The 68,499-nt window shown below is 55.6% G+C and overlaps 2 protein-coding genes and 1 long non-coding RNA gene across 8 annotated transcripts in view; 2 read left to right on the plus strand and 1 right to left on the minus strand.

Annotated features, from left to right (window-relative positions):
• The first annotated feature begins 5,699 nt into the window (after positions 1-5,699).
• Positions 5,700-32,206, plus strand: SYNGR1 (synaptogyrin 1). 6 transcript variants are annotated; one of them, XM_008509558.2, is made up of 5 exons: positions 6,595-6,657; positions 7,111-7,287; positions 22,475-22,712; positions 24,028-24,173; positions 25,547-26,270. In XM_008509558.2, exons 1-5 carry the CDS (start codon positions 6,610-6,612, stop codon positions 25,637-25,639), a joined length of 702 nt encoding a protein of 233 aa, XP_008507780.2. In that variant the 5' UTR covers positions 6,595-6,609; the 3' UTR covers positions 25,640-26,270. The 6 variants fall into 6 exon arrangements, with proteins under 6 accessions (XP_070456496.1, XP_070456492.1, XP_070456493.1 ...); XM_070600395.1 differs by lacking the exons at positions 6,595-6,657; positions 7,111-7,287 and adding an exon at positions 5,700-5,875 and having other exon boundaries at positions 25,547-32,206; XM_070600391.1 differs by lacking the exons at positions 6,595-6,657; positions 7,111-7,287; positions 25,547-26,270 and adding exons at positions 5,705-5,875; positions 28,432-32,206.
• A 16,258-nt stretch (positions 32,207-48,464) lies between these two features.
• TAB1 (TGF-beta activated kinase 1 (MAP3K7) binding protein 1) overlaps positions 48,465-68,499 on the plus strand; it is a 24,811-nt gene continuing 4,776 nt past the window's right edge. The window contains exons 1-9 of the mRNA XM_070600390.1: positions 48,465-48,619; positions 60,593-60,729; positions 61,080-61,233; positions 62,306-62,392; positions 62,872-63,010; positions 63,937-64,050; positions 64,676-64,787; positions 66,537-66,681; positions 68,240-68,462. Of these exons, the coding sequence (XP_070456491.1) occupies positions 48,587-48,619; positions 60,593-60,729; positions 61,080-61,233; positions 62,306-62,392; positions 62,872-63,010; positions 63,937-64,050; positions 64,676-64,787; positions 66,537-66,681; positions 68,240-68,462 (1,144 nt within the window). The 5' untranslated portion in view covers positions 48,465-48,586. The remainder of the gene's footprint in view (positions 48,620-60,592; positions 60,730-61,079; positions 61,234-62,305; positions 62,393-62,871; positions 63,011-63,936; positions 64,051-64,675; positions 64,788-66,536; positions 66,682-68,239; positions 68,463-68,499) is intronic.
• Positions 57,788-68,499, minus strand: part of LOC139080329 (uncharacterized) — a 13,697-nt gene continuing 2,985 nt past the window's right edge. The window contains exons 2-4 of the long non-coding RNA XR_011534769.1: positions 65,993-66,146; positions 58,237-58,365; positions 57,788-57,918 (exon numbers count right to left, since the gene is read on the minus strand). This is a non-coding gene — a long non-coding RNA (uncharacterized lncRNA). The remainder of the gene's footprint in view (positions 57,919-58,236; positions 58,366-65,992; positions 66,147-68,499) is intronic.

Consider the following 68,499-nt stretch of genomic DNA (forward strand, 5'->3'; position numbering starts at 1 on the left):
TATTCCTTTCAGTAAGGCCACTGTATTTTGTCTCCAGATAAAAGAAGCTTATTGTAGTATGTTTGCAGAAAAATCCTAAACAAAATTATACAGCTTATTAGAGTGTGGGAATAGGATCTATATTATAAATAAAATTATATATATATAAAAGAAAAATGTATTATAAATGGCTCCTTTCTAAAATTTACATTTTCTAACTATTGGCTGTGGGAATATAAAAATACAATTGCTTTTGGTATTTTGATATTCTGATAAGCAAACTTACTAAACTCTTATCAATTCCAATAATTTGTACATTCTTTAGAGTTTTCCATGGAGAGCAATTACATCTCCTGAAAGTAATAAATATTTATTTCTTCCTTTTTTGTTGTTTTTTAAAAAATATTTTGTTTTCCCTTTTTCTCCCCAAAGCCCCCCAGTACATAGTTGTATATCTTTAGTTGTGGGTCCCTCTAGTTGTGGCATGTGGGACGCCACTTCAACATGGCCTGATGAGTGGTGCCATGTCTGTGCCCAGGATCCAAATCGGTAAAACCCTCGGCCGCCGCAGCGGAGTGTGTAAACCCAACCACTATGCCACCAGGCTGGCCCCTAAACACTTATTTTAAGGAAAAAGCCTTTTCTCTTTCTATAAATTTGTCCCATCTGCAGCAGCTGCATTTTCCGCTCATGCGAGTGGTGAATTTGTTGCCTGTGGGATTTCATCGAGGCCTCCGGTTTTGGGGTTTGCAGTCCGATTTGCAGCTCAAGGGTTTTGTTTTTCTCTTCCCTTTCCTTTCTCTCTCCCTGCACGCTCCCCCTCTCTGTCCTGGAGAGTTACCGCTGCCTCTACCAGGCTTCCGGGCCCACCATCCAGACACAGATCTCACAGCGATGTTTCAGGGCTCCTCCCGATGGGCATGTTGGGGATACCGCAGCCTCAGTTGGGGCAGTAGCAGCGAACATGCCTCAGCATTCGGTGTGCTGGCTAAATCCCCGGCCGCCCTCCTTGCACCCACCGCTTTCGCTCACATCAGAGGCCCAGGCCGGCATCCCCTGCAGTTTGATTTTTGCTTCCTTTCCCAGTGGTGCAGTGCCACCCTGTCACCGGCTTCAGGGAGGAGCCTGACTCAGGTTCTGTCTCTTGTGGAGCACCTTCCTCTATTACCATGCACTGGCCGAAGCTTCGGTGGCTACGCGGGCCCGGAGCCCTTGCACCCGTGCCTTCAGCCCTCTCCCCATTTTGTATTTCTACCCCACAGGGTTGTTTATTTTTGAGCGTGTTGCGTTCTGTTTAGTTTTCCCATCTTACGTTTTATTTGCCACTGCTCTGGGTATGGTGCACAAGTTTCTATTGACTTGTTAGGTTGTTTTCTATTGCTGTGCAACAAACTGCTCCAAAACTTAGTGGCTCAAAACAACATCCACTTTATTATGTGTCACGAGGTTGTGCCTCAGGCATCTGGTCAAGGCTCTGCTGAGTGATTCTTCTTTTCCATGTGGCATCAACTGAGGTCACTTGGTGTATTCAGCTGGTGCATGGGGCAGTCTGGAGGGTTTGGGGCAGGGTGGTGATTTCAAGAAGGCTGGGGTCAGCTGGCACTCTTGACCTGAGTGTGTACCTGAGGTCTCAGTGGTCTCGACATAGTCAGACTTACGTGACAGCTCAGGCCTGAGTATGTTCCAAGAGATGGAAAGTGAAAGCTGATATATTCTTAAGGCCTGGGCCAGGAAAATGGCACAATGGCATTCTATCGATTAACTAGTCACGAGCCGGCCATAGTCAAGAGGAGACACAGACTCCACCTCTCTATGGGAGGAGGATCAAAGAATTTGTGACCATATATCATCTGCCACTCTTGTGTATTTTTTCCCCTGGACCATAAATCATTTAGGGCAGAGACCATGTGCTACGTCACATGGGACATTGGGTCCCAGGGGTCCTCAATGACCAGGCACACAGTGGTGTCCCATTTATGTTGGACAAATGTCTCGATGAGTGTGTGATAGATAGGCTTAGCGCTCAGGAAATCTGTGTGCCCTGCCGTCATCCCTTCCTCAAGAAGAGAACAGGATTGCTGGATCAAGTGGCACATTCTTGAGTCACTTGAAATGCATTGCCAAACAGCCCTCCAGAAGGGTACCCGTGGCAAAGTTTTAAGGTTATAATTATGGTGTGGCTCAGCCGCTCAAACACAACGAATGCGTTTCTCCTCCGCTCAGGCAACTCACACTCAACACGCGCCAGACCTAACGCCTTCCACACCACAGTGGCCTCCAGGGGGCAGCAGAGAAGGAGCAAAGGCAACACGAGGCTCGGCCAGGGCTGCGAGCTGGAATCACCAGGCAGAACATGGCAGGATCCAGGCAGCTCCGGGTTTGCGAAAGCTTGACCTGCAATGAGCAGCCTGACTTCCTCCTTGCGCCTGGTGCTAAGGCAGAACACGTAACTACAGACGGCCGACGAGGAGGATGTTTCCACAACCTGCGAGGATGGGTATGAAGTAGAGGTTCACGGGCCAGCCTGGAACCTACCCACCATTGTAGCTTTGTGTCTCTAAGAAAATGCCTGCACACCTTATTGTCATACCTACCTTGAACACCAACAAAGAGGGGAAGGCTAATAATGTTTCCTGAGCTCATTCTTTGTGTCAAGCGCTATGCTAAGCACATTTTGTGCATTCTCCCATTTAATCCTGACAGTAATCCTCAGAGGTAGGTACTATGCTTATTTCCATTTTTCAGATGAGGAAATAAGCCCAGAGAGGTGAAGCCATTTGCCTAAGGTCACACAGTGAGCGGGGGAGGGGGCAGCCAGGACTTCCTTGAAGAATATCTGAGTCTGAAGCTCAGGTTCTTAAACATCACCCTTTCAGAGATTTAATTCAATAGTAGGATCAAATCTCAGACCTGAAAGGGTTAGGGATCGTCTCTAAATCCTTCACCTTTTATGCTCCCATGCCTAGCACACAGCCTTATGCAAGATGGGCTTCAAATAAATATTTATTGAATGAATAAATGAATGAATATTACTCATTGATCTGACTATTACTCACTGATTTGGCCCATCACACTTGCACACTTTTTTCCTCCATTTTCTAAAAATTAGGTATAATTTACATATGGTGAAAGTCAACATTTTTATGGACAGTTCTGCAAGTGTTGACAAACATATATAGTCAAAGGGCTGGCCCCGTGGCCAAGTGGTTGGGTTCGCACGCTCCGCTTTGGCGGCCCAGGGTTTCACTTACTTGGATCCTGGGTGTGGACCTAGCACCACTCATCAAGCCATGCTGAGGCGGCATCCCACATAGCAGAGCCAGAAGGACCTACAACTAGAATATACAACTATGTACGGGGGGGCTTTGGGGAGAAGAAGAAACCAACAAAAAGAAGAAGATTGGCAACAGCTGTAAGCTCAGGTACCAGCCTTTAAGAAAGAAAACCCATATAGTCAACTGTGTAACCATGCCCACAAACAACATATAAAATGCTTCCATGATGCCAAATTTCCCCATGGCTCCTTAGTAGTAAGTCCTACACCCTCCCCCCATGTCAGCCCCACTCCCAGCCCCTGGCAACCACTGGTCTGTTTTCTGCTCTGTAGTTTTGCTTTTGCAAGAACATCACATCAAGGGAATCATACAATCTACAGTCCTTTGAGTCTGTCTTCTTTCACTTAATATAATGCATTGGAGGCTGACATTGTTGAGCCTATCAATGCTTTCTTCCTTTTCATTCCTGAGTAGTGTTCCATTATATGGATGTTCCACAGTTTGTTTATACATTCCTGAGTTGGGGGCCATTTGGGTTGTTTCCAGGTTTGGGCTCTTACAAATAAAACAACTGTCAATATTCCTGTGCAGGGTTTTGTGTGGACATAACTTTTCATTCGGCTGGGACCGCAGGGCCGTATGGAAAATGCAGAGTGAACTTTATAAGACACTGCTAAACTGTTTTCCTAGGTGGCTATACCATTTCGCATTTTCACCAGCAACGTTTCCAGTTGTTCTAAATCCTTATAAGCACTTGATATTGTCAAATTAAAAAATTTTTTAGCCATTTTAATAGGTGTGTGGAAGTATCTCACGCTGGTTTTAATTTGCATTTCCCTAATGACTAACAATGTTGAGCATCTTTTCATTGCTTAGTTACCATCTGTATATCTTCTCTGGTGAAGTGTTCAAATCAAATCTGTTCAAATCTTTTGCCCATTTTTTAAAAAGTGGGTTGTTTGTTTTCTTATTATTGACTTTTTAGAGTTCTTTATATATTTGGGATACAAATCCCTTATCAGATATATGCTTTGCAAATATTTTCTCCAGACTGTAGCTCGCCTTTTTGTTAATTCTTTTACTAATGTCTTTCAGTGAGTGTTCTCAATTTTGATGCAGTGCAATTTATCGATTTTCTTTTCCGGATCATGCTCTTGGTGTTGTATCTAAGAACTCTTTGCCTAACCCAAAGTCACAAACAATTTTCTCTGAACGTTTTCTTCTAGAAGTTTCATATAATCATAGTATATATATAATCACAGCATAAAGTCGCTGTCTTAAATGAGATAATGTATGTAAAGCCTTAGCATAGGGCCTGGAACAGAGTTAGCATTCAATAATCAGAGCCTAGCATGGACACTGCCTCTGTATTGTTTATGAGGCGCCCTCAGGCCCACCACACATTTCCTCTGCCCGGATCCGGTGTCCTGTCATCACAGAAAGCAGGATGTTCTGTCATCGCCGGCAAAGGCTTCTGCAGACATCCTTGTCCAGCGGCTGGAAACACTGGAGATGCCCAGAGGCACAGAGTGAGGCCCTAAGGACTACAGGTCATCGGAAGAGCCAGACCTGAAGGTGGTTCTTTCCACCGCAGCCAGCACGCCTCCATCCAGCCTCAGCTTCCGTGAAACCTGGAGCTCTAGCGCAGGCTGTGATGGGGACCAGGGCCTATTTATTGAGCGCCTACTGTGCGCGAGACCCTTGGCTACAGCAGCGAACACGACAGGCAAAACCTACAGACTAGCAGAGGAAAACTGAACGAATAAGTACACAATTAATTACTGGATTAAGGAAAAGGGTATGCTGATACGTGTGCGTGGGTGTGGGGGGGAGGCTTCCTAAGACTTTACTGCCCTTCCTCAGCCCCCGCCTCTGTGCCAGGTGTCTCTGGGCCCTTCCGGGCCGGGGGTGGGAGGCCCGCAGACACGGGGCCCCACGTGACGTCAGCGTGAAAGCAGGGTGGAAAGGCCGCCGGGGAGGTGGGGCTGTGCTTTGGAGGTCTCTGAGAGGGGCTGTTCATTCGTGGTTCATCCATCCCTTCGAGAAATCTTCATGCGGCTTCCGCTGTGTGCCCAGCGCGCTGCGGGGAGGACAAATGCGGCGTCCGCCCCCTAGCTATACTGGGGGCCGAGGGAGGGACGGGAAGCAAGCAGATAACCAAGAGGGTGTGCGCCTGCCCTTGGACGCGGAGGGGCTGCCCGGGGCCACCGCGCCCGCAGCCCCGCGCCGGGGACGGGGACACGGCCCGCATTCGCGCGCCCGCACCCCTGCCAGCCCCCCGCTTCGCAAAGAGGTCACCACGCTCGCGACGAGCGCGCCCCCCGCCCGGCCCGCAGCACGCGCGCCCGCAATCGAGGGCGCGCACCGCCCGGCCCGGCCCGCGCGGCGCCTCCGCTCACGACGCCCCCTCGCGGGAGCCCGGGCCGCGCCGGCCGCGAGCGCGGAGGGGGAGGGGGCGGGGCGCCGCGCACGCGCAGGGCCGGCGCGCGCCGAGCTGGGGGCACCGCGCGGGCGCAGCCACGATGGAAGGGGGTGCGTACGGAGCGGGCAAAGCCGGGGGCGCCTTCGACCCCCACACCCTGCTCCGGCAGCCACACACCATCCTGCGCGTCGTGTCTTGGGTAAGGACGGCGGGGCGGCCCGGCCGGGCGGGGGGCGCGGGCAGGGCCGGCGCGCCGGGGCGGACACCGACCCCCTCGGACCCCGGGCCGGGGCGCGGCCGCCAGGGTAGCCGTCCTGCCGGGGCACCGGCGCCCGCCCCTGCCTCCTTCCCGGGCCCCGGGGCGGGGGTCCTGGCGCTCGCGGGGGCGGCGCTGCTGCTCCCGGAGCCCTAGCTTCCCGGCGCCCCCCATTCGTGCGCTCCTTCGCCCCCCGTGGTCGTGACCTCCAGGCTGCGGCCGTGCAGCGCGCGGCTCGGGTTCTGCGCGGCCGCCCGGGCGGACCGGCGACCGTGGGGACGGAGCCTGGGTTTCAGGTGGCCTTTTTGGGGGTTTGGATCAGGGCGTGGGCCATCTCGCGGGGGTGCACGCCGCGCCTGCCCTGGACGTTCAAGCGGGAGAGGGCCGGGAACCAGGTTTTTATGGCTTAGCCCGCCTGGTGTGGAGCAGTGCGTCGGGCGCCGGATACCTGGCTTCCACCCGGGAACGGCCTCTCCTTGGCAGCGTGACCTTGGGCTGGAAACTACCCAAGAAATGTTCACGGGAAACGAGGAGTTAAATTCTGGGGTGGGGAACGTCACCTCCTCTCTCGTGCCTCAGTTTCCTGATTTGTAGAGAGGTGGGAGGAGCCTCCTTGAGGCCTCCTTGGACTCTGATGTTTCATGGCTCTCTGACAGCCTCCCTCAACACACACCTGGATGCCTGTGGGGAGAGACCCGGGGGAAGGATGCCCGGTCCAACCGCTGGTCAGTGGGCAGGGGAATCACCCACTGCAGAGGGCTGAGTGGGGTTCAGACCCGGGGTGGGGTGAGGAGGATGGGACAGAGACAGTGAGCACAGGGGGAGGGGTTCGCGTGGCCTGGGCAGCACCGCAGGGAAGGGAGGCCCGCCTCAGTCTGAGAGGGGTGCCTCGAGCTCCCCAGGGTTGGCTGCCCATCCCTGGACACCCTCACTGAAGGGTCTTGCTCTATGGCCCATTCCTGTGGGCCCCAGGGGGCTATGCCTAAGGCCAGCTGTGCTCAGACTCCCTCATTTCCTGGGTCTCAGGGCCATGTGAGGTTCTGATGGGTGGGACAGCTTGGTGTTTATCTCCAGCCTCCCATAGAGATAAGGGAGCTACCTTTCCTTTGCTTACAAATGTTAGAACCCCTCCTGGTGCCACAAGAAGGGTGGTCACGTTTAAACGCCTTTTTTCTCAGGCGCCCACCAGATGGAGACTCTTTGAGGGCAGGGAAGTCCCGTCCTGTTACTCTTTGCGCCTCAGTGACTGGACAGAGCCTCGCACCCTGGGCACCTCCATGAGGGCTTGGGGGGCTGACTTCATGCGTCTGTGCCAGTCTTCAGCTCTCCGAGACCCTGACAGGCCCTTGGCAAAGGTAGAGCTCTGGGGGGGCACCTGCCTGATCAGGTGGGCCAGCTGTGTGCACCACTCTCCTCTGCTGGCCACTGGCCTGGGAGGGCTCTGTGAGGGGGTCACTCCTGCCTGTGATCGCTTCATTTAGTGAAGCTTGATTGAGTTATCGAGGCCCCGAGGGAAGGCCAGCATGACTCAGATGCAGCCCTTAGTGCTCACGGCACCCACAGTCCCACTGGGGAGTGAGCCAAGGACCCCAGGCAGAGCCCTGAGAGCCAGGAGAGGGTCTCCCTGCTGTGGCAATCAGAGAGGCTTCCTGGAGAAGGTGATGTCGAATTGGGCTTGGAAGGATGAGGAAGGTTTACATATGTGCACCTCGGGGTGTGGGGAGGACGTTCCAGGCAGGAGGAAGGAAAGGGAACTCCGATTGAGTGCCCACTGTGTGCAGGGGTGTTCTCATGATCACCCAGCTAGTCCCCAACAGCCTGTATCACACTTGAGTAAACTGAGGCTCAGAGAGGCCCAAGGTTTCTGAGCAAAAAGGGGCAGACAGAGGATTTGAACCCACTATCTTCCTGTGTCCCAGGCTCAGTGCTCACCCTGGGGCAGGAAGAGTGTGGGATCCTGGGGTTTCAGGATTGGAAAGGATAAGGGTCATCTGGGCCATCCAGTGCCCAAACGCCCCCAAATGTCCCCACCGCCTCCTAGCCCTGCTCACTGCTCTGCTGGAGCAGAGGTACCTGACACAGTTTGACTGACACCTTTAAAAATATATAGTTTTTTCTGGTCATAAAAGTAATACCTCCCGATTTTTGGAAAATATAAAAATCACTTGTGATGGTCGCACAACAATATTAAATGTACTTAATACCACTGACTGTACGCTTAGAAATGGTTAAGATGGTAAATTTTAGGTTGTGTGTATTTACCACAATAAAAAAATTTTTGGAAAAAATACCCATGTGTGATCCCCGCACACACGTAGGGAGGACTGCTCCTCCTTCCAGTCTTTTCAGAAACGCGTGGTGCTCTGAGACATTTTAACACGCGGGGAGGGTGCCGGGGATGCGGCTGGCCACCTGCCCTTTGCCCTCGCGCTTGTTCCAAACGCCGCGGGGTCTGGCGGGCGTCAAGCTTCTCCCTGGAGCTGATGGAACCTGAGCTCCAGGGCCAGGGTGACCAGTTCCTCCTGGTTTGCCGGAACTTTCCAGGTTTTAGCACTGAAAGTCCCGGTCCCACGTCCTGGGAGCTGCCCTGTCCTGGACAAGCAGAGCCGGTTGGTCGCTCTCTCCAGGACTCCTCCTGTGCCACCCAGAACCACCGCTCCCACAGCCCTGCAGGGGCCCAGCTCTGTGCACATGGGCTCGTGAGTTTGTAGAATTTGTAAAAGATCTTTTCCTGTTATTTTTCCAAAAGAGGACCCCCAAACTGTTTAAGCTTCAGGGCCTCACCAAACCTGAACCCATCCTGGAAGCTGAGTCCCCTGAGCCCCCAGGCCTGGCTGGGCGGAGGCAGCTCCTAGGACCGCCCTATCTCAACTAGGCTTTCTCAGCTTCACTCTGCCAGCTGCTTCCCCCACCCCCACCCCACACACCTGGCAGGGTGATTGCTCACAGCAGGAACTGGGAAATTAGCTGTGTTGGTTAAGGTGGGGAGGGAGCTGGCTGTGTTGTTTAAGGTGGGGAGGGAAGTGGCGGTGTTGTTTAAGGTGGGGAGGGAAGTGGTGAGCCCTCTGGCCGATCCCAACTTGGACCCTTCCTGCCCTGGGCCAGGAGGGCATGGCTGAGTTGGGACAGTGTCCAGGGCAAGCTCGGAGCTGCTGCCTTTGGCTTGGGTTACGGGGGAGATGGGGCTGCGCTGGCTGGAGGCCAGGAGATCCACTGCCACTCCCGGCTCCCCCAGCTGTGCCCACCCCCTGTGCCTCGGTCCCCCCATCTGAGTGAGGAGGCTGGGCTAGGTCCAGGGTGCCCGTCGCCGCTGCTCCTTGCTCTGTTCTGGAGCCAGGTGGGGGAATGGAGTGCCAGGAGGGCGCTAACTGGTTTCCTGAGAAGGACCACCTTCTAGTTGGAATTTCTGCTCTCGCTTTAGAGGGTTGAAAGGGCCTGTGGGAAAAGAGTATTGGTACTGGTAGATGAGCGGGCTTTTATTTAATGCTCTATTTTGGCAAAATAGAAGGATACAGTGTTTGAAGTTTCGCCGTTTTCGGCATTGATCTCCTAAGGGCGTTGGCTGTAGCACCCAGGATTCTGTGAGTAGAGTGGGGGTCGTCCCCCCAGATGGCAGAAGTAGGGCACAGGCTGGAGGGGACTTGTCTACTGGCTCAAGGCTCAGGCCGTCAGAGCCGCAGTTGGGGCCCAGTCTGCAGGGTCCACATTCAGTGCACCCTGAGGCTTCCCTGCCTGGGTGGCAGTGGCACCGAGGGGTGGCTGGATGAGGTGGATTCACAGCCTCCTTGTTGTGAGCCTCCCTCAGTTGTCCCAGGTGAACACTGAGCAGAAAAGCTGAGCTTGCTTTGCAAACGCAGCAGCTTCCAGAGGCAGCCCTTGCCCCTCTCCCAACCAGATGGCCACGCCCTGGCCCTCCCTCGGATGGACCTGCTGGAGCCCGCTGCAGCCCGGGTGGAAGGGATCCAGCGTGCAGATGGAGCCTCTGGCCAGCTCTGGCGTTCATTCATTCACTCCACAGATAGCAAGTCCCTGCTCAGTGCCAGCCCGTGTGCCCCCGGAGATGTTCTCAGTCCAGTGAGAACGAAGTTGAGTCGACAGGCACCACTGGGGAGGCTTGGGGTGCTACAAGAAGGAAACCCAGTGGGGAGTATGTAGCTACCTCTGTGTGTGTGTGGGTGCAGTGGAGGGCTTCCAGGGGAAGGTGACTGCTGAGCTGATTCTGATAAAGAAGTGGGGAGGGGCGTTCCCGGTGGAAGGAACAGCACATGCAAATGTCTGGAGGCACGAGGTATGAGTGACTTTTAGAAATGATGAGTGAGTTCTCATGATGAGTGATGGGTGAGTTCTTGAGGGCCCCAGATGTGTGAGTCGGAGTAACCAGTCAAGAGGCTAGGCAGGAGTGGGCAGCCCCGGAAGGGCTCGGACAACAGATACACGAGCTGGACTTCATCCGAGGGCCATGGGGAGCCACAGAGGGTTGTAAACAGAAAAGAGGTGTGTTTCGGAAGCTCCCTGTGGCTGCCATGTGGAAGCGTGGCTTGGAGAGGACCCTGGGGGCCGGTGTCCTGGCAGGAAATGTGTGGTCTCGTCCAGCCTGTCCCCTCCCAGCGCCAGGCTCAGCCCTGTCCTTTATTTAGGAGCCAGGTCCAGTGCTCCTTTGGCATTTATTGCTGACAGTCCTGGAACCTTGCTCACCTCTGCGCCCGCCCGTGGCTGACCCTTGGCTGGTCCATCTCTCTCAGGTCCGGGCTGGGGTCCGCCACAAGGACGTCTTCAGGAGTTGTTGGCTGATAGGTTTCCGGTGTCTTGGGCATTTGCTCATGTACGGGGGGAGCCTGGGAGAGCCTGGGGTTTGGGTCAAGAGCAGGACCACCAGCACGAGACCTTGGAAAATCCCAGGCCCCTCTAAGCCTCTGTCGCCTCATCTGTCGCAGCGGGTTGGGCGCCTGGGTTTGGGGCGGACATGAAGGTTTGTGGAAATGGACAATTAAAGGGCCTGCTGTATGATCCACTCCTCCTGGGCGTGTGACGTCCCCGTCAAGTGGGTTTTGTTGCCCCCACTTTAGGTGAGAGGCTGAGGCCCAGACACGCTAACTGGAGTTGCTGGGGTTACAGCCTGCGCTGATGTCGAGGATGTGGCCCCCGCTTCCTGCTTAGGAGAGTCCCCCGCCACCCCGGGAGTCCCACGTGGCCCGCTTGTTAGACAGGCCTGAGCCTGGGGAGAAAGAACAAAGGCTGGGGAGGAAGGGCGGAGAGGAGGAAGAACCAGGAGGAGGAGGGTGGAAAGGGAGAGGCAGATGGCAGAGCTGGTGAGGGAGCCACACTTGGCACCCCGACCGGAAGAACCAGCTGTCTGGTGGGAGGAGAGACAGGGCAGGGCTCTAGGAAGTGCGTGGGGCCTCCTTCTGCACCGACTCTGGCTCTGACCCTGACTTGAGCAAGATGCCACCCTTTCTGGGCCTCAGTTTCCCCATCTGTCAAATGGGAAAAGCATAGTCAGATTGGGGTAGAGGTTCCCAACGTTTCCGCCGTCAAAGAGCCCCACTCGTGCTGCTAGTGGATTGTAGGTTGGGAACTTTTGGACTCGTCGGTCTTTAGAGAAGTGATCAAGAGCCACTGCCCGGCTCAGTGCTTTTTGAGGGGTCTGCAGCAGGGGGCCTGGGTCCCAGGCCCGTGTATGCGAGCAGAGCAGTGTTGGCTGGAGCCCGGCAGGGCGGCTCAGGCCCTTGTGTTTCTGGAGGAACCTTCCCTTCCTGGGCTGGAATTTTGCTCCGCTCCCCTCTGCTGGGGAGGAAGGTGTGGGATGCAGAGGACTACAGGCAGGCGTGGCCGTTGTTTAGGACGTGATCATCCAGGAACTGACACGCCCGGGCTCCTCGAATAACTCGCGGTCCAGGGGGGCGAGACGACACGGCCTTCTGTCTCTGCACATCCTAACTGTAAATTGCACTGTAACCTGGCCTCCCCCACAGGACCCTGCTTCCCCGGCACCCTGGGGACACCCTCAGTGGGGACTCTTCTCTCCTTCATCCCTCCCTCTGCCAGGCCTGGAGGTGGGGCAGGGGCCTCCAGCTCCTGAGGCTGCTTCCAGACCATTCTCCCCAGCTTTGAGCCTCGAGATGCCCACCTGGCCGGCTCTCCAGCGGCTTCCTGCTTCGTTCCTGGTCACTGCATGCCCGCTTCCGTGATCCTTCTCACAGCCTGGCCTCTCACTGCCTTGGCCTCCCCTCCTCCCACAGCCGTGTCCTCACATGCCTCGGCCCCTCTCACCACTGGGTGTACCCCAGGCCCAGCTGGTCTTTCCAGCACCTGTGTGGACTCAGATCGCTGCCTCTCCCCGCCCCCCTGTCTTTCCAGCTCTGCCCCTCGCCTGCCCCCATTCCAATGGTCCTTGGGCCTGGATCTTCTGAGCCATCGGCTGTCCTGCTGTGTGCCAGCCCTCACCCCAGTCCTCCAGGCCCCCTTTGCAGCCTGGGCTCCCCAGTGGTCTCACTTGGCTGCTCCCAGCTCCAGCCCCTGTCATTGCACTCACCTGGCAGAGCTCTGCTTACGTCCCCCTCGGCCCCTCCCCAGGCGCTCTCCTGTCTGGTGGCCCAGGCCAGCCTCACTGCGGCCACTGGACCCCACGCTCTCACCTACTCAAGGCCTCCAGTGATGGTCCCTGTCTCTCTCCCTCCCTCTCCTCCATCCTTGAGGTCGCCCTCTCCCCTCTAGCTTTCTCCCGGCAGCTTACAAAGGAGCGTTATTCCATCCCCTCACCCATCGCTCTGGACCCTCGGATATGACTGTGGTTTCCTCTCACGTGCTCCCCGCTCAGGCTTCTTCCCCCACCTCTCCATCACGCGTGACCTTCACATCGGCCGATGGTTATCAGTGGCTCTCTCAGCCGCAGGGAGCCACAGGGAGCCGTCCTCCTACCAGATCCCCCAACGGCAGGGCGGGGTCACCCTGTCATCATCTGTTTCCTGTCCGCGTTGAGCGCGTGCTGGTGTCTGCTCTTTGGTGAGGGCTCACAGCGTAGGAGGGAAATGTGGTGGAGAAACTAGTTGAAATATGGAGGTGAGCGCGAGACCCAGAGTGAGGGACACTCCCTCAGGTTAGGGACAGGGAGGTGACAGTCAAGAGGAGAGGGAGGGGCCAGCCAGCAGAGGCAGGAGAAGGAGTTCCAGGCAGAAGGAACAGCATGGGAAAGGCCGAGCTGCCGCCCTCGTGGGCTGTAAGCTCCCGGGGAAGGGCCGCATCTGTGACATCACTGTCGCATCCCCAGTGCCAGACAGTGCCTGGCATCCTGTGAGGGCTCCTCGTGTGGGTGAACGAGGTGGAGAACTGCACTGCTCTGCCCTCCTTCCACCCACCCTCCCCATTCAGGTCTCTCACCCAGCCCTTAAGGCCCAACTCAAACATCACCTCCCCCTTGAAGCCTTCCAGGATTCCCCCCAAGCTGGCTCTCTCCTCCCCGCTTCCCTTGCGCTCTGTGTGAAGGGCTGTAAGGACTCTCAAGGACACAGTCCCCTTCGTGTCTTTCTTCTCTAGGAGGTGCACCAGGGCCTGGACCGAGATTCTCTCCCTGAGGCCTGGAATTTCCAGAGGGAGAGAAACAGGTATCAGGGACAGGCATGTGGGGCCGGAGGGCAGAGGCGGCAGGGAGGTGGGGAAGAGCCACAGAACTGGGTGCTTAAAGCTACCTTCTTCCCAGTGAGGGACCTCACAGAGCCTCAGTTTCCCCATCGGTAAAATGGGGACAGCAATGCCTCCCTCAGAGGGCCGTTGGCGGTGTAAATGAGGTCCTGCTGGAAGGGCCCAGGCAGGGCTGGTTCCAGGGCTGGCATTGCTCACCCCCTCTCCTCCCCCCTCCTCAGGGCAGAGGTGGCAGGACCTGGATGAGGAAGGACCTAGGGTGTAGAAGGTTAGGGAGTGGGCGTCCGGAGACTGCCACCAAGCGTGAGCCCCGGCCCAGCTCTGGGTCTGTTTCCCCTTTTCTAACGAGGCTCCCGGGCCCCTCGTGGTCAGGCAGCCCCAGGAGGGCAAGGATGGGGACAGTGTGGGGAGGAAAAGGGCCTCCTTCAGGTCACCGGCCGAGTCTTAGCACCTTGGGGACAGAGGTCCCAGGCCCCAGCCCGGCAGAGCCCCCTCCCCTGCCCACTGCCGAGAATGTGGGGTCAGCTTGCGGGACGATTACCGCCTAATCCCCGGCAGGTCACTTCCAAGGCTGCAGAACGTGGAGCCGGGCGGGGGAGGAGAGGACGGACTGGGGGCCACAGCCCGCCTCGGCCCTGCAGCCTCACATGAGGCCCGTCAGGAAGCCGGGCTGCCTGGTGCCCGTCACACGCTCTTGCGTTGGCTCCGGCCGGCCTCCTCACATGACCCTGGGGGTGGCAGGGTCCCAAGGTGGGCCCTTGGCAGCCTGACTCATCCCTCAAAAGCTGCTCCCTTCTTCTCTCAGCCCTTCCCTGGGGCCCAGGAGGCAGGATAGAGGACTTTGGTGGGACAGCGGCAGGAAGGCCGTTTCAGCTGGTGGTGAGGGAGAAGACTCAGCAGCCCCCTTGTTAGGGAGTGAGCTCCCCGTGGTCAGAGGGGTGCAAGTGAGGGAGGGGTGCAAGCCAGGGATGCCGAGGAGGGAATGTCCTTTTTCCTGACTCCTGTGCTGCCTGTGTCTTTGCTCATCTATCAGGCTTGCTGTTTACTCCTCTCGACGCCTTTCCTAACCCTCCCTCTGGGTCTGGGGGTGAGACGTACACCCAACAAGGGAACCGATAAATAGGGAAAACATTATACAATGATGTTATCAAGAAGACAAATTGTGGTATGGGAGAAATATTGTAGATCTGGGAATCAGGTCGGGAGGACTGCTCTGAGGAGGTGTCTTTCACTGAGATTTGGATGTTGAGAAGGAACCAGTGGGAGCCAGCCAGGAAGATATGGGAAAATCTTGGGAACAGCCAAGGCCCTGAGGCAGGAATGAGTGTGGTAGGAAGTGTGTCTGAGAGGAAGGCAGGAGCCCTGGGGGTTGCGGGAGGGGGACTTCGCTGTCAGGGTGCAGGGGGGACATGATCTGGCTTAGGTTTAAAGAGACCACGCCAGCTGCAGTGCAGGCGGCAGGAGTGGACATGCAGGGACTGGGACGCTGCTGTCATCACCTGGCAGGAGGCGGTGGTGGCCTGGACCAGCGTGGGGACATGGGGTAATTTGAGTTATTCAGGGGAGGATGGAGTACTGGGCCCAGATTGGAGGGGTTCGAGGCCGAGTCCATTGTGGGGTGTGAGCATTGGTGGGGAGCCAGAGCTCAGATGCATGGGGGCGCTGGAGGTCACTGGGGGCTGGGAGAGGCTGGAGGTGAGACCAGCGGCCCAAACAGCGGGGCATGAGAGCCGGCCTAGGGGCTGGACTGTGCCCGCCGCCCGGCAGGGCCTGCGTGCGTGGGGGTTGGCAAGCACGGCTGGCCGCCACCTGGGGCCTGCTTGGAGGAGGCGAGGAGGCTGGTCTGGGTTGCAGCCTGGAAGTGGGCAGCGGCCGAGGCTACCAAGTGGAGAGTCACCGAGCAGGTCCACTGGCCACCTGCAGCGCAGGGTGGCGACCGGGGCCTCCTCCCAGCCGTCTGGCTTGGAACAGATGTCTCTGTACGGGGTGAGATAGATGGTGGACCCGAGGGCCGCTGGCTCCCGGCCTCGTCTGGCTGCAGCTTGTCTGGGGAAACTCAGCATGAGCCTAAAGATGTTGAAAGCCCGGCGGACAGCAGTGACCTCTGCCCCGCACACTGGCTGCGCCCAGCCCCGTTCTCCCGGAGCCGGGTCAGCCTGATGCCCGGCGGTGGCCAGGCACCAGCTGTGTGTGGGTGTGGAGTAAAGCGGCCCGGCACCTCCTGCTCTGGGGTGGTGACACAGCTCTGGGCAGCAGGTGTCCCTCCTGGGTCTCGTGCTGATCCCAGAGGCTGGGGTCTGGAATTCGCTCCTTCCTGGGAATAGAGGTTTGGCTCACATTCTGGACTGGGCTGGAGGGGGCAGGTGGGGGCAGGCCTGGGCCGGGGCCGTGCCCTGCAGGCCTCTCTGACCTCAGCTTCCCTCGGGGATGTGGGCTAAGGTGGTCTGCCCTGTGGACATGTTTTCACATTTATTTTCCTTTGGAGGTTTTGGTGAGGGTTAAATGAGGCGATTTTCCTTAGATGCTCCCAATCCATGCAGGGCCCCTGCGGAGGCTGTGGGCAGGCTCAGGGTCTCGGGGTGGGGACAGACCCGTAAATGAGTCCCCAGCAGGAATGTGTGCAGGGTCCAGGGGGGGAGAGTGACTGGGAAGGAGGGTGTCCCAGAAGGCAACTGGAGGTCACCACCTCCCAGCAGGGTTTCGAAGGGTGAGAAGGAGTTCACTGCTATTTGAAAGATGGAAAAGGTGGGGAAGGGCGTTCTGGGAGGAGGGAACAGCAGGTGCAGACACATCAAACAGCCTGTGGCTGTGCCAGCCCGGCCCTCTGGGACGGCTGTGTTGGGTGGGGAGGGCAAGAGGCAAGGCCAGGGTGGGGTCTGGGAGTTCTGGGGTCTCTGTTTCTGTGCGGCTCTGAGTCCAGTAGCTCAAGATCCTAAAATTCCAAGACTCTGAGATTCCTTCTGATTTGTTTTTCCGAGTTTCCTGTAGCTCTGTTCCAAGTGCCATCTGGAATCCGTTTTTAAAAGACCCAGGATTGGATTATAAAGATGGTGAGAACACGCAGAGCCGCTGCCCGGTTACCTAGGCCCTTCTCCTTTTTTTAGCATTTTCTTGGGCTCAAGGGAAAGAGGTGGTTTGTCCTGGGCCTGCCAGGGCCCAGCACCTCTCTAGTCCTCCCCCTGGGCCGCCCCATCCTCTCCTGCTCCCAGTGCTGGTTCTCCTGGGCAGCCTGTCCTCCGTCCCGCACAGACCCTGCGCCCCTGCTGCTGAGCCGCCATCGACCGTCAGCCCGCTTAGGTTCTGGCTCTCTGGCTGCGGTGTCTGCTCTGTGCTGGCCCTGCAGACCCGGCCGTCGCGAGTCACCCCAAGGCTGCCTGACTCAGGCACTGGCTTTGGACTCAGAGACTTGGCGTGGAGTCTGGGTCCATCCCAGACCAGCTGCTGACCCGGCCAGTCCCCGGATGCAGCTGTCCAATGAGGACGAGGACGGGGCCCTCACGGAGTGTAGAGCATGCAGTTCAGTGACAGCAGGTCCTGAGTGGGTCGCCGTCCTCCTCGGACGGTGGGCGGCTGAGGGACAGAAGCCTGATGCCCTGCCCTGCTCTTGGGGCTCCCAGCCCCTCGGTAGCTAACTGGAGACGTTAACCTGTGCCTCGGAGGGTCCTGGGGGAGTTCAGCAGACCGCCAGGGACTGGTTGTGTGTCCTTGGCAACGCTTCTTCCCTTCCCCGAGCCTCAGTTTCTCCATCTGTAGACTCTCGGGCCTGGTCTGGGGGTGCTGCCTGTCCTGGCCTGGCCCTGTGGCCTGCCGGGGACCTGGCACAGGTGCCCTGTTCCATTGTCCTCCCACCCCTGCCCCGGCTCTTGCTCTAACTCCCGCAGACCTGTCAGCATATTCTGTGGCTTCACCTCCAGAGTATGTCCAGCACCCGCCCGCCTCCCCATTGCTGCTGCCGCCCAGCCCAGCCCCCTCGGCCCTCACCTGGGGCGACGTGGCCCCCAGCTGGTCTCTCTGCTTCACCCCTGCCCTACAGGGCAGCCAGGTGATTCTTTTCAAACCTAAGTCAGATCAAGTCAGCCATCTGTTCTTCCTAAGCCTGAAGTGGCTCCTGAACGCACCTCGCCCCTCAAGGCCCTAGGGCCAGCCCCCCCTTCCTGCCTTGGTGAGCTCACCTCACTCTGCTCTGCTCTGCCACACCCACCTCCTCAACACACCCAGCTTATTCGCATCCCAGGGCCTTTGCACTTGTGTTTACTTCCCCCTGGATTGACCCTCCCACAAACCTGCATGGCTCTGCCTCACAGCACTCGGGCCTCTGCTCAAAGGTCACTTCATCAGAGGCCCCCAGTGACCTAGCCTGTCTCCTCTCTCTCTGCTTTATGCTTCCTCAAGACACTTGTCAGGACTTGGGTACGTATTTGTCAGTTTACTGTTTGTTTCCCTCAGTGAGAGTGGGGACCTTGCAGCCTCCAGCACAGAGCCTGGCACATACCAGGGGCCCAGGAAACACTGTTGAGTGAATGAACAACTGATGGTAAGCCCGGTTCTCTGGCCTTGGAGATGAGGCCTCCCAGGCCCGGGACACAGGGGGCCCTGGGGGTGCACAGTGGTCAGCTCCTGGATGGCACATGCCAGCAGAGGGGCCCCTAGCAGCTCGCCCCACCTCCACCCGATGTGAACAGAAAGTCCGGAACAGCTCAGGACCCTGGTGTGATGGAACAGGCCTCCAGGGAGGAGGGGCGAGGAGGTGGGGACGCAGCTGGTGGTGCGAAGGGAGAGGAGGCCCCAGGTGGGTGGGGCCCGCGTATGCGGGGCCTTGACTACCTGCCCGAGATGTGCAGGTTGTGTCCAAAAGGCCCGGGGGGAGCGGGGCGGCCTTCATGCTGCACACTGGGGCCCATGATCCGCAAGAGCCAGATCTTGTCACCCACCCCGTGACTTCTCACTGCGTTTCAACCCCATGTCCCTGCTGTGTCCCCCCCAGTCCCCCTTCCCCACGTACCCGCCTCCTGTCCCGTGTCCTCTCCAGCCCCAGCTCCCTAGTCACTGCTCTACCCACCTCCTCCTCCACCTTCGGCCTTTGCCCTTTCTGTTCTTCTGCCTGAAACATGCTTCCCCCTGGCCTTTGCAGGCCGGCTCCTTCCAGTCTCAGCTCGGAGCCCCTGCCCAGGGCCCCCTTTGCTGACCACCGCCACCCGCCCCCCGCCTTTGCCGCCGCCCGTCATTGCCGTATTGTCTGCTCCACTTGTCCCACACCGGGCTGGCGTCTCTGGGTGCTTGCTCCCTGCCCTGTGCTGCCCCGCACACGTGACCCCATCCATCCCTCACGAGACGACAGTGAGACCACCAGGTGCATCATCGTCCCACTCCACAGATGAGGGAACTGAGGCCCAAAGAGGGCAAGTCATTTGCTCACGGTCACCCCACTAGACAAGTGGCCAAGCTAGGATTCAGCAGGCCCAGGCAGTCTGACCCTGCTCCTGCCCCTGTCACTCCTGCCCCTCCGGGCAGCTCCCTCCACAGGTGGACACGGCTGCTCCTGACCCCCTCGCACAGGGTGCCAGGTGCAAGCCTCTGTCCTGTGACGAATGCCTGACCCCGCATGTCCTTTGCTCTTCCCGTGGGCCCCGCCCATCCCTCTGAGGGTGTTTTGATCTTGCTCCTCACTCTCTTGGGGACACTTCGTCTCCAGCACTTTCCTCCTTGCCTCTCCGAGGACTCCCTGCTTTTCTCCCCCAAGAGGGCCCGTCTTAATGCTTCCTCTTCTGCTGTCCCCAAAGCCCAGACTTCCTCCTGCCTGCTCCCGCTCTCACCTCCACCTGCCGTCGTTTGGAAGGGCACCCACCCTTTTTCCTGCCTCTGGCAGCAGCAGTGTCTCCTCCAGCCCGCAGGGAGGGTTATGTGTCCTGGTGCTCTCCCTGCTGTCCTGGGCCTCAGGAGAAGGGAGCTCACCCTCAGTAAGCCCTGCTCTGCTCTGCTCCGGGCACTTTGTGTACTTCCCCCATCATCCCTGGAGGGAAGGGTCATTTCTACAGAGGACCAGTCTGAGGCTCAGAGAGGTTAAGTCACTTGCCTGAGGCCACACAGCATGAGCAGCAGGCCTGGGATTTGAATCTGGCTGCCCTGTGTGACTCCTCAGTGTCTGAAATCTCTCTCTAATCAAGGGGCTTTTGCATTCTGCTGGATTGGTGATGTCTAGTGACATCCAGGACAGGGCCTCAGATTGCCGACCTGGCAGTTTTCTGGGAGGAACCTTGGACTTGTCTTGGTGTATGGGTCCAAAGGGCTGTGTGAATGGTGGTCCCTGGAGGTGTGCAGTGCACAGCCCAGGCAGCTGGCTGTCAGAGCCTGCCTTCGTCACCCGGTATCCAGCATCCGCCTTGCGTGTCTAGACTTTGTCAGTTGCCCAGGGGTCCCTTTGACAATTGCTTTGAAGTCAGGACTTCCTGTCACTCCCCCTTGTGTCCCTGGGCACAGACACTCCGGTAACACCTCCTGATACTTTGCTGCCCTCCAGCCCTTTCTCCCTGGTCTGATCCCCTGGGTCTCTGGAAACAGCAGCCCGTCTTCAGGGCCCGCCTCCTGAGGCTGAGAGTCAGCTTGATTGGGTGGAAAAGAGCACAGGGCTGAGACTCAGAAGACCGGGTTCGAGTTCAGCCCATGCTGCTGACAACAGGGCCACCTCCCCTTTCTGAGCCTCCTTCTCCTCGTCAGTTAATCGGAGATGGGATGACTTGCCCCCGGCTTTGGGGGGGAGGGGTGCTTGTGACGATGCAGAACCTGGGACAGGCGGGGCTGTGAGCCTGGATGCTGCGTGGGTCTGAGGATGTGGCTCTGTGTACGTTCCCTAATCAGGACGGGCAACTGTGTGGCTCACGGGTGCCGCGGCCCACTCTGTGCCCGTGGCTGAGCAAGGACACGGCCCGACAATCCTTTTTTTTTTTTCTCTAATTGCAGAAGAATTCACATAACACACAATAAACCATTGTAAAGTGTACAGGTCAGTGGCATTTAGTGCATTCGCAGTGCTGGGCAGCCACCACCTCTCTCTCGTTTCACAACGTTTCATCCGTTGATGGGCGTTTGGGTCAGAATCCCTCGTAACACACAGCGTTGTGAATCAGTGGTCTCCAGACTTTTGATCATGCACAAACATTTTTGAGTCAATCCTCCCATTAAATATACTTATTTGTTTCACGTATATTATAACTACTAGTGTAATATATCCAGTACATTATAAAACCTATGTCAAATGTAGATGTCATAAAAAGATAAGATGAAAAAAGTCAAAACATTCCTCATATTTTTTCCCACACCGACCCTGGAGTCACTGCCCATTCTGGGCAGCAGCTGAACATGGAAATGTGTCTGGCTCATATGGAAATTATAGTTTCTCTTCTAGAAAATTGGAAAACACAGAGAAGTGGAGAATGGACAATAACAACCCCCTCTGGCCTCGCCTCAGGCTCACTGCTGGCCACACCTGGGGCTCTGCTTCTCATGTGGGTGTCCGTTGGGTCCGGGCCTCCTCAGCCTCACACAGATTCATGGGGGTGAGAGGCAGGAGCAAAAAGGGAGAACTTCCGAGGCGGGTCCCCTGGGCTTGAAGCCAGCTCTGCCACTTCCCAGTTGTGTGACCCTGGGCACTGCAGCCAATGCCCGCACCTTGAGCACCTCATCTGTAAATGCTGATAGTGATGGTGTTAGTTAGCTATTGCTGTGTAACAAACTGCCCCAAAAACATTGTAGCTTGAAACAATGAACACTTGTGATCGCACAGTTTCTGCAGGACGGGAATCTGCTTGGCTGGCTGCTTCTGCCTCAAGGTCCCTCAAGCCACAATTGCGGTGTCAGCCAGGGCAGCGGTCTCATCTGAGGGCTGAGGTCAAGCTCACCGACACGGTGCCAGCAGGACTTGGTTCTGTGGACCAAGGGGCTCAGCTCCCTGCCTGCTGTTGGCTGCCCTCAGTTCCTGCCCCCCGGGCCTCTCCACAGGGCAGCTGGCAGCACGGCAGCCGCCTCCATCAGAGCGAGCTAATGAGGGGAGGGAGGAGGGCGAGCAAGACAGAGGCCGGAGTCTCCGTGACCTCCTCACAGAAGCGATGTCCCATCACTTTTTGCCATATTCTGTCTTAGAAGCAAATCACTGGGCCCAGCCCACAGTCGGGGAAGGAGATGCACGAGGGCGTGGATACCAGGAGAGGGTCACGGGGCCGTCCCAGCTGGCAGCCTCCCTAACTGAAACGGACGTGTGGCGGAGGGTTATGAGGTTAAATGAGGTGCCGCGCGTAACGCACGCGGTCGTGCAGCTTGCCCTGTGGTTGGCGGGACTGCACCGGTGTTCCTCTTTCATTCCTCACTCCTGCCACCTGCCAGGGCCTGGGCAAGAGGGAAGGGTGGGACCGAGACAGGGCTTGAGACCCCAGCAGCCTATGGCTCCGCAGAGGGGATGGGAGCACCAGACGGGGCTGGCCTCTGCCAGCGTCCGGAGGAGTCAGCTGGGAGGTGGGTTTTAGCAGGTTCACCTCCCAAGAGGGCATAAGACCGCTTGTTCTGGGAGGCTGCATCCGGTCCTAGGGGAACCTTGGCATCAGGACCCAGGAAGACCTCTCAAGACCTGGCTGGGGGCGTTGGGCCAAATGTGTGGTCAAAGGGCCCTCAGTGCCTACAGCTGAGGAAGGAAGTGATTGTTCCCTCGTGTGCCGTGTGACCCTAAGCAGGTTGCTCACCCTCTCTGGGCCTCCCCTCTGAAATGCCTGCTTAACGCCAGCCTTGTAGCTGTTTGGGGTGAAGAGGGCTCACAGAGGGGCAGGCAGCAAGCCGGGGGGTGTTGGCAGCCTCCTCCTCCCCCAGGGCTGGTACCCGGTGGGGCTGACTCTCACGTGCACTTGCTCCCACCCACAGCTCTTCTCCATCGTGGTGTTCGGCTCCATCGTGAACGAGGGCTACCTCAACAGCCCCTCGGAGGGGAAGGAGTTCTGCATCTACAACCGAAACCCCAACGCCTGCAGCTACGGCGTGGCTGTGGGCGTGCTCGCCTTCCTCACCTGCCTGCTCTACCTGGCCCTGGACGTGTACTTCCCGCAGATCAGCAGCGTGAAGGACCGCAAGAAAGCCGTGCTGTCTGACATCGGCGTCTCGGGTGAGTGCCTGTGGGCACCCCTGGCCCGGCAGAGCCTGCGAGGGGCGTTGCGGCCCCTCTGTCCTCACACACACCCGCGAGCAAACGAGGTGCAGGCGAGTGAGGGGCAGACGTGGGGCCCATGGCTGGCCGCGGGGAGGGGTGGGGCCAGGGCTGGCCCGAGACCCAGAAGAGCCCATGGCTCCCAGCCGGGAGGGCAGTGCGGCCTCGGAGGAGTCGTCTGATCTCTCAGTGGCCTCTTCCGTGCCACCTCCCTGGGGCCACGAGAACTGAGCAAGGTGGGGACAGAAGGCCTACAGCCAGTCCCTGCAAGCGCCAGCCAGACCTGGGGAGCGCAGGACTGGAGCTGGGGAGCCACTGCGACCTCCTGCCCTTGCCCTTCAGAGACGGACCTGGGCGGGTACCCTGACCTCCGGCCCCATGAGATTTGAGAATCTGATTGGCTGGGGGTCAGTGAGGCCGTGGTCTCAGGTCTCTGGCTGGGACCTCCCTCCATTTCCAGGCCTGGTCTCTCAGGACGAGCCCAGCATTGAGGCCTGGGGATCCTTAGACTTGAAGGAACTGGAATGAGATTAGTAGTTCTCAAACTGTGTTCCAGGGAGCCCCAGGGTTCCCAGCAGTGCCTCTGGAGACCACCCCTGGGCACACACATACTTTATCGTGAGCAGCTCTGGTCCTCCCTGGGTAGACCCTGGGCACCCGCAGAAGATCCTGTTGCCACAAGGCTTCCACTCCTAACCCCCCAGACCTCGGCTCTGAAGGGCCACTCACCCACCTCGGGAGCTTTGTGAGGCTGCACAAACGTTAGAGGACGAGGTTCACAGCCATCTGGGTCTGAGCTGCCAGCCTTGCCCTGGCCTCCCCCATCCCGCCCTGCCCCGTGGTCGGGCGGTGCTCCTCCCAGAGAGCTGCAGGCCTCAGGGCTGGACCAGGGTCCCCCGGGGATCCTCCTGGGAAGTCTGTGTTAGGCTGAGGTTAGAGAAATGCCGGCCTAGGCTGACTGGTTTTTTCTTTTCTCTCTGTCTCCCCCTGCTCCCCTCCCTTCTCACTGTCGCGGCTGTCCCGGCTCTGCTCCTGGCCTCGCTCTCTGCTCGGCCTGGCTGGCTCCTTTCCCTCGTCTCTCTCCCGCTCTGCATCTGACCCACCTCTCTGTTCTCGCCTCGCCTTCCCTGTGCTCCCCCTTGCCCCCCGCCCCGCCTCTCCCGCTGGGGGTGGGGGAGTGTGGGAGACGTGCTCCTGAACCTCTCCCTGTGCCTCGGTTTCCCGCTTGCTCCCTATGCGTGGCCCATTCGGCCTGGTCCTGGTGGACCCCCAGCCTTCTGGGCCTTCCTCTGGTTCGTGGGCTTCTGCTACCTGGCCAACCAGTGGCAGGTCTCCAAGCCCAAGGACAACCCGCTGAACGAAGGGACGGACGCGGCACGGGCCGCCATCGCCTTCTCCTTCTTCTCCATCTTCACGTGGGTGAGTACAGCGCCCGCCCAGCCTGCTGCCCGGGTGGCGGCCTGTCAGCACGGCTAGAGACCCCATCTGCCTCCCTCCTTGCTCGCTCCCGGTGGGGTGCTCCCTGGGGAAGGAGACTGTTGCCATTGCGGGCAAGGACAGTCACGTGGTGATGGCATTCCCTCGCTTAGTTGCAGAGCCCCTTCCTGGGTCAGGGTCCCCCTCCCAACAACGCCAGTAGTTGAGTGGTTGCTATTTATTTTCCCCTTTTACAAACAAGAAAGCTGAGGCCCAGACGGGAAGATAAGGCTTCGAGGTCTTGAGGCTGGGAGGGAGTCAGGAGACCTGGGTCCCATCTTGGGGCTGCCTGTCATTTTCCAGGCCTCTGTCCTCCTGTCTGTGAAATCGGAGATTGGATTGGGGTGGGGGAGTGTCACAAACTCAGCCTCCCACGGGCAGGCAGGACGTGAGAAGGTGTGAGTGGGCCCGGGGCCATGTGCATGCCCGTCCTGAAAGCACACACTTTGCTCAGCTGTTCTGAAGCTGAAATGGGAACCCACAGGGGACAGGTCTTCCTATTTTTCCAGAAAAGCTAGAAATCTGAATTTCTATGTGAAATCTGATCCCTAGGTGAGCAGTTTATTCAAATTAAGTAAAATATATTGTGTGAGTCAAAACATGTCTCTGGGCTCAGCTGGCCAGAGGGCACAGCTTTGTGGGCTCTGAACGCGGTGGTCTCGAGCGCCAACCAGCATGACAGCAAGGCCGCCCTTTCCCACTGGTTCCAGGTCATCTCCATTTAGTTCTTTTTCTTCCCTCATCTCCATCCTGCAGATATCTGGGGTCACATGGGCTCCCTGCCCCCATCCCAAGGGTTCCCTGGCTTGCCTGCAGCCCTCTCCTCACCCGCCCCTCCACGGTCCTCGGCCTGCCTTCCGCAGGGAGGAGACCCAGCCCCTCCTGCGCACCTGTGCTGCAGGTCCCTGTCCCCCAGGCTCCTGGGCCTGGCCCGAGGCAACTTCTTTCTTCTTTTGAGGGCCCCTGGATATCCGTTTTCTCCTGGGACCTCACCCAATACAATATTGGGAGCTAGGGTTGGGAGGAGGAGACCTGTGGTTCAGGTCCCAGCAGGCCAGCCGTGGTCACTCCAGTTCTCCGCGTCCTCAAGGCTGGGCAGGAAGAACCAGTGACCCCGGGGCATCTCGGGCAGAGCAGGTGCCCCCCCAGGGGGCGGGGCTCCCAGAGGAGGAGTGTGTGATTGGACAGCAGGACTTCCGGGGGCGGGCCTGAGGCCTGACTGACAGGTGCCCGCCGGCCGCCGAAGCCAGCCTGCTGCTGGCGCCCCCGCGGTCTCGGCCCTGCCGGTCGGCCTCACCCGCGCTCTCTCCCGGCAGAGCCTGACTGCAGCCCTGGCCGCGCGGAGGTTCAAGGAGCTTACCTTCCAGGAGGAGTACAGCACGCTCTTCCCCGCCGCAGCGCAGCCCTAGGCCTAGGCCTAGGCCTCCGCCTTCCGGGCAGGGAGCCCCGCGCCTGCCCGGGGGCGGTGGGGGCAGCGGCTGCCAGGACCGGCAGGGGCCGGGGCGGCCTGGGGGTCCGGTTAGGACTCGCACTGACTCATTCACCTCCTCTGTGCATTCCTCGTGCGTCCATCCGTTCAGTAAACATTTATTGAGCAGCTGTCCTGTGCCCACTGATGAATCAGGCGGGGTCCCTGGCCCCGGGAGCCCGCAGGCTGGGGAGGGGAAGACGAACAAACCGAAATCTCCCCCAGATGGGCTGCCACGGGCTGTTAGAGGTCGGGGGTAGCTCCGTACGTGGGCTGCCTAGGTGCGGAGCTGCCGACAGTCTGAGAGCCTGTCTCGGCTGCAGCGTGAAGGCTGAGTTCACAGTCCTCATGGAGGATGGCTGCCAAGGGGGGTCTGGCCCGGGACATCCGAGGACTCTCTTGTGCGGTGTGACCCTGGGCAAACCCCTGCCCCTCTCTGAGCGTGCGTCACTTCCCTGGACTGAGGAGTGATCATGGACCAACCTCTCAGGGCTATTGTGTGGAGGAAACAAAGGCTGGCCCGGGGCTTAGCACAGAGATGCTCAATAAATGGAGGCTCTTTTGTTTTTTCATTCATTCATTCACTCATTCTCCAAGGAGTCGGGGGCACCTCCATAATCTCTGCTTTGGGGGTGATTCTTATGTGGCGAGTCCCTGTTCTTGCAAAGGAATTTGGCCTCCAGTTCTGCACCGGTTCTCTCCTTGGCCCTCAGCTGCCTGGACAGGAACCCATCCCTCCACTCTCTGTGGGAGTTGAGGAGGTAATGGAGCACAAACAGCCCCCAGAGCAAAGCACACAGAGAGTGAGCTTCCTGACACGAGAGGCATACAAGTGCAGACTGCCTGCTGCACAGTGGAGAGGCTGCAGACGGCATACCTGCTCTGAAGAAGCAGAGCCAGGTGGACCTCCAGGTCCCTGGGTTCTGAGCAGAACTCCCAGCTTCCCTTCCTCCCCTAGTCCAGCAGGGCCCACGCCCCGTCCTGTCTTGTGGCCCCTTGAACTGGATGGCTAAGGGAGGCCCTGACTCAGTGGGAGCACAGGAGTGACCAGAGAGACAGTGCTGGGTCCCTTAGCCTGAGGCCTCTCCCTGGAAGGGTCTGCAGAGGTCATCTGTGCCTGCCCTCTGCCTCCACACAGGAAACCAGCCCGGAGGGTGGAGCCAGGGAGCTCCGGGAGAACCCGGTCTGCAGCTGTTCCTCTCGGGGACTCATTCATTCCCTGTTTGCTCCTGTGGGCCTGCCGATGGCTCCAGGGGGCTGAGGACCTGGCCTCTACCCCAGGGGGCTCTCACCCCCCTGCCTCTCCAGGTTCCCACACCTGAGCCCCAGGACCTCAAACCCACAGTGTGGGAAGTACAGGAGAGCCGCAGCTGGTTTCCCCAGCACAGCTCCCCTTGTCCTCGTCGCCATTCCCAGGCCTCTGCGCTTTGCATTCAACATCCACTTCCCTGGAAGGGCTGCCCCTCAGAGTTCTCCAGTGACGCAAATCAAAAGTTAATGCCTAGTCATTGGGCTTCTGCAACTTTCTGGAATAAAATGCCGGCACACTTCGCTCCCTGACTCTACCCAGTTGCCCTTTTGGGTTCCTGGTTGACTTAGTGCCTTGTTGGGGGGCTGACCACAGGGAAGGAGGTGGGGGACCCTGGCCTGGGCAGGGGCAGGACCCTGTGTTCAGATCTGGGTTCCCAGCATCCGTCTGTCCCAGGCAGGTTACCTGGGCTGGAAGGGCCTCTGGAGGATGCTCGCAGTGTAAACCTGTGGGCTGCTTTTCTAATGACAGATTGAATTTATTCCCTGGCTTGGTGTGGTCACTGTCATTGTCCTTAGTAACAGTGTAACTGCTTTTACTGAAAAGAATTCCCCACCTAGGCATGTGTGCTGTGAACAAGTCTCTGCCAACTGGGTCCTGTGAAGAAAGGGCTGCAGCAGTCAGATGGGACTGGCAGATGTTGCTTGCCATAATTTTTCCCTCGGGGACCCCAGCACACATTAAATAGTCAAGACTCTGTTTAACTCAGTTTCCCAAACTTGTTTGACCAAGCGTTTTGAGTTAGAATTAGGTTCAGCAGCAAATGACAGAAATTGCAAAGAACAGTGGTTTAAACAGAGGCCAAGCCTGGCATAGTGGCTCCAGAAGTCTTTAGTGACCCAGGCCTCTTCCATCCCTACAATTTGGCTCATGGATCTTGTGATCCATTATGGCAACTAGAGCTCCAGCTATCACCTCGACATTCCAAGCATCAAGTCAAAGGGTGGGACAAAGAACTGGGGGTAACACATTGGCCAGCACTTAGTCATATGGCCACACCTAGAATGGCCTTTAGGAGATACCACCAGTTTTCTGTCCCACTGAGAAACTTCTTTTCCCCATTCCACAAAACACCCCGGAGAACACAGTTTGAGAGGATGTTGTGGGTCATTTTAACACTCCATAGTGGAGACTCTAGAATTTCTGGTGGCCCAGACTGCCCTCTGGGATTGGGGGGCGGAGAAGGTGGTGACTTCTGATCTTCCTTCTGGCTGGATGATGTGGTTCTGGGACCCTGCGGGCTGGCTGCAAGGACAGCCTGCCTTCCCCTCGGTCCCACTGGGTTTCATCTTCGGTGCTTGGAGGATGTGTAACCCTCTCTTGCCTGTGTCCTGTGAACTAACCACCACTAACCCAGTGCTCTTGTCTGTCTCTCCCCTAACCATCCCCTCCCGCCTGTCCTTGTCCCGCGGCCCCCGTCCCAGGCGGGCCAGGCTGTGCTGGCCTTCAAGCGGTACCAGATTGGCGCCGACTCGGCCCTCTTCTCCCAGGACTACACGGATCCCAGCCAGGACTCCAGCATGCCTTACGCCCCCTACGCGGAGCCCAGCGCCGGGCCAGACCCTGCCGGCGTGGGCGGCACCTACCAGCAGCCGGCCAGCGCCTTTGACCCTGAGCCCCAGGGCTACCAGTCACAGGGCTACTGAGCCGCAGAGACCGCCTGCCCCCCACCTGCCCCTGCCCCAGCCCCAGCCGCCCCTCCTCCACGCCAGCCCCTGGTCCCTCCCAGGCTGCCCTGCCCAGCGCCTCACCAGCTTCTGGTGGTTCCACTGAGGTCCAGAGCAGCTCGGGGTGGGATGGGGCAGTAAGGGTTGGGGGTCTACACGTGTGTGCAAGTGTGTCCAGCAGGGGCTGCGGGTGTTTGCATTCATTCATTGTGTCATGGAGCGTTCACTGAGCGCCTCCAGTGTGCCAGGCCTGTGCTCGGCACGGGTGGTGGGAGAGAAACGGCCCCTGGAAAGGGAGAAGTCAGAAGTGGAGGAGGCCCCGTTGGTACCAGAGGTGGGAATGGTGGGAAAGACGGACCGGGGTGATGCCGGGAAGGTTTGGGTGCAGGGTGAGTGTGAACCCCTGTGGGACACTGGGGGCTGTCATGCCAGGAGTGACACAACAGCCCTGCAGGAGTGTGGGGGCTGTCTCCATTGTATGTTCGAGGAAACAGACCTGGAGAGGTCAAGGTCACTTGCCCAGGGTCAGTCAGGCAGCCAGTGGTGGAGGTGGGGCCACGCCCAGGCCACTAACTATAGAGTACTTGCTGCCCCCCGTCCCTGCCTTCCTGCCCCTGAGCCTGGGGCTCTCCTGCTCAGTGCTACCATCACTGAGAGGCCTTGAGGACCTCAGCCCATGAGACACCCTGATTCTGCTGCAAGCCAGGGGCCTGTTCTGCCTCGGCTGTCCCCGCAGCGGGGCAGCCCTGCCTCCAGGCCCCTGTCCCCACATCCCGGCGGCCCCTCCCTGGCCTCCTCCCAGGGTTCGCAGCCAAGAGGGCTCGCCTTGCTCACGTGTTTCCCAGGCACGGCGCCTGTCCCCCAGGGAGCTCCAGCACCCCGTCTGTGGCCTCCGAAAGGACTGACCACTGTCCCTGCCTCTAGGAGGGGCTCACTACGTCCTTGTCCAGGGCAGGGTGGACGAGGAGGCCCAGAATGGGGAGCGACTGGCCCAAGGTCACAGTGAGTGAATGGCAGAGCTGGGCTTTCTGCCAGGGTTCTTGCCCCAGCCACCTAGCAGCTGCCCTGATTCCCTGCCCTTGTGACCTCCCAGGAAACAGAACTGATCTGGGACACTGTGTCATCTTCCCCTCTGCTGAGGGCTCAGGGGCTGCAACAACCAAGGGCGTGGAGGGGCCTTCCTCTGGGCCCAGCAAGGCTGGCCTGAGAGCTGCCACAGTGGGACAAACCGCCCCCAAGATGAGCAGTGAGAGCCCCTGGGCGTGGTAGGCTCAGGGAGGCCACAGGCTGGAGGGGGAGGGTAGCAGGTGTCCCCAAAGGCACAGGGAGGGTGTGGGACAGGGAGGGATTGCACAAGGTGGGCTCCTCACTGAGCCGTAGGAGACAGGGCAGCCTTAAGGATGGAGAGACGTGTGGGGAAGCTTGGGGTCCAGGGTCCACTGGCCAGTGCCTCGGGGAGCAGGGCAGGGGGGTTGTAGGTCGGCACCTGCTGGGTGTGCCCACCACCAGCACCCCGTGCCCCCACGTTCACTCACTTGCCCGTTGATTCAGCAGTTATGGGGCACCTCTGTGCAGAGGTCCCTGCCCTCAAGGAGCTGACAGTCCATCAGAGACAAGCATTAAAGCTACAGCTAGACCCAGGGTCCATTAGGCGGGCGAAGCACGGGATAAGCACATGACAGGCCAAGACTCCCCGAGGAGGGGCCCTGTGGATGGGCGGGAGCTGGCCTGGTAACAAGGGAAGGAGAAGGAACTTCTAGGCAGAGAAGTAGCGTCATTTGTCCCCACTTAACAGAAGGGGGAACTGAGGCTGGGAGAGCGTGAGTGAGCAGTGGAGTGTGGATCTGAACTGAGTGTTCCAGTCCTCCCGAGGGCAGCTGTGACGGAAGGACCCCAGACAGCGGAGCAACAGCTGGTTGTTGCTGACTTCAATTTCCCACATGTGGGGAAGGGGTCTGTCTACAGTCTCTCCCCCGGGGTGGCCCAAGTGGGGACAGGATCCGGTCATGGTTTCTGCCAGGCTGAGCAGTGGACCCTGCACCCACCCGGAGTTTTGCAAAACAGGCAAGGGTGTGGGTGTGTTTGTGGTAGAGTGGTGACGTTCCGTGCCCACGCAGGAGGCTGCGAGAAGTCCTCCCCTTGCCACTCCCCACCCAAAACCTCCTGCTGATGGGTGCTAGGAGACTAGGGTGCAGCTCATCTGTTCTCCCTGGGCACTGACCCATCCCTGGTGATGCTGGGCTGGAGGGCAAGGTGCCATTAAGCTTCACCCAATCCCTGGGTGTGTATTACAGGCCCTCCCTGCCGCCCCAGACTGAGATAGTTTACAAGAACCCTGCCAGGATTGGGGGGCACTGGGTCATCTCACTTCAAATCCCTCACTTGTCCCAGACACAATCCCACCGTCAGGGTGGGCGCTGGTAGGGGCCAGCCCATGGTGGTGAGAAAGAGAGGGCGCGAGATGCCGGACGGCAGGCTTTAGGTGAGATCCAGGTCCCCTGACTCCCCTCCTGGGAGGCCGGTGGGGAAGCCCTGCTCCTTCTGTTGGCTGAGGACAGCCCCCTGGGGCCCCAAGCTTAGAGCCTTTGCTCACAGGCCAGCGGTATCCCCTTTTCCCTCCCTGCTGCCCCCTCTGCCTCTCCCTTGCTTCCGAGCCTTCCCTTGGAGCAGGGCTCCCCTGCAGCCTGACCTTGCAGAGTTTAGGCTCCCTCCTCCCATCAAGCACAAGAGAGGGCCCTGGAGAACTAGGTTCCACACGGCCTTAGAGCTACAAGGACCCTTAGAGATGGTAGAGTCTGGGCCAGGAAGGAAGTGACTGTCCCAAGTCAAGTACAGAGCTAGAGGTTCGGGGTTCCAGTCTCCTGCCTCGGAGTTGACACTCATCCTGTGGAGTCACAGGCCATCTGGATGCAGCTGCTGGTCCACCAGGGATGTGACGATTGAGGGACTAATTCCCAGGGGACTGGCATCTGCTCCCCCCTCCCACCTTCCTTGGTGATTCTTGATCTTAAGAGACTCCTGGGGGCCCCAGGCTTTCCCCCTGTAACCAAGAGCCCCCACTTGTGACCCCTTGGGGGCCCCCGACCCTTGGCCCGAGACCCCTTTGATTCTCTAAGGAGCATGAAGGGAGAGTACCCCTCCTAAGAATTTGTGGGAGGGTGGGCTGGTCCAGCCATCTCCCAGCGCTGCCCCTTGATGTGACACTCCCCTCCCCATGCCCACAGCCCTGGTCTGGGTGGCCCGGCCCGTTCCGCAGCATTACTGCCTGTGTATAGTATAAATATATATATTTTCTATATATAAGATGTATAATATAAGGCTCCACAAATATATCCGTGTGTGTGCGTTTGTGCAGTGAATGGCGGTCCCCATCCTGGGCCCCCACTGGACTCCCCACCACCTGGTTAAGTCTCTCAAGAGTGAATCCAGTGGCCCTGTGGCACCCTCCTTTATGACATCTGTCCATTTGTGATGAACCAAGTGAAGGTGGTGTCTTCTGGTGACATGGTAATAAAGTAAAAATCAAAACCCACCAGCTGGTTGTGGCGTGTCATGGTGGTTTTTTTGTTAAGAGTGTGGCTTGGTCTTGCCTGGCCCCGCTGTCTCGCCTGATCTGGGACATGCTTTATTTGTTCATTATTGTTCAGTAGCAAGTAAAATCATTACAGTGGTGGCCAACACCCCCCAACTTTGCATGTGTGCGTGCATGCACCTGGGTGTACACGCGCACACACCCCAACACCATTCCCTATCCTGGTCCCTTCCCCATCCCCCAGAGGCAACCAAGATTAGGAGCTCGGCTTCATTCCTTCCAGACCGTTCCCATGCTCTTACACACACGTTTGCAGGACGCTGTTTTTAAAGTTAGTGGCCCTGAGCTGGCACAATATTTATCCAGACCCTATAAAGTGCCAGACACTGTGCTGGGCTCTAGGAGTTCAACACTGAAGGAGGTAGGCGGCCCCTGCCCTCGCAGACAGTCTCCCAGCAGGGGAGATGGACGTTAAACCAACATGCAAGCAAAAAGGTGAATTATGATAAGTGCAGAGAGCATGTCAGAAGATGCAGTTAGACCGGGGCTCTGGTGCAGCCCCTCTGAGCAGGTGACACTTCACCTGTGCTCCCTAGGATGAGCAGGGGTTCGGTGGCGGGGAGGTGGGCTGGTGAGCGTTGTGGAGAGAGGAACTAGAACGCACAGGCCCTGGCTGGGGAAGAGCTTGGGAGCGGTGGACGCTTAGAACGAGAGAATGAGGAGGGACAGGCCGGAGGGTCCCACGGGGCGGGCCCTTGAGCCCTCCGTAGGAGGTTTGGTTCATACTAAGTGATGTGGGATCCACTGAAGGGCCGGTGACCATCCGGGTGTGTGCTTTACAAAAACCACTCTGGTGGTCAGACCGCAGTCAAGGGCCTGCTGCCCATTGTTCCCACAGGAAGGTCACCATGGCGATGGGAAGAGTGGAAGATGTCAGGATATATTTGAGGAAGGAGCCGACCCGTGAATGATGGGCTGAGTAAAGAGGGGAGCGGTGGGGGTGGGAACAAGTCCCAAGCCGAAGAGGCGCTGGAGCTCGGGACGGCGGGGAGGAGCAGGTGAGCTCCGGTCTCCGTGTGGGCCTGTCAGTCACGGTGCTGGCCCCGCCCACACTCCCGGCAAGCCAATCAGACTGCTTCCCTCCGCGATGGGGCGGGGCGCGTGGGCCCTCCGAAGTGGGAGGAGGGGCGGCGTCCCGGAGAAAGTGGACAGCTGCTGGGAACCGTCTCCCCAGGTTCTGCCCACCTTTTGCTTTAAGGAGGCCTGAGGGCTGCAACTGCTTGCAAGCAACAGCCGACCACCCCTGGGAGGGCCGACCTGAGGCCGCTGCCCGCCCGAGGAAGCAGACCCCTGGGACACAGCGGGGCCGGGCTCCAGCCGCTGCTCAAGCCTGCCCACCCTGCTCGACCCGGGCCTCGCCTGTAACGACCCCTCCCCGACACTCCCCTTTCCCCCAAGGCTTCAAGATTAATGGGATTGTGATCCCCCAGACAGCAGGGCGTACGTGCGGAGTCACTGTTACGGTTATTATTACCTAGTAGTCACCTGCCCCCAGTAGCACTTTCTGTCCTGTCATCCTTATTCAGGTATTGCCTCCACTCTACAGTTACCACAGCACTTGTCACATACGTCGCCTGCCAAAGAAATTCAGAAGTTGAAATCGGAATCCAATGGATTCGGATCTGCCAGGGGGGGCAGGAGGGGAGGGACTCAGAAGAACCCAGAGTCTCAGGTGGAGAAGGTGGCTCCAAGAAAGGGAGGAGGAGGACGTCATGTGGAGAGCGTCCACGGGTGATGTGGGTTTTTAAAAGTCGTAACGTTGATGGCCATTCTCTGAGCTTGGAGGAAGTCAGTAAAAGCCGGAAAGGGTTTTAACAGAGTCAGGACAACTTCGGGAAATACAAAAACCCTTTCAAAGAAATACTAGTTTTCAGAATCAGGGCCCCTACACAATTCGCAGGGTCAAGTTCAAAATGAAAATGCAGGACCTCTTGTTCAAAAGGCAGTAAAAAAAAAAAAATAGTGCAGTTAAAGGTGCTAAAATACAAAGCTTTTTCCTTTCAAAATATTTTATTACTTATAAAATGTAATGGGGTATAGTGATACAGGAGTAACACTATAAGCTTAAAATTGCAAAAAAATAAGATTTTTTGTCATAATTTTATATAATACAACAAATAATAATACCTTATTATCATGATGTCTGATTGATCATTAGATTTTTCTGGCTCACTTTTCTGCAAATTCATTTAGTAGGTCATCAAAATGTATGCATTTGCCAATTTCATTTCAACTGATATAATTGAAAGCTCCAACAGTCATTCCTGGCAAATGCAGGATCACAAATAACTTTTAATTTTGAGAAGTCTCTTCCTGCCGATGCAACTGTTACTGGAGCTAAGAATATTTTATAGGCTGTCTCATCGGGAGACATTTCTGATAAATTATTTCAAAATATAAATTTTAGTACATCTAGAGCTGATGATTTTTGCAAAACGATTTTTCTAAAAAGATTTAACTCTTCATACAAATCAATTTCCTAAGTTTAAATGTAATCTTATATGTAAATTTTTACAGTGACATTTTAATGTTTCCTCTGACATTCTCTGTAACTTGCGGAGGGTGTACAAGAAACTGAAAGTGACTTCATGATTTGCATATAATTTTAATAACCTGTTTATGCATTTCATCACTGTATCTTCAATTACAAGGAAAACTTAATTTTAAAATTGCTTCCTCATACATAATGAAACTTTGCATGACCACAGAATTATTTTAAATTTAATTTCTGTTTCTGAGCCTATGACTATTTGCTTCACAGTGTTGTAGCAGTTTTCAAAACCAGAGATTCAGGGCCGGCCTGGTGGCACAGCTGCTAAGTTCGCACATTCCGCTTCAGTGGCCCGGGGTTTGCGGGTTCGCATCCCGGGTGTGGACACGGCACTGCTTGGCAAGCCATGCTGTGGCAGGCGTCCCACATAGAAAGTAGAGGAAGATGGGCACCGATCTTAGCTCAAGGCCAGTCTTCCTCAGCAAAAAGAGGAGGATTGGTAGCAGATGTTAGCTCAGGGCTAATCTTCCTCAAAACAAAACAAAACAAAACCCAGAGATTCTAAACTCCTTAAGAATTCTAACAACTTTCTGATATGTTTTATCATGACGTGTGTGTGTGTGTGTGTGTGTGTGTGTGCGCACTTTGGTATTGTAACAATTTACCAACAGTTTATTGCTTGAGGACCGGCAGTTCCTGTCCCAGACTTAGGCGGTAGACCCTGTATTTGTATAGATGCTACAAGATGAGCTCTTCCCTGTGGGTCCCTCCTCTCTCCACGGCCTTGGTGGATGGCAGCCATCTTCTGCTGCTGCCAGTCTGGGCACAGTTCCCAGCCTGGCCACCCCTTTGCAGCCCCGTGGTGTCCCAGACTGCCCAGCCATGTGGGTGCACGCCAGGTGGCCAGGCCAACTGCTCGGCACCCGTGCTGCCCACTGCCCGCTGTTCTGGTTGGCTGGAGCCTGCTTGCTGCCACCTGGTGTATCTTCTCTGCTCACACACATGCTTCGTTGTCCCATTGGTCTTCCCTTACAAAACACAAGTTCAAAGAGAAAATTCTTAGGAATTTCAAGATGGTGAAGGCAGAGCAGGAAATCAAGAGCCGGGTTCATTCTGAGAGCGGGGACCTGGGTGTCGGCACAGGTCGCCCGCCCATAAGTTCAGCCCTGCCCAGGACACTGATCCCAGCCCCCTCTCCCTTTCCCCTTCATGCTGTCTTTTTTTCTTCTCCTTTTAGTATCCCTGTCAATTAGATAGCTACGCTTGATTGTGGACCTGTAATATCGTGCTATAATAAATATATATTTGGTCTTCATCCAGTCCTGGTTCCTGGCACAGAGTTCCTAAAATCCTTGGAATTTCTGAATGATAGGGGTAAGAGGAGCGGCCTTTGTTATTCTTAACAAGCCCCTTTCAACTACACCTGCGTATAGGTTAATGAGGTGACTTTTGGAAAGCCCCTAAGGATGAGGGGTTGGTTGCCAGGGGAACCATCCTGGTGATCAGAGGGTTGGAACTTTCAGCCCCACCCCCTGACCTCTAGGGAGGGGAGAGGGGCTGGAGACTGAGTACATCACCAATAGCCAACGATTTAACCAATCGTACCTACGTAAGAAAGCCTCCAAAAACCCTAACCAAAGGATTCAGAGAGCTTCCAGGTTGGTGAGCACGGCAAGGTGCTGGGAGGGTGGTCGGCCCAGAGAGGGCGTGGAAGCTCTGCGCCCCACCCCACATACCTTGTCCTATTCCTCTCTTCCATCTGGCTGTTCCTGAGTTGTATCCTTTTCAATAAATAGGTAAGAGTAAACAAAGCACTTTCCTGAGTTCTGTGAGCCATTCTAGCAAATTGTTGAACTCATAGAGGGGGTCATGGGGACCCCCAATCTATAGCCCATCGGGCAGAAGCACAGGAGGCTGGGACTGGTGATCAGCATCCAAGGTGAGGGCGGTGTCACGGGCCTGAGCCCGTAACCTGTGGGATCTGACGCTAATGCCAGGTAAAGAGTGTCAGGACTGAGCTGAGCTGTCGGACACCCAGCTGGTGTCAGAGAATTGGTCGGTGTGGGAAGAAACCCACACATTTGGTGTCAGAAGTGTTGGTGTGAGCAGCAGTAGAGAAGAAAACTGTGTGTTTTTTCTTAGGGCCAGAACTATGCTGAGCACTTTGGTGGCATTATCTATTTCACTTCTCTCGGCGCCCGTGGTGGAGGCACCAAGCCAATCCCATTCTCCAGATGAGGAGCTGGGCCAGAGAGAAGTGGCACAGCCAGGGTCACACTGGGGCAGAGCCTGAAGAACTCTGTGGCTCCACCTTCAAAACCCATGCTCTTGGCCACTTAGCTGCCTTTTGTTAAATTATTTTTATACATTTCCGGTAATTCATATGTCCTGAAAGCCTGCTTGATGTAAAAATTCCCCCGGCTCCGAATGTTCCTGGCTCAGCGAAGGCTTCAGCTTTGGATGTTCCTCCATCCTCCTCCGTGCTTGCCCGTCTCTGCTGTCTGCCCTGCCCGTCCCAATTACGTGTCCTAGAAACGCCGCTTCAAACGTTTGAGAGATCTCCCACAAAACCGAAAGTCCTTTTCCTCACACTTTTTCAAGAATCCGCAGGCTCCACAAAAGTTCCATCAGTTGGGCGGTGGCATGGGTCAAGCCCTGGCTGTCAGCATGGCAGACCCCCAGGCCCGTGCTGGGCCCTCTTCTCCATCCACACTCGCTTCCTTGGTGAGCCCATCTGGTCTGAAGGCGTTAAATATCCACCAGAAACTGACCACTCCCGCGTGTACTCCCCAAGCGGAGGCCGCTTTACGTCCAGCCCCGTATCTTCACACTGAGATATCCGGTCGATGGCTCCCGTTTAATTTGCTCAAAGCCAAACTCCTGCTGTTTCTCCCCGAAACTGCTCCCCCCCCAGCCTCCGCATCTCAGTAAAGGCGGCTTCGTCTTCCAAGTGCTCAGGGCCAAATCCTTGGAGCCATCCTTGCTTCCCCTTCCTCTCGTGTTTCACAGCTGATCCACTGGCAAATGCTGTCAGCTTTTCCTCGTTCTGACCACTTCTCTCCAGTTCCACTGTGGCCACTCTAGCCCAAGCTGCTCTCATCATTCTCTTGAAGTACTGCAGCACCCGCCCCAACGGTGTCTCTGCTTCCAGCCCAGCCCCCTCCAGTCTGTGCTCGACACCAGCAGCCGCGACAATGATTATTATCACAATAACTGCTCCCACTCTACAGTGCTTCTTATGTGCCAGATGCTGTTCCAAGTGCTTTCTTTATGTTAACTTTATTTAATCCTCACAATAACCATGCAAAGTGTCTACTATTTTTATCCCCATTTTGCAGATAATGAAACTGACGTATAGAGAAGTAACTTGTCCAAGGTCACCCAGCTAGAAAGTGGTAGAATGAGGATCTAAAGGCCAAGGAATTCTTAATCATTAAGCTTTCAGAATATGTCAGCTCATAGTCCTCTTTTGCTCAAAACTGTCCAGAAACCTTTCCTGTCTTTCTCAGCATGAAAGCCAGAGTCTTTGCCACGGCCTATGTGTTCCCACGGCATCTGCCTCCACTGCTTCTCCCACGCCACCGGCTGCCCCTCTCCCCCTTCTCCAGCCATGCTGGCCTCCTTACTGTTCCTAGAACTCATCTAGCATGTTCCCGCCTCAGGGCCTTTGCACTTCCTTTCTCCTCTTTCTGGAATGCTCTTCCGCCCTCGAAGTCTCTGCCCACATGACACCTTCTCAGTGGGACCATCCCTGGTCATGCCTTTGAAAACATGCAGCCCCCACTCCCACTGTACCTTCCTCCATAGCACTTCATAGCACTTGACATAGGTTTACTTGTTTACTTCTTTATTGTCTGGCTCTCCTCACTGTAAGTGCCATGAGGGCAGGGATCTTGTCATTGCTCTTTCCCAAGTACGAAAGTGCTCGGCATATAGTAGGTGCTTCATTGAGAATTGTTGAATTAATAATGAACTAATTTTCACAGCAAACCTCCTCCCTTCCCCATGTTCACCCTCTCAGAAAAAGGCACCCTTAGCCCCTAACTGCCCTCCTGGAGGTATCATCCGAGATTTGTCCCTCTTCATAAACCCAAGCATCCTCCGGATCTTGTTGACTCAGCTTCCTAAATCTTTTTCAAACCATCCACTTCCCACCATCCCACCTGCAACAGGTGCCTGGAACGCATACAATAATTCGCTGAATTTTGTACATTTTGAATTTTTCAGTGTCCCCTCCCCCCCCCCAACTCCATCGACCTCCTAGTCTTCCCCAACCCAGGCCCACACCTGCCTCCTCTCGTGCTCGTGTCTCGGGAAATCCTCCACCCCCGACCCCGCTGCCCGAGCCGGGCACCTGGGGTCACCCTCTGCTCCCCTCCCTTCCACTTCCACCCACAGTCAGTCTTTCTGTTTCACCTACTTGGGTAGTTTTGAAAACTGCCCATTTCTTTGCATGGCCGCCATACTCATCCACGCCACAGCCCCCTCTCGTCTGGGTTATGGCTGCAGCCCCCTAGTACTGGTCTCTCTGCCTGCCATCTGGCCCCGGGAGATGTTCCCAAAACACAAGTACGAGCCTGTGACTCCCGCCTAACCGAAGCCCCAGCCTTTCCCTGACTTGTCATCCCCAGCCTCCTGCCACACGGCTCTGGCACTCTCAGCCTCCCGACTCTGATCACGCTGTTCCCTCGCCTGCGGTGCCCTTTCTCCCTTCTCTGCCTGCCCAATTCCCCTCCCCTCCTAGACTCAGCTCCAGGGACATCTTCCCTGTGAAGTCTTCACCCCCACCCACACCCCCACCAAGTCTCCAGCACTGTGTCATTACCATCTTCTCCTCGGGGGTCCCCGTCCAGTCCTCCTGAGCAAGGTCACCTTGGCTGAGGTGATAACAGGTCAAAAAGCAGTTTGGGGGCCAAATGGTGAGGCCTTAGTAAGCACCTTCTGTGTATCTGGAGCTGTTCCCAGAATGCCAAGGCTAAAAGGCAGAAGCATATGGCACGAGGAGGGCGAGACGGGCCTGGAAAAGAGAAGGAGGAGGGAAGAGAACCAGCAGGTCTGGAGCGGATTCCGCGTTCCAGAGCTAAGGGCTCTGAAGATGCTGCTCCATTTCATCAGCCAAACACCCCCGGGCAGTCGGCATTTTGAAAACAAAGGAACTGGCGTCTAAGATTTACAAAACTAGTAAAGGCAGCATTTCAGAGCAGTGGGGGAAAGAAAAGATTATTCAGTGAAAGACTCGAATGCGAAATTGGTGATGTGTATGGAAATCAAGTTAGATCCCGTAACACTGCATTAAACTCTAAATGGAATAAATACGGTCCTTTAAGGGAATATTTATGTGAACTGGGCGTTGAGAAGGTCTTTCTCAGCATGACACAGAAGTCAGAGACCATAACGGAAAATACTCATAGATTTGGCTACATAAAAATGTAAATGTAGGGGCCGGCCCAGTGGCATAGCGGTTAAATTCGCATGCTCTGCTTCTGCGGCCCTGGGTTCTCCGGTTTGGATCCCAGGCATGGACCTATGCACCACTCATCAAGCCATGCTGTGGTGACCTCCCATATAGAAAATGGAGGGAGATGGGCACAGATGTCAGCTCAGGGCCAATCTTCCTCAGCAAAAAAAAAAAAAAGAGTAAATGTTTAGCATGTCAAAAATAAAGTTAAAATGAAAATGGAAAACTTGGAAAAACATCTCCCCTGTTAGCAGACAGAAATATAGTTTCATGATCTAAATAGACAATTCACATAGGAGGAAATATAAGTGGGCCAGAGTTCGATTTTTCTAGTAATTATCAGAATACAAATTAAATCAAATTGAGGTACAATTTTTAATCTGCCAAATTATCAAACATTCATTTTAATAAAATGCTGGTCCCATGCATCTTAAAACTGCTGATGCTAGAAACTGCTGTGTTAAAGGTTAGAAACAGCTTCTACATTCTAGGGCAGGAGAGGGAATCCGTTTGCAGAGAAGACGCTCCCTTTGTTCTAGATTGTTCTGGAAAGATCACCTCCATGGGCCATCTTGGTCAGGCAGCTGCCAAGTAAGAGACCCCTGCTGTTCTCGGGGAAGCCCAAAGCCAGCTGTGTTAGACTAGGATGTTAGGTACTTTATTCATTTATATAAAGTAGGTCTGCTAGTTAAAGAACACTTTTTTTTCTAATCTGGATTTTGAACCACTCCATGCAGAAAAATCAGTGTGTGTATGTGTGTGTGAATGTGTGTGCATGTATGTGTGTATGTGCATGCGTGTGTGCACGTATGTATGTGTGTGCGCATGTGTGGGTGTGTGTATATGGGGGGGGCATTGATCCTGCCATCTGCAAACAGGAGGATAATGGAGGCAGGTCTGACCTCAGTGGAACCGCTGGAAAGAGGCTGTCCAGGCTGAACAAGAGCCACTGGATGGGGCTGTGGGGCTGTGGGTGGTGCCGCCAGCCTGACTTGGGCTAGGCAGCCATCTGCTGTGGTGGTCCAGCCTGACCAGGCCCCATGATGAGGGTGGGGGTTTCCCCCCGAGAGAACGAATATCCCACCGTCAATGTGCAGGACCAGGAGCTGAAGCAGGCTTTGGACGGGGGGCCAGGACTGCTCCTGCCCCTGGGGTGGGGGCTGTGGAAGTCTGCACTCTGGGCAGCAGGGACCCAGTCAAGGGCATTCACACTTGCGGGAGGTCAGCCAGTCCCTGCGCTGAGGCTGCTGGGGCTAAGAAGAAAGCAGCTGGTGCGGCCCCAGTGGAGAGTCCCAGACTTTCACAGCAGCGACCTCCAGTTTAAATCCACCTTCTCTTCTCCCCAAACCTGCAGTCAGCTTTCGTCAGGCTGGTGGTAGCCACGTTTTAGGGGATTCAGGGAGGGCGCCGGGCCCAGAGAAGCCATCCTGGGAGCTGGAGCCTGGAAATGTCACCAGACGGCAGGAGGTGACCCATTTCTCGGGAGTAGGGCAGTGGTCCAGAGGAAGGGAGGTGGCCGAGGTGACACACGGCAGGTCAGAGCGGGGAGCAGGAAGCATTGCTTGGAAGTCGCCTGGCAAAGCGAACCTTCGAAGGCCTGGTGTCACGGGCTGATGCTCAGGCTGTTTTCACTTCAGTATCAAGGAGCAGAGTGGCCCAGGGGATGGAGAGTTCAGACCCGTGGCTGCAGGGAGGAGGCAAGAGAACAGGTCCTTTGATTCAGTGGGTGAGTGGAAATTGCAACTGCAAACTGGAAGAAAACTTTCCAATTGCTAGCAAAAACCTGAAAAATGTGCGTGCTTGGGGCTGGCCTGGTAGCCGAGGGGTTAAGTTCTTGAGCTCCGCTTCGGCGGCCCAGGGTTTCGTTGGTTCGGATCCTCTGCGAGGACATGGCACCACTGGTCAAGCCGTGCTGAGGCGGTGTCCCACACAGCACAACCAGAAGGACCCACAACTAAAATATACAACTATGTACTGGGGCGCTTTGGGGAGAAAAAGTAAAAAATAAATTCTTTTAAAAAAAAAAGCGTGTGTGCTCTTTGACCCGAGAAAACCTAAGTCCTAAAAAGTTTACCCCAAAGTCAAAGAAAGGTTACTGTGCAACAGGGACCTGTGAACCTGGATGGGGAACAAAAACATTACACCTGTATTTGCAGGGACCTCTAGATGAAACTCGGCTCGTCCTTCACCTCTGAACGTAGGCAGCGAACCGCAGTGGAATTTTATTTGCCGCCAGTAGAAATCACAGCTGTCGCAGAGTTCTGGAACCCTCATCATCATTTCCAAGTCCATCATCATTAGCCCCGCTCTGAGATCTTGCTATCAAAGGTGTTCACAAGAAGCACATCTGTAACTGTAGCCCAGCCTTTTTTTGAGTTTCATAATAGACTTTATTTTTCAGAGCTGTTTTAGGGTTATGTAAAACTGAGCAGGAAACGCAGAGTTGCCACACACTTCCCGCCTCCCTGTCCACAAAGGTCCCTCTATTATTACCATCCTGCAGAAGTGTGGGCCATTTGTTAGTGTTGGTGAACCAGCGCTGGGACAGTATTATTCACGGAAGTCCAGAGTTTACACCAGGCTTCCTTCTTTATGTTGTACATTCTGTGGGTTTTGACGAATGCGTGATGTCAGGGGTCCACCATTACAGTATCCTATAGAGTAATTACAGAGCCCTAAAGCCCCTGTGATTCACTCTTCACCCCTCCCTCTCTCCTTTTTTTTGAGGAAGATTAGCCCTGAGCTAACATCTGCTGCCAATCCTCCTCCTTTTGCTAAGGAAGACTGGCCCTGAGCTAACATCCGTGCCCATCTTCCTCTACTTTATATGTGGGATGCCTGCCACGGCATGGCTTGCCAAGCAGCGCCGTGTCTGCACCCAGGATCCGAAACGGCGAACCCCGGGCTGCCGAAGCGGAACGTGCGCACTTAACCACTGCACCACTGGGCCAGCTCCTTCTTTTTTCTTTTGCTGAAGTATTGTAAAGGAAATCACTCCCCTATTTACTTCATCGTGCTTCTCTAAGAAATTCAACACAGTTTTAAACGCATGAGTGACAGTTTGTTGCAGAGCTCCTCTGTACTAGCCCCCAACTAGGGACAAGCCTATTAGCTGACACTTGAAAATGTGGCTGTATCAGGGCAAAGGACTGTGACGCATCCATGAAGACGATCGATACGGAGACCACACAGCCACAGGACGCAGTGCTCGTGACCAAGAAAAGCCCAGAGAGGCAAAGAGCCCTGGCCAAAGCGGTCTCTGCGCTCTCATTTGACGACCAGGCCAAAACACCTGCCTGCGTCTGGGCCAGAACAGAGAGGGCAAAAAGGCAGGGGCCACCGAGGAGGGTGGCGTCACGGGCAGAGGCATTACTCTCCCCTCAAAGTATCCCTCGGCAGCCTTCCGGCGGCTCTCGAAGCTGTCGTCTGCAAGCCATAGTTGCTGCAGCGGCTGTTTGTGGGGCCAGACAAAAGACTGATGGGATCCGGCCGGAGGCTTAGAAAGCCTGGCTGCCGACCTGGTGACAAGAAGCGACTATAAACCCGTGCACAGCCCTTCTCAGCTCCCAGAAGGGGCCGCAGCTGACGCGCAGCATGGCTGTTTATTCTTCTGGCATCTGGGGCTTGGAAAGGTCACGGTGCAGTGGCACACAGTTATCTGATGTTCTGGGACACGTGTGCACGTCCCAGGGCATGGGGACCCTTGTCCCGCCCAGCGGCACGCCCATCTGCACACTGCGATAGCACCCGGAGCTCGCTCTGGCTGTTCCAATGGTTCCTGAGGCCGGTGGTTGTGCTATCTCTGTTCCTCCGGCAGAAGCAGGTCCCGGATTGATTGCAAACCCTGGGGTGACCCACAGGGCTGTCCTGTGAAAAGAGGATCCCCCTCACAACTTGGCTGCCAGGCACACTGTCCCCAGAGAAGGGCACCGGTCCCCATCAGACTCCCTTGTAACCACCCCACCCGCTGGGAGCTCAGTGTCCTGCCAACAGGCGGCGCTGACTTAATGCTGGTTCTCCCAAGCACCGTGCTGAGCAGTGTCTCCTTGCTCCCTGGAAAATCAGACCCGAGGAATTTTGAAAGGAGGACCCACCACAGTGCATTGTTTAGAGTGTCAGGTGCGGACAGAGGGGTGGTGGGTCCGGAAGCCCTAAGTCGTGGTCCCAGCTGCCCTCTAAGTCACTTGGGGCCCTTGACTGCCTGTCCCCCAGGTGCCCATCCACCAATGTGTCCATTCACCTCCGTCTGACTCTTCAACCAATTTGATGCCACACACATTTGCTGGAGACCCAGAGCTGAACTGCCACAGCTCCCACCCTCAGGAAGGTCACTGCAAACAGTAACGATGGCTTTAAGTGACCAAAATGGGCTGAGGGGGTAACTCCTGGGTTGGGAATCAAGGATCACTTCTGAGAAGGGCTTTCATTTGTGAGAGCCTTGGGGACAGAGCAGGAGTTCACCGGGTGGCCCAGTGTGGGGACAACAGGTGCAAAGGCGGAGGCAGGAATCTGTGTTTGGGAAACTTCCGGCAGTTACAGAAGCAGCTGTGAGGGCCTTGGAGGGCCTGCCCACCTCACAGGGTTGCCGGGAAAGGCCTTGGAGTCTTCTGCTAAGGTGCTTACACCTCGGCTGCCGAATGGGCGGGTCTCCCACAGCAGGCAATCCTCCAGTTCTCTGCGCACACCAGCTGGGGGCCTCTAATCTAATTCATTCTGACACTAACTACCTGGAGTTCGTGCAGACCCCACGGGGGAGAGGCTGAGTCCCACAAGATGCCGGTCGCAAGTAGTGGGTCTCCAGGTTGCCCACACTTCTGTCCAATTTGGCTAGAAATGAGGGGTCCCCATGACCCCCTTGTCAGGTTCCATAATTCGCTAGAACGGCTCACAGAACTCAGGGAAGCACTTTACTTACTACTGCTGGTTTATTACAAACGACACAAGCAGCCAGATGAAGAAGTACATAAGATAAGTTCTGGTAGGGTCCACAGAGGGCAGAGCTTCTGTCCCCATGGAGTCTGGGGTGCACCACCCTCCTGGCACGTGGACACGTTCAATGACCCAGAAGCTCCCCAAACCCCTTCGTTCAGGGTTGTTATGGAGGTCCTGTTACATGGCGCTGGTGAATGACCCAATTCCCAGCTGCCCTCCTCCCTAGAGGTGGGGGCGCGGAGGCTAAGTGCCACCCGCTAATCCCACGGTGCGTTCCTCTGGCGATCAGCCCCCCGCCGGAAGTTATCCAGGGGCTTCCAGAGACCAGTCACCTCATTAAGAAACTCCAGGATGACCGAAAGGTGCTTGTCAGGAATAACAGAAGATGCTCCTATCACCTCTGTCACTTAGGAAAGTTCAAAACCCTTTCAGAGGCTCTATGCCAGGAACTGGGACAAAGACCAAATATGTTTCTTATTATTATTCAACGTCACAGAGTCAGAAGACCTGGGTTCCAACCTCGACATTTATTTGTTGAGTGACTGGCTGAACTGGAGTTTCCTGCTTTATAAAATAAGGACGATAGAACACCCATCTCACCAGGTTATACGTGAATGCCGAAAAAGCATCCAGCAAGTGCCTGGCATACAGGAGGTGCTCAATGTGTGTTTATTATCTTTAAAAAATTGAACTGTAGTCTGAATGTAAGAAGCGTCAGCGCCTACCACAGATCAGGTCCCTCCACGGCACCTCCTCTCATCGTCGTGCTCGTTCTGCCAGGTTGATCACACAGAGGATGCGGAGGCTCAGGGAGGGGAGGTGGTTTGTTCAAGGTCACACCGGTGACAGGATACGGGGCAGGGATTGGAGTGGAGTAGGATGGGCTCCAAATCCTAATTCTTTCCAGACTCTTCCTCTATTAATAGACCAACCACCTAGCCCGTCCCACCCCCCTTCACGGCAGAGACTGCTTACAGTCTCCTGGGGCCCAGCTCCCATTCCTTCTTTAGTGACGGAAACTGTTTGTAGCCGGGCATATTGTGGCTCAGTCTGAAGCCCGGGTTTCCTGACCTCCCCTTCAGCTAAATGTGGCCATGGGTTAGGTTACAGCCAATGAGATGTAAGGAGAAATGTCACGAGGAACCTCTGGAGAGCTTCTTAAAAGGGAAGGGAGATTGCTTGCAAGTAAATGTTTGTTAATTAAAAAAAAAAAAAGAGGAAGAGAGGTGCCATCTTCCCACCTTCCTGCTGGCTGAACTCAGACAAAATGGCTGGAGCTCAAGCAGTCATCTTGGGCCATGTGGAGCTGTTGGTAGGACAGCAAGATGGTGAGTCAGCATCCTGGTCCTAGACTGCCTCCCCCTCCTCCTTCTGAATCATCAGCTCTTTTCTATGAAGCCTTTCCTTCAGCATTATACTGGCTCAAGTTTCTCTGAACCTAAAAGAAAAACCCTCCCTCAACCCCATGTTCCCTTCCCTTCCTCTTCCAGTCCACCATGGGGGAAGAACCGCCTGCTCTCAAGGTCTCCATTTCCCAGCCATTCATCAACTCACTTCATCTGGGTTTCTGTCCTACCGTCTGCCTGAACTGCCTGGGCCAACGGCCTCCAGACAGCTAAATCTGATGGACTTTCTTTAGCTGCCATCTAACTAAGTCTCTTAAAAGCATCTCAGTTGTGGGGCTGGCCCCGTGGCCGAGCGGTTGGGTTCGCGCGCTCCGCTGCAGGCGGCCCAGTGTTTCGTTGGTTCGAGTCCTGGGCCCGGACATGACACTGCTCATCGAACCACGCTGAGGCGGCGTCCCACGTGCCACAGCTGGATGGACACACAGCGTAGAATGTACAGCTATGTGCCGGGGGGCTTTGGGGAGAAAAAGGAAAAAATGGAATCTTTAAAAAAAAAAAAAAAAAAAAGCATCTCAGTTGTTGCCCAGGCCCTCCTCACCTTGGGCTCTGTGTCTCTCCAGCGGCTGCTTCCTCAATGTCTTTGCTGGCTCAGTCTCTGCTCTGAGCTCCAGTCCTCTCCAACTAAGGACTGATCTGACTGCCTTTCTCGCATGTCTCAAAAGCACCTCAAACTTGGGGGCCGGCCCCGTGGCCGAGTGGTTAAGTTCGCGCTCCGCTGCGGCGGCCCAGGGTTTCACTGGTTCGGATCCTGGGCACGGACATGGCACCACTCGTCAGGCCATGTTGAGGTGGCATCCCACATACCACAACTAGAAGGACCTGCAACTAAGATACACAACTAAGTACTGGGGGCATTTGGGGGAGATAAAGCAGAAAAAGAAAAAAAAAGATTGGCAACAGCTGTTAGCTCAGGTGCCAATATTTAAAAAAAATTTTTATAAAGCACCTCAAACTCATCATGTCCAAGCTGAACTCATAATCATTTGCTCCTCCCTCCCCCCAAAACTTGCTGTTCTCGCCAGAAATCTGGGGGAATCTTTGACACATCATCTCATCACCACCCACAACCAATCCATGACCAAGCCCTGACAACTTGGTCTCCTGAATAAAGTCCACCCACTGCCATCAGACAACTCAAACCACTACTATCTCTTGCCTAGAACTAATACGACAGTCCCGTCTCTGCTTCAGACCCCCTAAACATCTGTTTTGTATCCAGTAGTCAAAGGGATCTTTCTACCAATGGGATCATGCCCACGGCTTGCTCAGAAGTCAACAACTTCCCTTTGTCTCCCAGATGAATAGCTCCACTCCTGCCTGGGGCCAGCAAGGTCACAGCGTGACCCACCCCCTTCGTCTCACTCCCCCTCACTCCCCCTCCATCTGTTCCAGCCACAGCGGCCTTCTGTGACACAAATGCTTCTGGAACCCACATACTCCCTCTTCTCGGGCTTCCTAGCCCCGCCTGCCCTTCCCTGTTGCCAGTTAACGCCACACTCCCAGGCCACATCATAAACTTCTCCTCCTAGCACTCAGCACCACTTGAAAAGACTTATGCATGAAAATGTTGTCCTCCCCAATTAAAATGTTAGCTTTTGGAGGACCTGCCTTGCTCGCTGCTTCACCCATAAAGGGCCAGGCACAGTCACCCAAAGAACACTTACTGAGCGAATGAATAATTCACCCTCTCCCTACCCCATCGTGTTCACAGTGAACCCTAATCATAAAGATTCAAAAGAACTCTAATCCGGGGCTCTAGGAGCCCCACCTCAAAAGCATCCTGAAGAAAGTACGCAAATATGCGCGAGCAGCAACGACGTCAAAAGCCTCCCCTCCATCTCCCACGAGAGGACAGGGCGAAGAGCGCGCCTGCGCACAAGCTACGCCGCGGCCCCCTCCCGCTTCGGCCGTGGGGTGGCGCTGTGCGCATGCTCCCGGGCAGCGCGGTCCTCCGCGACGGCTTCAGGTCGCTCTAGCCGCCCTTCTCGCCTGCTCTGGCGGGAGGCTAGCGCGCCGGCGGGGGTCCCTCCAAGATGGCGGCGCAGAGGAGGAGCCTGCTGCAGAGTGTGAGCAACCGACTCGCTCTCCGGGCTGGGGGCCGGGAGCCCGAGGGGACCTGGCGGGTGCAGACGCAGCCCTTCTCCCTCGCGGGTGTGGCCGCCGCCCTCCCCTCACCGGGCCAACCCCGCGTTCCCGAGGCCGGGGGCGCGTGCGGCCCCGCGAGATCCGCGCGTGCGCGCTGCCTGCCGTCCGTCGGGGGTCGGCTCGCGGTGCCCGCGTCCCCGAGCGTCAGGGGCGCGTCGAGGGTGGGCGCGCTCGGAGCCGGAAGGGGCCGTGGCGCGCGGCCGCGGGAGGGCCGGGCGGAGAGCCGGCGGGCGATGAGCGAGATCCGAGTAGCCGTCGCTCGGGTACCGGCTGCCCTGTCGCCGGCTGTGCCAGTGGCTTTACGTTTCTGAGTTTGACTTTCATAACAGCCCCAGGATAGGTGTTGTATAATCGTTCCTGTGTACAGATGAGGAAATCGAGGCACAGGAGGTGGTGGTTTGCCCAAGGCCACACAGTGGCAGAGGCAGTCCAGTTCCAGGAGCCCCCTGAACCTCTGGCTCCACCGAAGGAATGGCTGGAGCGGTGGCGGCCTGGGTTCTGGTGCTGGCTCTGACTCAGTACGCCTCCTCCAGCCTGTTTCCTTAAAGGTGAGAGCCGGCAGTGGGAGCATTGTCTCGAGACTCACTCTTACCCCCAGTCTGGACCCTCATGGGTTTGTCATTGGTGTCTCCAGCCCCTCCATGCTCCTAATGCATGTGCACGTAAATGCACACGCACGTTGGCACCATGGGCCCATTCTGACTTGCCGGGGCAGGATGCGGTCCCCTGGGTCCTCCCCAGACACCGCAGTCTGTTATACTTGTCTGTGGCCTTGTCTCCCTCCTGTATTGGAAAGTGATAGGGACTTGTAATCGACAATGAGAAGTGTCACCAGCACCTACCACCTCTGGGTTCTGGGCAGTCAATAAATGTTTGTAAGATAATGAGTAAAGCATTTGTAGCCAGGCCTAGTGCTTGGCTGTGGCCTTACAGAGATGCAGCAGACATTGGTCCTCCTGCCCTGGAGGGTCTTGAAGCATCAGAATTAGAAGGTGGGGGAGTGACCTGCGCTGCTGCATACCGATGAGGAGCTTTTTGTAAACTCTGAAATTGCTCTTCCACGACAGCATTTCCCAGGTCTTCTGGTGGGAACAGCTCTCTTCACCCGCACACCTTTGGCTACCCCTGTAGCTGGGCAGGTCAGCCTTGTCGTTGAGTTGATTAGATGGGCCTGGCCCTCTGCTTTGTAAGCTCCCAGAGGGCGCAGCCCCTGCGTAAATGTCCCCATTGTAGTAAACATTCCAGAAACACTGGCTGGATTGTGGCAAATGCTGGAAGTGGTAACTGCTCTAGGCCGACTTGACTTGCTGAGGAGAGTGGCTGCCAGCTTCCCTCCCTTCTAGGTGTGATGGATCCCAAGGGACTCGGGTTAGACAGACGGTGAGCTTTACCAGCTCCAGAATGTGTTCCTGGGTGGTGGTGGAATCTTTTAAAGATGGGCTAGTTCACTGTCAGCACATAGCATTTGATGGAAGGGTAAGGAGATGGCAGGGATGTCATACAAGGCCCCTCCCAGCCTAATGATGATCAAGACATCCCTGCCCACAGCGTGTCGAAGTGTCCAGGTGGTGTTCGGGGCTTGCTGACCTGCCCTTCACTGTCGTGAGTCTGGTGAGAGGAGCTCACATGCCATCATTCAGCAGATGGCTGTGAGGGCTGCTAGTCTGTGGTTACTGCGCCTGGGGATGCGAAGATAAATAAGGCGGGTCCCACCCTCACTGCGTTTGCAGTCCCGCTTGGGAGAAGGAGCCGCGTACCACAGCACACTGCGTGAGGCGCTCTAGGGTCAGTGTGGAGGGGCTGTGGTTGGCCTGGTTTGGCCGGGTCAGCGGAGGCCTGCAGGAAGCCTGGAGGCTTGCTGACATGGTGCTGGGGCCAGATGGCAGAGCGCTTCGGGGAATGTCATCCTGAGGAGTTTTACCTTTGGTCCCCAGGCTGTGTGGCACCTTAGAAGGTCTTTTGAAGAGAAGAAGAGCTTTTGAAGATGACTTGATGTGTTCACAAGCACTTGGGCCTTCAGGCCTGGACAGCAGAGTCCCGTATGGCCTTGGGCAAGTCACTTAACATCCCTGAAGCCCGGTTTCCACTACCGAGAGGACTCCCAGGAGTGTGCTTAGTATTAAATGAGCTAACTCGTTAGGCTCCTGGCCTGGTGTGGTCACACTCCAGCTGTGCAGTCCACCTTCAGTTCTGCTATGATGAACGCCTGCCGTTCATTCCCTCAGTGTCACTGAGCACTCACGATGTGGCAGGCACTGTGCAGGTGCAGGGGACACTGACCTCCTGGAGCTTATGAATAAAGACAGATTATATACGATATAATAGTATCCATTGGGGCCGGCCTGGTGGTGCAGCGGTTAAGTACACCCGTTCTGCTTCGGCAGCCTGGGTTTCGCCGTTTCAGATCCCAGGTGCGGACATGGCACCACTTGGCAAAAGCCATGCTGTGGCAGGCATCCCACATAGAAAGCAGAGGAAGATGGGCATGGATGTTAGCTCAGGGCCAGTCTTCCTCAGCAAAAAGAGGAGGACTGGCAGCAGTTAGCTCAGGGCTAGTCTTCCTCAAAAATAATAATATCTGTGATATGAGATCAGGTGGTGCTGTGAGGAAGAAGAGTCTGGAATCACGGACAGAATGTTGGAGGGGCTGTTTTAGACAGCGGTGAGGGGAAGACCTCTCAACCTTTGATGAGATGACGTGGGGGGTGTGGGAGGGAGTCTTCCTGTCTACGGGATGCAAAGGCCTGTGGGGAATGTCAGGGAGGCCTGTGTGGCAGGAATGGAGCTCGTCGGGGCCGTGGTAGTCGAGGTCCCAGGGAGCCTTGCGAATGCGGGTGTGGACTTTGGTTCTGTTCTAGGTGTGATGGGAATGTCTCAGGTGGTTTGGAGTGGGGGCCTGATGCAGCCTGCCTTGTGATTGGAGAAGGAAAGGAGCCCTGCGTAGAGAAGCGTTTGAGGGGCGCTCCACGTTGTCCGGGCGTTAGAGCCGTGGCAGAGGAGTGGTGAGGGGTCCCGGGTTCTGGCTGGGTTTCGAAGGACTGATAGGATTTACGGACAGGTGGAGTGTGGGGTGCGTGACAGGAAGAAGGGTCAAGAAGGACTGCAGAGTTTCAGTTGGAACAACAGCGGTCCCCTTTACATGCTTAGGGAACCCCGGAAGAGGGGTACCTTTGGGGCTGGGAGAATCAAGAGTTTGGTTTGGCCTCTACTACTGTTATGTGCTTAATTATAAAAAGGAAATCAAATTTTTTTAACTTGGACATAGCCTGAGCAATTATATCTGTGAAATCACAGATGCTGGCTATATATTTTTTCTAATGTACATTAAAGTAATAGGTACCCATTAAAATAAACCATCATTAGGCCGCCACCTACGACCATCTCATACGCTGTCAGAATGGGGTCCAGCTGCTCTGGTGCACAGTAACGCTCCGCAATCATTAGTAGCTCCTTTAAGAGTGTATTAGGACTATATTTGTGATGAAAACATAGAGGACCTTTGATGAAAACCCTAGTGGGAGAGGTGGGGGCCAGGAGTGGAGTGGGTCCCAGAGCAGTGGGGAAGGAAAAGGGGGTCATTCAGAAAGATAGGGATGGCAGGAGGCAGCGGGCGTTGTTAGCTCTTTGGAGAGAAAGAGCCGCTGCCCCCACCCGGAGCCATCTTCCTGGGGGCGTTTTTCTCCCTCTCTGAGCTTCCTTTCTGCCTCTGAGGAATTCGGGTGCTTTCACCACAAAAACACTCGGCCTTTTCATACTATGATTTGATATTCAAGCTGTGGCCTGAACTCGGAACCGGGCTTTGTCCACTTCTGCCCAGGAGTTTGGGATGAATCTCTGTGGGGACTGTTACGGACTCTTTTTGTGTGGCGTGGTCACATATGTATATGAGGGGCTAACGCTTAAATATAGGTGCACAAGTTGTTTGTAATGCCCTTGACGGGTTAAACACAATCAGATCACTCTAGAAACTTTTCATCCCGAAATATGAATTTCGGAAACTCCCTCCCACAATCAAGTCAGAATTAGGCTTTTTGAAACAGCCTTCTTTCTTACATATTTCCTGTTAAATGTCTTGTGAGAAATTAGCTCGTAACCCATCAAAGAGTGAAGGCGGTCGGCACTCACTCTGTGTGTGTTTACGCGGCTCTGTGATGAGGCTGTGCTGAGCGCCAGACGCCCCCTTCTCAGCTTCCCGGCCGACTCACGACTCACGTTCCCGGGTGCTCAGGCGCCACTTGCTGCTGGTGCTGGCATTTGTGGGCGTGGGAGAAAGTGTGCATCAGCATGGGCAGGGGTGGGGAGGTGGGTGGCTTGTGTGAAGAGAAAGTATATGACCTTTCCGAAAATTCTTCAGAATGTGGAGGAAGGAAGCAAGAGACTTGGCAGTCTGGTGGGTTTTAATAGACTCAGCCCTGGACGCGTGGTACGGATGATGCCGAGGAAGGTGGAGCGAAGTGGGAGCATATGATGACAGTCCACCTGGCACAGCAGTGTGCGTGATGTCCGGGCCACTGCTGAAGTCAGGGAGGACCCATCACTGCCACATTCCCACCCGGGTAGAACCTCCTGGAATTCTCCAGCCACTTGTTATTGAATGTCTGAGTGCTGTGGGGACTGCATTCTAGGCCAGGCCTTCCACTGAAGGAGCACCCATAAATACATGAGAAATGGTCCGTATGTCACTGGGGCTAAGACACTATTAATTATAAGGACGCATGGTTTTATGTACTACTAAGAAAGAAAACTCACTGCTAAGTAACTTGGGACCCACCAACTTCAGAGATACTAAAATGTTGAAAATGTGTCTTTGGATCAGTGAATAACATAGCTAATTAACAATGCCAGGCTGCAACAGGGGAGGTGCCCCAAGGCCAGACGGTGAGTGGCCAGGGAGCTGGGTGCCCACTACGCACGGGAAGCCCCCGGGGGTGGGTGTCTCGGGAAGGGGCCCCGTGGCCTTGGGCAGTACCTTGCAGCGTCTGGGACACACGTGGTGAGGTGGTTGGGCGTGGCGTACAAAACTTGCCATTCCATGAGGAGAGGTGGCATGCCTCCCAGTTCTCGCTCAGAGTCTCTGATGAGATCAAGAGGGAGACTTGGTTTGGTCCTAGTGTGTCCTTGACACCTTTCTGAGTCTCGCTGATCTCCCCCCCGAGACAGGGCTCCAGCTCAGAGCCTGCAGCGGGCCGTAGTTTCAGCTAGAATTCAGTAAGTTTGCTTTGTTTTCGTTTTTTGTTATCTTCAAGATATGGCAAGTAATACTGGTTTTCCACTTATAATACTGGAAAAGTTTACATTCAAAGTGAAATCATTTGAGTAAAAGCAAATGTGGCCATTTAAAGAAGAAACATGAAGTGGATAATTTCTTGAAGGTGGTGAGTGGAGGGTCGAGTTTTGGGAAACAGATGGATTTGACCAAAATTGACTAGGGCCTGGGGGGCGGGTCGCACTGCGGAGGACAGTGGGGGTGGGGCGGGTGGGGGCGGGTGCCTTCTTCTTTATTTTAGTAGCGAGCCAAGTCAAACTGGCTAGGAACTTAATGTTTAAAGAGAGCCCGTGTGAAATAAGTAGAACCGTGCTCACAAGGTCCAGGTATATAAATAGCTGGTCTCTCTTCAAGTGTGTGCTTGTCTCTGCGGCTACACCTCAAGGGTCAGCAGCCTCTTCGTTGGAGGCTCCAGAAATACACTGGGCTCTTCAAGTAGAGCAGACCTTTGCTGGAGGTGTCGCTTCCCTCCTGTGTTCGCTGTGGACACCTCCTGCCAAAAGTGGGTTAGCTTCCCATGCTGTTTGCCCTGGTCACGGTTTTTAAAAAATCATCTGGAACCCTGTATAGAAGGCGTTATCTGTCCAAGATAGACAGCTGAGTGAGATTGTTCATCTGTCAAAAGGTGAGATTCAAAACTGTGTCAACAGGCTAGACGGCTGGGATGAAAGCATTAAGATAGAATCTGACCGATATAAATCTAGGTTTAACAAGACCCTCTGCAGGAGTGTGGTGGGGGGAGACTGACTTGATAGCACTTCAGAGGGAAAGACCCTGTTATTTTAGTTGACAGCAAGAAGGAATTTTTATGTGGAGGGTACAGGCCCATCATTTCTTTAAGTAGATGAAGGCTGTTGATTTTTGTGTGTTGATTTTCTGTCCTGCCACCTTACTGATTTCTCTTATTTGAGTTAGTTTCTCATTAATTCCTTAGGGTTTCCAGGTGCTATCATATCAACTGCAACCAGAGATGACTGTCCTTCATTTTCAGTTCTTATGCCGTCCTTCTTTTCTCTTACCTGATTGCGTGGGCTGACACCTCCAGTCAGTGTTACCTGGTGGAGATAGTGGGCATCCTTGCTGTGTTCCTGATCTTAATGAGAACGCCTCTTGTGTTTCCCCACCAAGGAAGGTGCTGGCGTTAGGACTGACTGAAGTATACAAATAATGGCATGTTAAGAAAGCGTCCATTGATTGCTGTTTTCTTGAGTGTTTTTTATCAGGAATGGACAAAGACTGTCCGTAAGTAAACAATAGCATTAGAGTCCATACCCAGTGACCAGAACACCAACTGCTAGTTAATAAAATAATATATTTCCAAAATATTATGAGCTCAACATCATGAAAATCAGATTTCAAAAAAAGCACTTAACCTTGTGGACGTATGCAGACACTGGTCATAAAGACTCTGAAGAAACGAGGCGCTGGTTCAGTAGACTGACCACTGTCGCACGCACACACGGTTTTTCTAATTTGGGAGAGCTTGTTGGTCCCACGTCAGCTGGCGTGGCTGCGGGAGTGAGCAGGGCGTTGGCCCACTCCCAACAGCAGCGTCGTGGGCTCCCACCGTGGATGCTTCTAGATGAACTGTTCCAGGGCACCGCACACTGACGTGGCAAGTCCCTCAGTCATCTGTTTGAGTTCCTTTCCTTCTTTGAGTGGGCCCATAAGTTGCTTGGGTAATATGTATTTTTTCTGGAAAGTATGAATTTCTTGGAACGATGCGAGTCCCTGGAAGCCTGTCCCTGTGCCCTGTGGGCGTGAGATGCTGGCAGGGGGCTGCTGTGATTGCAGTGTTGATGGCGGTCTGCATCGTGGGCGGCACGTTGGTATCGCTCATCTCCTATTAGAGGACGAGTTCGGCCCGTCTTAATCTCGTTTTTAATCACAGGATTCTGGAAAGTATAAACGTCTCCTCCCGTGCTTTGAAACAGTCGTGGCACTTCAGGGTGCTGAATATTGGCTTCTTGGCCCGTCTTTTCAGCAGGGGGACATGGGATGCCCCTGAGCGGGGAGATGCTTTTGTGCATCTGCCTAATCTTATGCTTAATTCCATTCTAGTTAGAGGCAGGAGACAGACCCTAGAAAGGGAGCTTCTTTTAGAGATTTATTTGCCGGGTTGCCCGAGACCTGTGAGGTCCCTAGCGGTGGAGGCATACGAATCAGATCTGAGACCTAGGGGATGATCAGCAGCAGATCAGTTCCTGGAAAATAATTCATTCCTTGGCAATGGACTCCTTTCAGTGGCCCAGAAGGCCCGACACTGTCCCCTCTTAGGCACACATGCGCAGGCATGTGTACGAACGTGTAGCAAGCCACTTTCCCCTCTGCTCGCTACCGAGGCCACACTCGCTTTGTCCTGCTTCCTTAAACCTAACACGCTTTTTTTTCTACATCAGGGTCGTTGCACATGCTGTTCCCTGTGCCTGGAAGGCCCCCCCCACTTTCTGAGATGACCACTGCTCTGGAATCATTCGGGTCGGGCTCAGAGATCACCTCCCCAGAGAGGCCCCTTCTCACCACCTCATCCAAAAGACCCTGCCCGTCATTCTGTCCGTTACCCTGATGTATTTTCACCGTAGCACCGACCCCTGTCTAAAATTGCCTTGTGTATTTATTGTATTACATGCTGGAAGTCTCTCTCTCCCTAGAAAGGAGGCTTCAAATAAGGACCCTCTGTTGTTCTCTCCACCGTGCCCCCAGTGGGGATAATGCCAGGCTGGTGTAAATGCCCAGTGAATATGTGTTGAATAGATGGATGTATTAACGGAATATGCTCTGCATAATGTCATACGTGGGTTCCAAAGACTTAAGTTCGCATTTACGTTAAGAGAGACACTTATATTGCTTTAAAATGAGACGAGTCAAGGTTAGAGTTAGAAACAATTTTGTGTTACTGTGAAGCAGTTTTTCTTTTCCTGTAGCTTTGACCTGAAAGTGTTACGTGCCTGGTGTCATCAGAGGCTGAGCGGATTTTCAGCTCTTAATGCTGTTTCTTTTCCGTTAGTATGTTTTGGTCATATTTTCTGTTCTCGAAGGCTACTATTAGTAGGCATTAGTAGCTTTTTAGCTCTTGTGGTGAATTGTGTGAATTTAAAAACAAGTCTTATAAAGAAGACGTAAATAACATAAATAAGTTGAAGGACATACTATGTTGATGGATTGCAAGATTCAACATCGTAAAGATGTCAGATCTCCTCAAATTGATCTATAAATTTAAAACAGTGGGTTTTTTTTAAAGATTTTATTTTTTTCCTTTTTCTCCCCAAAGCCCCCCAGTACATAGTTGTATATTCTTCGTTGTGGGTCCTTCTAGTTGTGGTATGTGGGATGCCACCTCAGCGTGGCTTGATGAGCAGTGCCATGTCCGCGCCCAGGATTCAAACCAATGAAAGACTGGGCCGCCTGCAGCAGAGCACGCAAACTTGGCCATGGGGCCAGCCCCAAATTTAAAACAGTTTTGATCAAAACCTCAGCAAGATTTTCTTATAGACAAGGTGATTGTAAAATGTATATGGGAAGGCAAAGGAACTGGAATAGCCAAAACAGTTTTGCAAAAGAATAAAGTTAGAGGCATCACACTACTCGATTTTAATACTCACTATAAAGCTACAGTAACCAAGAGCATGGAATTGGTGGAGGGACAGACACGTAGATCAATGGAAGAGAATAGAGTTCAGAAATAGACCCACGCGAGTATGATCAGTTCATTTGTGACAAGGGTGCAGAAGAAATTCAATGTAGAAAGGATAGTCTTCTCAACGAGTGGTGTTGGAACAATTGGGTATCCATGTGCAAAAAAAAAAAATTTTACCTAAACCTACTTTATACATAAATTAACTCAAAATGGATCACAGACCTAAATGTAAAATGTAAAACTATCAGAAGCAAACGTAGGAGAAGATCTCTGTGACCTGAACAGAGTTCTTAGACGTGACACCAAAAGCATGAACCCTGAAAGGAAGAAAATGGTACAATGGATTTTGTCAAAACTAAAAACTTTTGCTATGCAAAAGGCACTATTAAGCAAATGAAATGACAAGCTACAGACTGGGGAAAAAATTTGCAAATCACATATCCAACAAAGGACTTCTTCTCCTAAGTATATAAAAAACTCAGCAGTTGGCAAATAAGCCAACTCGGATGGCACATAAGCACGTGAAGAGATGTTCACCGTCACTGCTACCATTAGGGAAATGAGAACTAAAGCCTGGATGAGGTACCCCCGGTGACACACCTCTTAGAACGTCTAAATTAAAAAACAAAGAATACCCTGTAGCGGGAGGATGTGGAGCAGCCGGAACTCTTGTGCGTTACCGATGGGCGTGCAGACGGTGCTCCGCTCTGGAAGGGTTTGGCAGGCTCTTGTGAAGTTGAACGGCAGTCTCCTGGGTACTTGCCCTAGAGAATGAGACGGTACGTTCACACAGACACCTGCCCGTGAATGCTTATAGCAGCTCTCTCTATAACTGCCAAGAACTAAGACCAGCCCGTTTGTCCTTCACTGGGTGAGAGGATAAACTGCTCCATCCGTGGGATGGAATGCTGCTCTGCAGTGAAAGGGGACACCCTGTGATGCACGCAACAACCCGGCTGAATCTCGGAGGCAGAGAGTCATCATCATTAATTCGGGTTAACAGTGCTGAGTGAACGAACACAGTCTCAAAAGCTTATGTACTTGAAGACCAGGAGAATGGTGGTGGCTGCCAAGGGCTGGGGGGAGCGTGGGGAGTTGTTTAGCGGGTGTTGAGTTTCAGTTTCACGAGATGAAAACAGTTACGGGGATGGCTAATGGTGACAATTCACAGCAGCGTGAATGTATTTAATACCACTGGACTGTACACTTAAAAATGATTAATTATGGTAGTAAATTTTCTGTTATGTGTGTTTTACCACAGTAAAAACGTTATATGACATTCTTGAAAGGACAACATGGCGTGAGCATAGGTCTGTGTGCCAGGGGTTAGGGGAGGCTGTGGCTGCGGCCGGGCAGCCCGAGAGCGGGTTTGGGCTCCTGGGGCTGTTTTGCTTCTTGGCTGTGACGTGGTTACATAAGTCCCTATGGGAGTTAAAATTCGGTGACCTGCACACCAAAAAACGGCAGTTTTACTATATGTTAATTTAAAAATAAAAAGAAACTCCCACCCCGTGTAGAAGTGCAAAGCTCAGAATAAAGTGCTAGGATAAAGGCAGCATAAAAGCAATTGCCATGAAAAAAAGCCGTAGAGGTGCTCTCTGTCGGTATGTAAATAAACAGAAGAGGAAATTGGCCACAACAGCTAACCACAGGCTTTTTACATATCTGATTGCAAAAGCCCTTAGAAGTGGTTTTCACATCCTTTTCTGAGGACTGTTACTGCCAACGTGCAAGAAGTTGTGCTCACTGTTTGTGCTTGTTTAGTGTTTCAGTAAAGCTTTCAATCCAGACGTTAATTATTCTCCTTGAAATTGAACTGTGATTCTCCCAATTACATGTGGTCCTGGGAAGGCGGGGGGCAGGGTGGGGCGCGGCGGGGAGGCGGGGGGCTTCAGTGAGAGGCAGGGGGTAGCCCCTGGGCCTTGCGTCCGAGTCATTTCTGGGGCTTTAAAAAATGCAGGTGCTCAGAGTGCACCCTGAGGAGATTCAGGAAATTCGGAATCTGTCTTTGGACTGGGGCCTGGACGTGTGTGTGTGCGCGTGCATGTGTGTGTGCGTGCGTGTGTGTGTGTGTGTGTGTGTGTGTCTCTCCTTGGTGATTTTACCGAACAGCCTGGTTTGAGATCTGTGGGGTGGAATGTGGGAGTCAGCCAGGCAGGAGCAGTGAGGAAGCCAGGTGTAGCAGGAGTACCAGAGGGCTGTCAGGCAAGCCTGCGGAGGGTCTTCCTGAAGGAGGACTTCCCGGAGGTGGTGATTCCTGAGCCGGAGTCCCGAAGGACAGGAGAATTGCTAGACAGGGACAAGGAGGGTGTTCCACTGCGGGGGGGGGGGGGGGGGGGGGCGGGGGGCGGGGCGCTGCAAGCATGTGGTACTGGTGAAGGGTGTGGTGGGGGCCAATGGGAGAGGACACCAGGGTAGACTGGAGACCAGGGGGTGGAGGCCCCAGTGCCAGGGAGAGTGACTGAGGCTCGCTTGTCAGTCAGTTGGCCAAGGCGCCGTCTTGGGCCACCTGGATCGGAGTGCACCTGAGTCTGCACCTGCAGAGTGCGTGCCCTGAGCGGCACCTGGATGAGACATTCTGAGGGGGAGCCTGGAAATCTGCGGTTTTAGCCAGTGCCTGAGGGATTGGAGTCAGAGCCACTGCAGTGAGGGGGGGGGGCCCAGTTTTCTCCGAAGAGTTTTCTTCATTTGTGTGTGTCCCCCTCTCATGTTTCGTAACATAGTCACTCCTGGGGACCTGCTGAGCCTTGCGGTGGGGAATTCTGATCTTCAGGTTGCTAGGGAACAGGTTTATAGACTGGCCATCCAGGCATGCAAACCCTTCTGCAGGTGTCTGTTGATTACAAGTGTCATCGTTTTCCAGAAAGAAGGGGAGCCCTCGGTATGGGGCTCTGGGCCTGCTGGGTTTTTGTTGAGGAAGAAAAAGAAGGTGAGGTGGGGTTTGCCTTGGGGGAGAGAGTGACGCTTCTTGGTCTCCTGGTGTCTCCCCAGGAGCAGCAGCCGAGCTGGACAGACGACCTGCCCCTCTGCCACCTCTCTGGGGTTGGCTCAGCCTCCAACCGCACCTACTCTGCTGACGGCAAGGGCACCGAGAGTCACCCCCCGGAGGACAGCTGGCTCAAGTTCAGGTGAGAGTGCCCACGGTGCTCTCTGGGCATCGGAAGTCGCTTCACAGGCAAGAAAAGGCAGCGGATTTGCACCAGTCTCCCATGGGGTTTGCCAGTGAGATGTGGCCCGTGGGAGGTGGTCTGCTGGTGTCCCTTCCACGTCTAGACCTCAGGGCAGCTCAGGGCCTGTTACACTGGGGGCAGCGGGCATCCCAGAGGTCATGGCCAGAGTGAAGTGATGGTCAGAGTGGGGGGACCCAGGTGGGCACCTGAAGCCACAGCTGCTGTCCTCCCGGTCCCTCCTCGTGCCCCGGGCCCTGGCGTCTCTCCTGGGAGCCGGTCTCAGACCGCCTCCTGCCCTCCCTCTGTAGGAGTGAGAACAACTGCTTCCTGTACGGGGTCTTCAATGGCTACGATGGCACCCGGGTGACCAACTTCGTGGCCCAGCGGCTGTCCGCGGAGCTTCTGCTGGGCCAGCTCAACGCCGAGCACACCGAGGCCGACGTGCGACGCGTTCTGGTGCAGGTACTGGGGCTCCGGCCGCGGACCGCGCCCTGGGAGCATCGTGTCACCCGGGAACTCGGCCCTGCGCTGTGAAGCGCGGGCTTAGCCAGAGCTGGTCTGAGGACCCTGCCAGCTTCTCTCTGCAGAGGAGCTGACTCTGGGAGCCTCTCCCAGCGGCAGGGGCTCCCCACTTCCCGAGAGTCCGGGACTGGCAGCCAGCAGCAGGCCTTCCCGGTGAGGGGTCGGCTCTGGGGGAGATGCTCCTGGGGAAAGGGAATTAGGGACGGAACCCTGGGCATAGGGGTGCGGTGGGGGGGCTGGGCCCTGCTAGGAACGAGGTGATTTAGGGGACCCCTTCCTCCAGGTGGGCTTCAGCACTCAGCCCGAGCTGCTGCAGGCGCCCTGGGCCTGCACCTCACGGCTGCTGCTCATTTGCCGTCTGTTTCTGCTTGCTGCTGCTGCTTTGGGGTTTTTCCTCCTGGCATCTCCTTTTGGAAGTGTCCGGAGGCACTTAGTTCTAGACGGGGAAGATGGGGTCCTGGTCCTTGGAAACTGTTCCCAGCCGTTCTCCTGCCTCAGCATCGAGGGCCTCAGCACCCTCTCCGGCCCCAGGGCCCTGTGCCAGTGATTCTCAGCTGGTCCCCTGGGAAAGGCAGCAATGTGACCAGCATCGGACCAGCAGGACGCAGTGATGACACCAGTGGTCACTGATCTAGACTCACTCTGAGCCGTGTGCTAAGTGCCCAGGGGGCGTCATCTCATGCCCCTTCAGAGCGGTGCTCCTCTGCTCAGAGACGACGAGACCGAGGTTGCCCAGCTGAACCCACCCCAGGGGGTCTCACTGCAAGCCTCCTGGCTCGCTGGCCACTCTCAGTGCCCCTTGGAAGGCCCCGGCCCCCGGGCTGAAGTCTTTGTCAGCCGTTGCTCTGCAGGAGCAGCAGCGCCTGGCGAAGCCTTGTGAAGCCCCCATCACGTGAGGACCTGCGGTTAACACAGTTCATTGCTATTAGTAGGGGCGTTTCAGCATCACATGGGAAGGGTGTTTTGAACCGGCCTTTGCCCTGACCCCTCTCCCCGTCCCCTGTCCCTCCAGGCCTTCGATGTGGTGGAGAGGAGCTTCCTGGAGTCCATCGATGACGCATTGGCTGAGAAGGCGAGCCTCCAGTCCCAGCTGCCGGAGGTAATCTCCCCACGGCCCAGCATTGCTAGGAGCAAGGACTCAGTTTCTTGTTACTCCCAGGCCATTGGCACAGCTGGGCCAGAGCAGCAGGAGTCAGGGGGACAACAGCTCCTGACTGGGGGACGTGGGAAGCTGTGGGTTGCCCTCCGAGGGCCTCGCTGGCCCACTGTGGGCAGCTTTACTCTGAGGCTCAGTGTGGCGTGGGCCATGAAGGGTATGAGGAAAGGCCATTCCAGGTCTGTCCTCGACCTGAGTCTGTCCACAGCCTCGTCACCTACCTGCGCACGTCACCCACCAGCACTGTCAGAGCCCACAAGACAAGTGAGGTCACCTCCAGCTTTCTGGAAGAGGCCTCTCGTGGGGCTGCCACGCAGCTTCCATCCTGGCCGGGCCCTCCACTCCTTGCTCTGTGAGGGGGGTGCGTTGGCAAGATGGTCTCCAAGGACCCGCCTGCTCTGACCCCTGCTGATGGCTTGTAGGGTGTCCCCCAGCACCAGCTGCCTCCTCAGTATCAGAAGATCCTTGAAAGACTCAAGACGCTGGAGAGGGAGATTTCAGGAGGGGCCATGGCCGTCGTGGCGGTCCTTCTCAACAACAAGCTCTACGTCGCCAATGTTGGTGAGCCGCCTGCCTGTCCACGGCCGGAGGGCTGAGGGCGAGGTCAGCCTCAGGGTCCACGCGTTCTTGGGGCAGTCTGCTTGCCAGACATGGAAGACTTCCAGCCTGAGTCCCCTGAGGCCGCTGGGTGTTTCCCCGTCCCTCCACAGGAGTGTCTCCATCCCAGGGGAGAGTGTGAAGCGAGGGGGAGGCAGGCGTCCAGGCTTCAGTCCCCACTCTGCCCCGACTGGCTTTCGGCCTGGGCGAGTCATGTCCCCCCGGTCTCTTCAGTGGCTTCCTGTTCTGGGAGAGGTTGTCTGTCTGGCTGTGGGAGACGCACTCGGTGCCCCGTGGAGGGCAGCGAGGTGGGCTGGGTGTGGACTGGAGCCTGCGGGCCGGAGGGGTGTTCCGATCTGTGGGCCCCGACAGGGCCGGACCCAGGATGCGCTTACTGTGGGAGCTCTGAAGAGACCCCACTGGTGACGGCCTTCCCTCTCTGCCTCCTTCCCTTAAGATTTCATTATGGAAAATTTTCAAAAATGTATAAAGTCAGAGACAATTGCGTTTAGTGAAGCCGCTGTGCCCATCCCCCGCGTCCACAGTCAGCACCTGGGGGCCAGTCTCTCGGTTCTCCTGCAGCCCTTTGTCCCCACTTGTCAGGAAGCAAACCCAGACATCGTGCCATGTTACCTGTAAATATTTCAGTGTGTCTCCTGAGAGAAAAGGTCTCTTATTAAAATCCTAATCCTAGGATGACACTGGAAAAGTTGAGCCTAATTCCTTACTCTCATCAGCTCTCCCTGAGTGCTGACTCGCCCCCGGGGGCTGGGCCCATTTTCTTGTTCATTTCAAGGATTTCCATGGGTGAGATGCTTTTCTCTGTCCTCTCACGGCCTCCTGTCCTTCCCATGCGCAGTCTTTGCTCATCCACTCAAATTCTGCTGCAGGTACGAACCGCGCCCTTTTATGCAAATCCACGGTGGACGGGCTGCAGGTGACACAGCTGAACGTGGATCACACCACGGAGAACGAGGATGAGCTCTTCCGCCTCTCGCAGCTGGGTGAGGGGATGTGGACGGGGCTCCGTGCGAGTGGGGAGGCCGACCCGGGCCTCTCCCTGTGCTCCCTGCTGGTGGCTGGTAGTTGACAGGCTGTGACCTTGGGCTTGGGCCTGGCCTGCCTGGGGTTGAATCCCATCTCAGCCGCTTGCTAGTTGGCGACATCTGGGACTCTCTCAAGTTTTCTGTGAGGATGATAGTAACACTGCCTCAGGGTAGGATTAAAAGAGTTAATGTGTGTAAAATGCTTCCAAGCGTACCAGGCAAGTGACAGGTGCTCACTGTTAATTGGTGGAGACTGAGAGGCCAGAGAGGTCCCAAGATTCCAGCTGCCACTTGGCCACTCCCTCCCCAGGTAGCCGGCAGCCCAGCCGTGGGAGCAGCAGAGAGGGGGCCGTACTGGGCAGTGCTTGATCCTGTGTGGAGGAGGGGCTCCGAGTGAGGGGTGGTCTGATGGGGTTGGGGACTGGGGGACTTTGGATTAGCCGCTCTCCAGGGCGCCCAGTGTGACTACATTTCCCGTTCAGTGGGTTCTCGTTGCCTTGCTTCCTTGGATATGTCTGTACCCCCTTCTTCTTGTTCCTCTTTGTGAACAAGATCTGGGATTGTCGTGTGCTCCCTCTGCCAGGTCTGGACGCAGGAAAGATCAAGCAAGTAGGGATCATCTGCGGGCAGGAGAGCACCAGGCGCATCGGGGATTACAAGGTCAAGTACGGCTACACCGACATCGACCTGCTCAGGTAGGAGGCCGGCCCTGCTGCTCCCGTTTGTTTGTAAGACCAGAGGGCCTGGGGCAGGAGCAGATTGAGGCTCTAGGGGCAGAACAGGTGCAGCCAAGGTAGAGCCCAAGGGGACTCTTTCTTCCTCCTGAGAGGTTGGTGTGAGGCCCCGAACCCAGCAGGCCAGGAGCTAGGGTCCCGTAGAGCCACGGTGGCAGGCTAGGCTGAGGTCAAGTTGGGGAGCTGGGCCAAAGCCGAGGGCAGCAACGGTGCCACAGGGCCTGGCAGGAGAGGCCAGGGTGGCGTGGGCTGCCTGGCGTGGATGGGGACTGACTGAAGGCCTGTTGGTCAGTGCTGGTGTGGCTGGGGCCAGGGCAGAGGTGCGAGAGGAGTTAGCCCTTCGGGGTGCCCCCTAGTGCTCTTGGCAGCAAATGGGCAATGATACACTTGTGAGCTGTCATTGAGCCAAGCCTGTGCACAGCTCTTCACACATGTCCTCTTACTCAGTCCTCGCTCGGGCCCTCCGAGGTGGGACTGTTACTGTCCCAAATGCGTTTTCACATGAGGAGGCTGAGACATGGAGAGGTGAGGCGGCCTGCCTGGTCCAGGGTCGGCAGTGGCCGAGGCAGGACTCAAACCCCAGGCAGCCTGAGTGCAGCCCGTGTTCTTAGCCAGCGGCTCAGCTGTGTGAGAATGGTGACTGGGAAAAGGCGCGTGCATCTCTGTGTGTGAGATGCCATCTCGGGTCTGAGAAAGCACGTACTAGAACTCCCTTCTCTCACAAGATTGAGGCTCTTGAGTTGGAGCCTGTGTCTAATTGGTGGGGCTCTGTTTGCTGTATTAGGAAGGACGTTTGTGGTTTAAAACAATTCCGACAGCAGCGGGGGTGCACAGTGAAAGTCTGCCTCCTGTCCCGAGCCGGGACGCCTTCTCTGGAGGCCGCTGGTTTCTCGTGTGTCCTGCCCCAAGGTTTCTGTGCGTGTGTGTGTGTGTGTGTGTGTGTGTGTGTGTGTGTGTGTGTGTGTTGGGGGTGGGGGAGGGGTGGGCATCCTTCCCAAAACAGCCACAGATGCCATTTAGTGTCCCCAGCCTTCTTCCCAGTGCTCTGCGCCTACTGTTTTCCTCATAGGCGCCTGTCCCTCCCTGCCCGCACACCTGCAGTTGGGGCTGGTGGGGTTCTTGGGAACAGCTAATGGGATTCCCCTGGTGGCAGAGTCAGCACTCACCTAACCGGCCCTACCGATGGACCCTCAGGATGTTTCCAGACTTCTCTCTTCCCAATACTGGTGCCAGGAGCATCCTCTTTTGCTGGCCTCCGTGTGCCCGTGCACATGTTGGAGCTCTGACCGTACTGGCTGTGACAGGGCCTCAGGAACCATCCTTGTGCAGACAGGGCGGGTATGGGGGTCTGAGTCAGCTTGGACACTGGTTTTGGAGGAGCCCAGGAGGATGGGCTTTTAAAAGAGAACCCCTCCCTCCTGCCGGACCACCCTTCCCAGGCTCTGTGGACAGGAGATGCAGAAGGGGGCCAGGATGGGACATTTGACCTTTGCCCTCCTGACCCCGGCTGCCTCTTCGCTTTTCTGGCCCTCTGACCTTTGTTTTAGTGGCTGCCCTCAGAAGACAGGTGTGATTTTCTGGTTTTCTCTTTTCCTCTTGTCAGATGTGTGTTTTATTTTACGTTCTGGGTGTAGATTTTTCTCCTCAGCGGAACGCATGTCCCCAGGGGCCGTTCCAAGCACAGCTGTCCCGTCCGCGCTCTTCCCACAGCTCTGCCAAGTCCAAGCCGATCATCGCGGAACCTGAAATCCACGGTGCGCAGCCCCTGGACGGGGTGACTGGCTTCCTGGTGCTGATGTCCGAGGGGCTGTACAAGGCCCTGGAGGCAGCCCACGGGCCTGGACAGGCCAACCAGGTGAGCTGCGCCGGGCAGAGCACAGCTGAGCAGCCTGCAGGGTGGCGTGCTCCCCTGGGACCAAGCTTGCCCTCCTGCCCAGCTCCAAAGTGCTCAGCGCCCCTGAGGGCTCTGACTCTCAAATGCTGTCTGGGTTCAAAGCTGGGGGAAGAGAAAGCCCAGCACACCAAGGACACCTGCCGCCCGAAGGCCGTGCTCTCCCTGCCTTGAGGCTGTCTCAGTCCCTGGGCCCTGAGCAGGGCCGAATGGGAGAGAGAGAGATGGCGGTGAATTTCCGCGGCACGCCTTGCTCTGGAGACTGTCGGGAAGGGCCCTGGCCCAAGGAGGGGCACCCAAAGGGGTGTGGCCTGGTACACAGAACACAGGCCATTGAATCCTCCGCACATCCAAGTCCCGCTCCACCACTTCCTTCGCATCCCTGAGCTGCAGATAATTGAGTTCCTTCCTCATCTCTCGGAAGGGTGATCACATCTGCCTCTGGGACTGTGGGGCGGGCCAGGTGTGAAACACGCGGGGCCTTGGTGTCCCCCATCAAACACGGGCAGTGAGCAAGGCTTCGGGGCCGTGCTACAGGGGTGATCTTGGAGGGAGGCTGCCCGGACCAGACCTTGGACCGCTGGGGCGGTCGGATGAGTTTGGGTGTGTTCCCTGTGATTCTCATGGGAGGGTAACCTTTCCTGCTTTGTCCTTTCTGATGCAGAATTAGGAGGAAAGGGCCCTGTGTGCCTGGTCCTGTCCGCTGCCTGTGGTAGAGGTGCTCCACCGGGTTTGCCTTATGGTTCCTTCCAGGAGCCTCGTAACAGAGCAGGCGGGGCTCACGGCCACATCAGGTTAGGGGGCTTGGGTCACAGAGTTCAGGGTCTTGCTGAGGTGACATGCTAGTCAGTGATGGAGCTGAGCCCACCCCGGCCGGGCCCAGGTCATGTCCTGTTACCTGCTCCTGCCACCATGAACTGGTGGCCAGCCGTCACGGAGAGGATTCTGTTTGTGTTTTTGATCTTATCGTCACTGTGACTTTATTCTCTTTTCTTTGGTCTTCACGATAGAATTATCCAGTGGCTTCTAGTGGCTTCTAGAGTATATCGGCCAGTGGACTTCTCTGAGGGCAGGGACCCTGTCTTCATTCTGTATCCCCAATTTCTGACAAAATTGGCTTATCACAGAATACAATGAGTTTGTTCCAAGAAAGGAAGCTTAATGACAACTATGGTTTATGCAGGGCTTTTAGCCAGCTCGAGACTGCCCTCACGAACCTGCCCTCAGGAACCTGCTCTCACGTGCGTTGTTACTTAATCTCCATAATAACAGTGAGGTGGATCTTATCCCCCATTGTATTGGTATGGGAGCCAACAATCAGATCACAAGGTCAGTCCTTTTCTAATGAGAAAGTTCCAGAAGGATTATCCTGAACACCTTGAAAAGCTCAGATTACAGGTTGACTGGTGGGGCTTCCTTCACCTGCTTGGCTGGTGGCCCCAAGTGTCCTGTGTGGGCGCTGCAGTTGGGGCCCGCAGTCCTGGGCCCCTTGTCCCTCACCAGGCTTTGTGCCCTGCCCCAGGAGATCGCTGCCATGATTGACACTGAGTTCGCCAAGCAGACTTCCCTGGACTCGGTGGCCCAGGCCGTGGTGGACCGGGTGAAGCGTATCCACGGTGACACCTTTGCCAGCGGCGGGGAGCGGGCCAAGTTCTGCCCGAGGCATGAGGACATGACCCTGTTGGTGAGGAACTTTGGCTACCCACTGGGCGAGCTGAGCCAGCCCACGCCGACCCCAGCCCCAGGTACGTGTGCTGTGCCGACAGTCTGCCGCCTGGGGAC

This window comes from Equus przewalskii, chromosome 29, assembly GCF_037783145.1.
Source record: "Equus przewalskii isolate Varuska chromosome 29, EquPr2, whole genome shotgun sequence".
NCBI classification, from domain to species: Eukaryota; Metazoa; Chordata; class Mammalia; order Perissodactyla; family Equidae; genus Equus; species Equus przewalskii.

Excerpts from the sequence above, each read along its gene's own strand:
- SYNGR1 (XM_070600391.1), top strand. The coding sequence starts at position 5,777 with ATGGAAGGGGGTGCGTACGGAGCGGGCAAAGCCGGGGGCGCCTTCGAC. Across the intron at positions 5,876-22,474 it reads TCCTGCGCGTCGTGTCTTGG|CTCTTCTCCATCGTGGTGTT; the intron begins GTAAGGACGGCG and ends TCCCACCCACAG. Across the intron at positions 24,174-28,431 it reads TCTTCTCCATCTTCACGTGG|GCGGGCCAGGCTGTGCTGGC; the intron begins GTGAGTACAGCG and ends CCCCCGTCCCAG.